General features: G+C 41.6%; 1 protein-coding gene and 3 long non-coding RNA genes across 4 annotated transcripts; 3 read left to right on the top strand and 1 right to left on the bottom strand.

The window, feature by feature from the left end:
• Nucleotides 1-20778: 20778 nt before the first annotated feature.
• LOC116405183 lies at nucleotides 20779-22068 on the top strand. Its single transcript, XR_004218322.1, has 3 exons — nucleotides 20779-21344; nucleotides 21437-21509; nucleotides 21692-22068. It is a non-coding gene; the product is annotated as an uncharacterized LOC116405183 (long non-coding RNA).
• An 8588-nt stretch (nucleotides 22069-30656) lies between these two features.
• On the top strand, nucleotides 30657-31368 carry LOC116405180. The gene is made up of 3 exons (XR_004218319.1): nucleotides 30657-30913; nucleotides 31006-31078; nucleotides 31262-31368. It is a non-coding gene; the product is annotated as an uncharacterized LOC116405180 (long non-coding RNA).
• Nucleotides 31369-54946: 23578 nt separating this feature from the next.
• LOC116405176 lies at nucleotides 54947-56133 on the top strand. Its single transcript, XR_004218313.1, has 4 exons — nucleotides 54947-55091; nucleotides 55584-55648; nucleotides 55741-55813; nucleotides 55995-56133. It is a non-coding gene; the product is annotated as an uncharacterized LOC116405176 (long non-coding RNA).
• A 10682-nt stretch (nucleotides 56134-66815) lies between these two features.
• Nucleotides 66816-69701, bottom strand: LOC116404055. The gene is made up of 2 exons (XM_031886240.1): nucleotides 68532-69701; nucleotides 66816-68447 (listed from the first exon to the last, which is right to left on the bottom strand). The coding sequence occupies exons 1-2, from the start codon at nucleotides 69699-69701 to the stop codon at nucleotides 66816-66818; spliced, it is 2802 nt and encodes a 933-aa protein (XP_031742100.1).
• Between the last annotated feature and the right edge of the window lie 1502 nt (nucleotides 69702-71203).

Below are 71203 nucleotides of genomic sequence, written 5' to 3' on the forward strand. Positions count from 1 at the left end.
TACAATTTCTTTTAGCGCTATGTAATGGTAGTCAGGTATAGTAGTCATGCCTTTTGCTTTAGCTTATATATTCATGTCTATGTTACTTTCACACTTCTATTTATTAATTTCATGAAGTCAGTGGGTTTGCAAAATGAAAGAATCGTCATCCTTTTTAAACCACTAGTCCTTAATGTTTCAAATGAATTTTCCAATTTCTTTTTGGGCTGATGTTTCCATAGCCCGTTTCTTAACAAATTGCATGCCCTCTTCCATTTTTAAGGGTGAGATACCTTTTTGTATCTTATGCCCCAAACAACATTTGTTTCTCATTCCACCCAAAATAATTGGTTATACTTGATTTGTCCAAGACGTTCGGCCTCAACATACAAAGTTGGATCCAAAGACCTTAAAATATATCTTTTTGGTTATTCTCGTGTTCTTTGAACATTCCTCCTTTTATTCCTCACCTTCTTTCTCTTCGAATATGAGTCGAGGGAGTATCAAGAGTCAAAGGATGATTTCTTTATCTACAATGTTATCTCTCCTTCTAATCCTCTTTGTGGTTCATCTTCACGTGTGTTTACTTCTATTTGTCAACCCATCACTGAAGTCTATGATCGACGACAACCTTCTTCAATTCCATGCCCTACCCCTAAGGCTTCTTCGTCATTGGATCCAGAAATGAGTGATGATGATTCCTATTGCTCTTCGTAAAGGTAAACTTAAGTGTGCTCATCTTATTTCCTCTTCTGTTTCATATAACCATTAGTTGTCTTCTGCATGTTCTTTCATTGCATCATTAGAGTTTGTATCATTAAGCCTATTCTCATCTTGGTTGGTGTGTTGCAATGGTGGAGGAGATGATTACTTTAGATGATAATTGTACTTGGGATTTAGTTTCTCTCCCTGCACGAAAAAAGTATATCAGTTGCAAATGGGTGGTTACAATTAAAGTTAATCCTGATGGTTTTGTCGCTCAATTAAAAGTACACCTTGTAGTGAAAGGCTACGCACAAACATGGCGTTAACTATGCTGATACTTTTTCTCGAGTAGTAAAAATGACATTTGTGAGGTTGTTTATTTCACTAACTTCAATCAGTCACTGGCCTTTACATCAGCTTGATATTTTTGAAAAGGAGGTGTAATTATGAGTCAATAAAAAGGACCTGATCATGTTGAGGAAGGAGACCCAACCTTGTCTGGTTTCTCATGAGTAGATGGATGAAGGATTGTATTCCAGAGAAGTTTCGAGCAACACACCTCAGAAACCAATCAGATGGGGTTCAGAATTTGGATAGCTTTGTTGTTTCGGTTTCATCACTCGCATATTTGTTGAAAAACTTCCAGTTTGGTTCTTTTACAAGAACATCTATTGAATCAATGAACCACTCTAATTGGATCTTGGATAAAGTGAGGATTTTTTTGGAAGTCTACATCTTCAATATTGAACCTCCCCTTTTCGAACTAGATACAGTAGAAAGTGTCTACCATTTTTCAACTTTTGACTTCCATTTCTGAAAAAGATGGAGTTGTAACTCCCCGGGTTTGGCGTTGCCGTCGACGTCACCGTGAGAAGGTGTGGCCGGAATGAAGAGAGAAGAGGGTGGGTGAGAGGAGAGGAGAGGTTCAATATTTGTTTCCAACTTTTTTACATCAGCTTGATATTAAAAGTGCATTTTGTTAGGATCCCACCTAATAAGGATTACCTCAAGAAGAAAAGATGAACTCAAGAATACTTAAAAAACATCCAAACATGAAATATATATTAGAAGATCTTAGTAACAAGTAACAAGTAACCCTAGCCTTTTGAGAGGGTTAGACTCTCCTAAGGTTCCCTTACAAGGAAAACTTTCTCAAAATTCTTCACACCTCTCCCCAACCCCTCTCCTACTATTTATAACAAAAAGACCTAACCAACTTACCATCTATTTATTAATATGACCTTACTAACAACCATTTTCATTTTCTCCTAATAATCCACTATTTTTCTATCTAGGGTCCTTACATTACTCCGCCCTTCGAAGACACCTTGTCCTCAAGGTGTGCTTACAAACTACAAACCTTGAACTCTCTACCATACCCCTGCCATCTCGGAAGAAATTTTATTCAGCTTTGCCTTGAAATTCTATTGGGTTGTAATAATTACACTTGCATGCATCCAACCCTTTAGACTCCAAGAACTTCCCCAATCTTCATTCTTCTCACACGGAAAGTGATCCCAATTAACCAACTGCCATTCCCTGAGCCTAATTCCATGCCACTTGCATTTTAATTTGAAGCTCTTCCTCTCTAATGGGCTAAGCCCACAATTAACTTTATGACCCCATCCCCAAATCAATTTCACGGCCCATACACCATCTTTCTTAGAATTACCAATGAGCTTCAGGCAATTCCTATCCATTTTCAAGTTACATTTCAGCCACACTAACAAATGGGTCTCAATGAATTTAGCAAATTCAAGCACATTAATTTCCTTTCTTTCTTTATGAAGGCTGTATTTCTTTGTTATCATCTCATGTTTGGCCCACCATCCATATTCCAATAGGATTTCCACTTCCTTAGATAAAGCCGTCAATTTATTTTTCTTTGAGGTATAATGGGCCTCATCCCTTACTTTTGCAATCAGCCCAAAAAGCAACATTTTGGCCCACTTTTGATTAAATTCTTTCCCTAATTTCCATCCCACGTGATATACTTTAACCATTGAGGTTTGCATGTGCCAATCCTTCTCCTAGCCTCCACTTTGTTTTCCTGGCCATTTATTAGGAATTTGATCCCCAATTTCTCCACCTAAGCCAAGCCCATTTGAGAAAATCTGGCCCTTTTCATTTAATTTCAGCCCATTAAACAAATCATAACTACTGCTATCTCTAATTTTTCGCCTACTAAACAAATCATAACTACTGCTGTCTCTAATTTTTCGCCTTAACGTCTGACGCTTCACGTGGGTTGAAGAATCGTTTTTCTTCAAGAAATCTTCCCCCTCCTTTCTGAATTTTTTTTGTCCGTAGCTCCTCACTCCCTCCGCAAATATCAAAGCATTCTTCCCGACAATTTCCGATCTCACTTGCAGCCTCGTTGCTATCCGCGTTTCGACAAACTCCCTTTGTGCCTTAGGTCGACTACCTCCAACGCACCCTGTCTCCATCTCCTCTTCCTGTAACTGGACTTTTCGACAATCCATCTTCTTCTTTTTTTGGCCACACGGTGACCGACTCAGAATCTTTCCTCCGCCGCGGTTTCTGTTCATCCCCGCCTCGATTTTCTGTCACAACCCAATATGTTTCCATTCGCCAGCCTCTCTATGATCCCTGTACTAATTCCATTGCCATTTTCTTCCTTGTCGTTACCCATTCTATCTTACTCCGATGACCTTCGAAATTCCTTTATTCATCTTCTTCATTGCCTAGCTTCCTCATCCCTTCCCTACTTTGATATAACTCGCATGCCACAAAAGAAAGGCAAGGAAAAGTAACGTACCTCAACAAAATCTTGGCCTATATATATGATCAGCCTCTCAATGTTGCCACTCCAATGAGCCGTTTCTTCTATTTTCACAGATCGTATCCAGGTCGACTTGTTCCACATAGGTACTGTTTGATTCTTCTTTTTGTTTTCTTCACTCACCACCAAGTATCAATGATCGCTTCCTCAATCGTTTCTTTGCCTTCCTTCTCATCCATAGTGTTTGCCTCCTTTCCCATGCTTCCGCCTTCTCTGTTCGGTGTTTCCATTTCCCACCAATGTGTTTGTCTCTGACCACCCCACCCTTAAGTCGTCGGCCATGGGAATACACAGTTAGATTTGGCTTCCTCTTCCCTTCATCTTTTTCATGGTCGTTCTTCGATTCCTTCATCTTCAAGTCATTGTTCCATTTTTGTTTTTCTTCAACTTTAATTTTTTCTAGTTTCTTCTCCGCTCTTTCTTTCTTTATCTCTTTGCAGCCCTTCAGAAAGCGTTTGATGTATTGTTTTAGCACTCCTCTCTATTCTTTTTGCCTTGCAATCCACAATCCATTTCTGCATATGCTCCCATGTCCATGGAGTTTCTCCCCTCTCATCCACCTCAAGTTTGCAATTAGCAGCCCATTTAAGTGCTTCTTCCCAAGTCCCTCTCTCAACTGTGGTCGAGTCTTCTTCCATCTTTCCTTTCATTTTCAACACCGATCCCTCAGACGTAGCAGATTCTTCCCGTCGGCAACTAACATTGTTTTCTCGTAATTCCTCTGGCCAGCCTTTCGATGCTTTTGGACAACTCCAAAGTTACATCTTTAAGTTCCCTAATGTCCTTCTCATTCTTCTCCAACCTCTCCTCCATTTGTTTTTACATCCAAGCCCGTGTCATCCCCAAGATGTTACGGCTCTGATACCAATTTGTTAGGATCCCACCTAACAAGGATTACCTCAAGGAGAAAAGATGAACTCAAGAATACTTAAAATACATCCAAACATGAAATATATATTAGAAGATCTTAATAACAAGTAACAAGTAACCCTAGCCTTTTGAGAGGGTTAGACTCTCCTAAGGTTCCCTTACAAGGAAAACTTTCTCAAACTTCTTCACACCTCTCTCCAACCCCTCTCCCACTATTTATAACAAAAAGAACTAACCAACTTACCATCTATTTACTATATGACCTTACTAACAACCATTTTTAATTTTCTCCTAATAATCCACTATTTTTCTATCTAGGGTCCTTACACATTTCTTGATGGTGATCCTCAAGAAGGGGTGTATATGGAGCAACCACTAGAGTTTGTTGCTCAGGGGAAGAATGGAAAGGCGTTTCGCCTTTGTAAATCTTTGGATGGACTAAAACATAGTCCACAGGCTTGGTTTGGAAAATTTATTAAGGTGATCGAAAGTTTTGGAATGCAAAAGAGCACGTTAGATCATTCAATCTTTTTTAAAAGATCGCGAGAGTGGGGTGATCCTAATCGTAGTATATGTTGATGCAATTGTGGTTGTTGGTGATGATGCTTTAGATGTCCAGTCCCTGAAGACTTTTCTCTATTGCCAATTCCAAATAAAAGATTTGAGCATGTTGAAATACCTCCTAGGAATTTGAGGTAAAAACAGGCAAGAAAGCAATACTATTATCACAGAGAAAATATGGACTTGTTGACTGAAACATGGAAGGTAGGTGCCAAGCGATGTAGTACCCCAACGATGCCTAACTTATAGCTCACAAAAGATGGAGAATTGTTGAAAGATCTTCAAAGATATAGGAGGTTAGAGGGAAAACTTAATTACCTTCCAGTGAATCGACTCGACATAGCCTATTTAGTGAGTATTATGAGCCAGTGTATGTTATGCCCTAAAGTTGATCATTCAGCTGCTTTGGAATGATTCAGTGTTATCTGAAGGCTGCTCTCGGGCATGATTTTATTATATAAGGATTATAGTCATACTAATATTGAATGTTTCTTAGATGTTAATTGGTAAAATCTAAAGAAGAAAAAAGATCAACTTCAGGATATTTTGTTTTTGTTGGTGGCAATTTGATGTCTTGGAAAAGTAAGAAACAAAATGTGGTGTCACATTCAAGTGCATAATAAAAAATATAGAGCAATTGCACAGTTTTTGTGTGAATTGGATATATCAAATTGATTTGGATATATCAACTTTTTTACTATTGTTGAGTTGGGATTTGAAATCACCATACCAACAAAATTGTGGTGTGATAATCAAGCAGCACTTGATATCGCATTTAATCCGGTGTTCTATGAAGTTAATGACAATTCTATCACTGGTTCTTTTTGTTCTATATCAAGTTCAATAGCTTTTACCTCAAGTTTCTCTATACGATCATCCTCTTCCACTACTTCCAATTCCTCCCCATTTGCTTGAACAACTAACACTCTAAGTTCCTTCTGATCCTTCACCTTACATCTATGGCCTGCACAAAATTTTTCCTCACAACAAAAGCAGAGCCCTTTCTCACGTCTGGCTTGAAACTCAGCATCACAAAAAGTCGTCTTGATGGTCCTTCCCATCGATTAATTTCTGCAGCCCCTCGAAGTGTGATAGCCCTTACTGGAACAGTACCTTCTGACTTATTGTCATTGGAAACTACATGAAATTGAGTATTTAAAGAAGTAGAAACCTGGGTTTTATCATCCCCTGCACATTTTAAAACAGATTCACCCTTATCACCTCTCGGTTCTCAATTTTCTAGGCCAATTTCATCATTTGAGCAAGCCCAACTGGTTCCCAACATTCCAATTCTGTCTTAATCCAAGGTTTCAAACCATTCATAAATGTCTCTTCTATAACTGTCTTATGCAGAAAAGGCAAAGGTGCCACCAATTTATCAAAAAAAAATTTGTATTCATCCACTGTAGTGTCTTGTTTTATCGTTAAAAATCTGCCCAATATTGATCCCTCACGGTCTGATCGAAATCGAATAATAAGTCTTCTCTTTAAATCTTCCCAATTAACAAACGGTTCACATCTATACCAATCCAAGGCTGCACCATCAAAACTATCTTCTCTAACTCATTAAGTTTGTGTATCTGAAAATAACGTTATGCTCTAAATAACCAAGAATCAGGGCAATACCCGCGAAAACTAGCATGTCAATTTTCTTGAATTTGCTTTGATCCCCTACAGATTCTTCTCCTTCCAACTTGGTGTATTTTTCTTCCGATTTTCCTCCCATCCCAAATGAATCACTGACATCAATCATGGCAGCCGGTAGAGAGGGCGAGAGAAAAAAAAAGAGGGAGCCAAGCCAGCCGCTTAGGTCAAGTAAAATGCACGCCGAGATCCCCCGGTTTCAGAATTTTCGTGGGGATCCTCTCCGCTTTTCTTGCCTAAGCAAAACCCGACCCCGCCTAGTAGGTTCTTAGAGTTCTTCACCCATCATGGCAGCCGGTAGAGAGGGTGAGAGAAAACAAAGAGGGAGCCAAGGCAGCCGCTTAGGTCAAGTAAAATGCGCGCCGAGATCCCCCGGTTTCAGAATTTTCGTGGGGATCCTCTCCGCTTTTCTTGCCTAAGCGAAACCCGAACCGCCTAGTAGGTCCTTAGAGTTTTTCACCCAGCATGGCAGCCGGTAGAGAGGGAGAGAGAAAAAAAAGAGGGAGCCAAGCCAGCCCCTTAGGTCAAGTAAAATGCGCTCCGAGATCCCCCGGTTTCAGAATTTTCGTGAGGATCCTCTCCGCTTTTCTTGCCTAAGAAAACCCCGTCCCCGCCTAGTAGGTTCTTAGAGTTCTTCACCCATCATGGCAGCCGGTAGAGAGGGTGAGAGAAAATAAAGAGGGAGCCAAGGCAGCCGCTTAGGTCAAGTAAAATGCGTGCCGAGATCCCTCGGTTTCAGAATTTTCGTGGGGATCCTCTCCGCTTTTCTTGCCTAAGCAAAACCCGACCCGCCTAGTAGGTCCTTAGAGTTCTTCACCCATCATGGCAGCCGGTAGAGAGGGAGAGAAAAAAAAAAGAGGGAGCCAAGCCAGCCGCTTAGGTGAAGTAAAATGCGCCCCGAGATCCCCCGGTTTCAGAATTTTCGTGGGGATCCTCTCCGCATTTCTTGCCTAAGCAATACCCGACCAGCCTAGTAGGTCCTTAGAGTTTTTCACCCAGCATGGCAGCCGGTAGAGAGGGAGAGAGAAAAAAAAGAGGGAACCAAGCCAGCCGCTTAGGTCAAGTAAAATGCGCGCCGAGATCCCCCGGTTTCAGAATTTTCGTGGGGATCCTCTCCGCTTTTCTTGCCTAAGCAAAACCCGACCCGCCTAGTAGGTCCTTAGAGTTTTTCACCCAGCATGGCAGCCGGTAGAGAGGGCGAGAGAAAAAAAAAGAGGGAGCCAAGCCAGCCGCTTAGGTCAAGTAAAATGCGCGCCGAGATCCCCCGGTTTCAGAATTTTCGTGGGGATCCTCTCCGCTTTTCTTGCCTAAGCAAAACCCGACCCGCCTAGTAGGTCCTTAGAGTTTTTCACCCATCATGGCAGCCGGTAGAGAGGTTGAGAAAAAAAAGAGGGAGCCAAGCCAGCCGCTTAGGTCAAGTAAAATGCGCGCCGAGATCCCCCGGTTTCAGAATTTTCGTGGGGATCCTCTCCGCTTTTCTTGCCTAAGCAAAACCCGACCCGCCTAGTAGGTCCTTAGAGTTTTTCACCCAGCATGGCAGCCGGTAGAGAGGGGAGAGAAAAAAAAAGAGGGAGCCAAGCCAGCCGCTTAGGTCAAGTAAAATGCGCGCCGAGATCCCCCGGTTTCAGAATTTTCGTGGGGATCCTCTCCGCTTTTCTTGCCTAAGCAAAACCCGACCCCGCCTAGTAGGTCTTAGAGTTCTTCACCCATCATGGCAGCCGGTAGAGAGGGAGAGAAAAAAAAAGAGGGAGCCAAGCCAGCCGCTTAGGTCAAGTAAAATGCGCGCCGAGATCCCCCGGTTTCAGAATTTTCGTGGGGATCCTCTCCGCTTTTCTTGCCTAAGCAAAACCCGACCCGCCTAGTAGGTCCTTAGAGTTTTTCACCCAGCATGGCAGCCGGTGAGAGGGAGAGAGAAAAAAAAGAGGGAACCAAGCCAGCCGCTTAGGTCAAGTAAAATGCGCGCCGAGATCCCCCGGTTTCAGAATTTTCGTGGGGATCCTCTCCGCTTTCTTGCCTAAGGCAAAACCCGACCCGCCTAGTAGGTCCTTAGAGTTTTTCACCCAGCATGGCAGCCGGTAGAGAGGGAGAGAGAAAAAAAAGAGGGAGCCAAGCCAGCCGCTTAGGTCAAGTAAAATGCGCGCCGAGATCCCCCGGTTTCAGAATTTTCGTGGGGATCCTCTCCGCTTTTCTTGCCTAAGCAAAACCCGACCCGCCTAGTAGGTCCTTAGAGTTTTTCACCCAGCATGGCAGCCGGTAGAGAGGGAGAGAGAAAAAAAAGAGGGAGCCAAGCCAGCCGCTTAGGTCAAGTAAAATGCGCGCCGAGATCCCCCGGTTTCAGAATTTTCGTGGGGATCCTCTCCGCTTTTCTTGCCTAAGCAAAACCGACCCGCCTAGTAGGTTCTTAGAGTTCTTCACCCATCATGGCAGCCGGTAGAGAGGGAGAGAGAAAAAAAAGAGGGAGCCAAGCCAGCCGCTTAGGTCAAGTAAAATGCGCGCCGAGATCCCCCGGTTTCAGAATTTTCGTGGGGATCCTCTCCGCTTTTCTTGCCGAAGCAAAACCCGACCCGCCTAGTAGGTCCTTAGAGTTTTTCACCCAGCATGGCAGCCGGTAGAGAGGGAGAGAGAAAAAAAAGAGGGAGCCAAGCCAGCCGCTTAGGTCAAGTAAAATGCGCGCCGAGATCCCCCGGTTTCAGTATTTTCGTGGGGATCCTCTCCGCTTTTCTTGCCTAAGCAAAACCTGACCCCGCCTAGTAGGTTCTTAGAGTTCTTCACCCATCATGGCAGCCGGTAGAGAGGGAGAGAGAAAAAAAAGAGGGAGCCAAGCCAGCCGCTTAGGTCAAGTAAAATGCGTGCCGAGATCCCCCGGTTTCAGAATTTTCGTGGGGATCCTCTCCGCTTTTCTTGCCTAAGCAAAACCCGACCCGCCTAGTAGGTTCTTAGAGTTCTTCACCCATCATGGCAGCCGGTAGAGAGGGAGAGAAAAAAAAAAGAGGGAGCCAAGCCAGCCGCTTAGGTCAAGTAAAATGCGCGCCGAGATCCCCGGTTTCAGAATTTTCGTGGGGATTCTCTCCGCTTTTCTTGCCTAAGCAAAACCCGACCCCGCCTAGTAGGTTCTTAGAGTTCTTCACTCAGCATGGCAGCCTGTAGAGAGGGAGAGAGAAAAAAAAAGAGGGAGCCAAGCCAGCCGCTTAGGTCAAGTAAAATGCGTGCCGAGATCCCCCGGTTTCAGAGTTTTCGTGGGGATCCTCTCCGCTTTTCTTGCCTAAGCAAAACCCGACCCCGCCTAGTAGGTCCTTTTAGTTCTTCACCTAGCACGGCAGCCGGTAGAGAGGGAGGGAGAAAAAAAAGAGGGAGTCAAGCCAGCTGCTTAGGTAAAGTAAAATGCGCGTCGAGATTGCCTGGTATCAGAGCTTGCATGGGCAACCTCTCCGCTTTTGATGGAATTTGATGAAATGCTTATGTCGAAAGTAGGTATTTCTCTACAGAGTCCTAATGGTCATAGAAATTTATTATGTTTTGTATTTATTTTACTTTGTTGTCAAGAATCAACTTCTTTTCTGATTTGTATGTTTATGTATATGTTGCATCTCTGTCTTGTTATCATGTTGTATTTCATTGTACTCAATAGTCTGATTTGCATTTTTTATTTGTGTTAATAAGTGTTCGTGTAATTGCAATTTTGTTCTTGAAGATATTTTGCTTGAATCAAGTTAGTTCTCTCTATAAGGATCATTTTCTTGTAAGGTTATAACTTCTTGTCCAATTTTTCCAACTCACATTTCAACTTGTAACAGGTGAATCTCTTCCAAATAAGAGCTTAAAAAGAAAAAACAATTGGAACCTTTAACCATAAAATCAAGGTACTGCATCTTATTTGCAATGAATTGCTATAATTTTGTAGAGACTCCACAAATAAAATACTAAATTACCCAAACAGTTGGCAAACAGAGACAACACTCTGTAGATCTTTATTTATATATAAATGCCAAAAGATACAGTAGAAGGAAATATAAAGAAAGCAATAAAGATGATAATATCATGTCAAACCTCCCCAGGAAAAGATAGTAGTCCTTCCTAGACCTAGCAGCCTCTACAGACCAAATGAAGACAAAAAGTTAACCTAGCCCCCAATCCCGATAAGGCCTTATTTATAGCTCTTTTCTCATTCTTCCCCGTGGGCCCCACTCTCATGTTCTTTTCCTAATATTCTCCCCTTTTCTGCTGCGTGAGCTTTTACGTTTTTACCCCTCCTTTTGTATGTATGGATAATAGGGGGCCTTACAATACCCCTCGGTTCCAGGTTCACCTTGTCCTCAAGGTGAAAGTCAGGGAATTGTTGGTTCATTTGGAAAACAGATTCCCAAGTTGTTTCACTGTCCGCAGCCCTTTCCACTTAAGTAACCATTCATTTCCTCCCAATTCCCGATTCCAACGGACTCCCAACACTGTTTCCGGCCATAATTGTAACTCAAACTCTTCCGTTAGCCTAGGTTGCTGGTGTTGAACAGCTTGTTGACTACCCAGTTTCAGTTTTAACTGAGAAATATGGAACACATTGTGGATACTGGCTTCCGGCGGTAACATCAATCTGTACGCAACTGCTCCTATTTCTTCAGTAATTTTGTAGGGTCCGTAATATTTAGGTGCTAACTTTTCACACTTCTTCCGAGCCAAGGAGCGTTGCCGGTAAGGTCTCAATTTCAAGTAGACTTCATCTCCTACCTTAAATTTTAACTCTCTTCTATTTCGATCAGCCATTTTCTTCATCCTGTTCTAGGCTACACACAGGTGTTCTTTTAAGGCATTGATGGCTAAGTCACGTTCCTTCAGCAGCGTGTCAACCTCATTATTAGGAGTTTTCTTGTAACCATAGGATAACAGGGGAGGAGGCGGTCTGCGGTATACCGTCTGGAAAGGGGTCATTTTGGTGGATGCATGGAAGGTGGTATTATACCACAATTCTGCCCATGGAATCAGTCTATCCCATTTTTTTGGTTGTTCATTACAGAAGCATCGCAGATAAGTTTCGAGACATCTATTTACCCTTTCTGTCTGCCCATCAGTTTGTGGGTGAAACACGGTACTCCTCTTTAGAATAGTTCCCATGGTTGCAAACAGTTCCTTCCAAAAATTACTAAGAAAGATTTTATCCCGATCTGTGATAATCGACTTAGGAATGCCGTGCTTGCTTACTATTCTGTCGATGAATATGGAAGCAACTTGCTTGGCTGAAAACGGATGTCTCAATGATATAAAGTAAGAATACTTACTCAGCCGATCAACTACCACCATGATCACATTAACCCCTCCAGCTAGTGGCAACCCCTCAATAAAGTCCATGGTCCAATCTTCTAAGATTCTGTCAGGAATTGGAATTGGTTGAAGTACCCCAGCTGGTTTGGTTGCTTCGTATTTGTTTCTCTGGCAGATCTAGCATTGTTCCACATATTTCTTTATTTCAGCCTTCATACCCCTCCAATATAGTTCTCCACTGATCCTCTTGTAAGTTCTTAAAAATCCAGAATGTCCCCCGAGGATAGAATCGTGGAAAGTATGTAGGATCTTGGGTATAAGTGTAGAAGTTTGAGATACTACCATTCTCCCCTTATAGAGCAATCTTCCTTTTTCCACTTGAAACTTGCTTCCTTCTTCTGCATTTTTCTTCAGATTTTCCATAATTTTCTTAAGTTCAGCATCATTCTCAACTTCCTGCTCGATTAGTTTCACATCAATGATTCCAGTAGTTGTCAAGCTGTGCAGCTCCACCGGTTGCTCCATTCTAGATAGGGCGTCCGCTGCCTTGTTCTGATGTCCGGGTTGATATAAAATCTCGAAATCATATCCAAGGAGCTTTGTCAACCATTTCTGGAATTGGGGCTGTACCTCTCTCTGTCCAAGCAAGAATTTAAGAGCCTTTTGATCTGAAAGTATGGTGAACTTCCTGCCCAGCAAATAATGCCTCCATTTTTGAACTGATAGAACTACAGCCATCAACTCTCTTTCATAGATGGATTTGTTTTGAGCCCTTGTGGATAACTTCTGACTGAAAAAGGCAATCGGGTGGCCATTTTGAGAGATCACCGCTCCTAACCCTACGCCAGATGCATCAGTTTCGATAATAAAGGGAATGTTCCAATCTGGTAATGCCAACACTGGTAGAGTAGTCATTGCTAGCTTCAAATTTTCGAAGGCAGTATTTGCTTCTTCATTCCACTTAAAAGCATTCTTCTGTAATAACTTGGTTAGCGGTGCAGCGATCTCTCCATAACCCTTGACAAACCTCCTATAATATCCTGTCAGTCCTAAGAAGCCCCGCAGACCAGATATATTCGTTGGTGGTGGCCAATTAATCATCTTCTTGATCTTATCCTCATCTGCCTCAACTCCTCTTTTGGATATCATATGTCCCAAGTACTGTATTTGAGAATGGGCTATAACGCATTTTTTTTTGTTAGCAAACAGCTGGTTATACTTCAAAACATTGAATACCATGCCCAAATGCTTTGCGTGTTCATCTATATCCGCACTATAAACCAGTATATCATCAAAGAACACCAAAACACAGCGCCGAAGGAAAGGTTTAAATACCTGGTTCATCAAAGATTGGAAGGTTGCCAGAGCATTCGTGAGACCAAACGGCATTACTAGAAACTCATAGTGCCCTTCATGTGTGCGGAACACAGTTTTCTCCACATCTTCCTCTTTCATTCTAATCTGGTGATAACCAGATTTCAGATCTAATTTCGAGAAAACCGTTGCCCTATTCAGCTCATCTAATAATTCCTCTATCACAGGAATTGGGAACTTATCCGATACTGTCGCCTGATTTAACTTGCGGTAATCGACACAAAATCTCCATCCACCATCTTTTTTCTTCACTAACAACACCGGGCTGGAGTAAGGGCTATGACTAGGGCGAATAACCCCTGCTTGAAGCATCTCGACCACCAGTTTTTCTATTTCTTCTTTCTGCACATGACCGTATTTGTAAGGTCTTACGTTGATAGGTTTATGGTCAGGTAGGGTTAATATTCGGTGATCATAGCTCTTTTTGGAGGTAATTTCTTCGGTGTCTCAAATATCTCCGCATAATACTTGAGCAGGGATCGGATCATAGATATTTCCTCCTCATCTCCTTTTAATCTTGTCCCCAGTTCATATTCATTCTCTACTTCCATCTCATAATTCTGGAATTCTAAGAGGAAGCCTTGATCTTCTATATGTAAGGATTCAACTTGCTTACTTCACTATTTCTCCCTTACAATGGCCAAAAGCAGAGGTAGCCCTCTGCTATCTTTATTTATATATAGCCAAAATGAGTACAGAAAAACATAAAGATTCAAGAAAAACAAGGAATAATAAAGACAAACCCAGCTTCCTCTAGGGAAAGACTGGATATTCATCTAGGCTAAGCAGCCGCCAACTTCAGGATAAAAATAAAACCTACCTCCCCTAGACCTAAAAAACCTATTTATATTCCTTCTCTCATCTTTCTCTTATTTCTGTGCCTGGGCCCCACCTGCAGGATCTCCTCCTCTTTTTCCTTCCTCATTATTAATTTGTCCAGTAACTTTTCTGCCCCTCCTTTGATATGTATGAATAATTGGAGGTCTTACAATACCCCGGGGCTCCAAGTTCACCTTGTCCTCAAGGTGAAACTGAGGGAACTGCTGATTCAATAGGTAAACTGATTCCCACGTTGCTTCACTGTCTGGTAAGTTCTTCCATTTGATCAGCCACTCATTGCCTCCTAGCTCCTTGTTCCACCTTATTCCCAGCACGTTTTCCGGCCACAATTGTAGTTCAAAATCCTCAGTTAGTATAGGCTGTTGTTGCTGGAATACATGTTGTTTTCCCAACTTCAGTTTCAGTTGAGACACGTGAAAGACATTGTGAATGGCGGCCTCGGGCGGTAGTTGCAATCGATAAGCGACCTCTCCTATCTCTTCAATAACCTCATACGGCCCATAAAATTTTGGGGATAGCTTTTCACATTTCTTCCGAGCTAGTGATCTTTGTCGATAGGGTCGTAGTTTCAAATACACTTCATCCCCAATTTTGAATTTGAGCTCCCTGCGGTTTCGGTCTGCCATTTTCTTCATTCTATTTTGAGCTATGCATAGGTTTTCCTCCAGTGCATTGAGTGCTAAATCTCTCTCCTTCAACATGACTTCTACGTCATTGTTAGGAGATTGCTTCCATCCATATGACAGCAGTGGCGGGGGAGTTCTTCCAAAAACAGATTGGTAAGGAGTAGTTTTGGTGGATGCGTGGAAGGTTGTGTTATACCATAATTCCGCCCAAGGGATCAGTTTATCCCATTTCTTCGGTTGTTCATTGCAAAAGCATCTCAAATAGGTCTCTAGGCATCTGTTTACCCTCTCGGTTTGTCCATCGGTTTGGGGATGGAATGCCGTGCTTCTCTTCAAAATGGTGCCCATGGTAGTGAACAACTCCTTCCAGAAATTGCTAAGGAAGATCTTATCACGGTCGGTAATAATGGACTTGGGTATTCCATGTTTGCTGACCACTTTTTCCAAAAAAATTGAAGCCACTTGCTTGGCTGTGTACGGGTGTTTCAGAGGCAAGAAGTAGGAGTACTTACTTAGGCGGTCGACGACTACCATAATCACGTTGTAACCTCCTGCTATTGGCAGCCCTTCAATAAAATCCATGGTCCAATCCTCCAATATCTTGTCGGGGATAGGAATGGGTTGCAGAACTCCCGCAGGCTTAGTAGCTTCGAACTTATTACGTTGACAAGTGTCACATTCTTCTACATATCTCTTGATATCAGCCTTCATTCCTTTCCAAAATAGTTCCCCACTCATTCTTTTATAGGTTCTCAAGAATCCCGAGTGCCCTCCTAATATGGAATCATGGAACGTGTGTAGAAGACTCGGAATGAGGGAGGAATTTCGCGGCAGCACCATCCTTCCTTTATATAGCAGCCTGCCATTGTTCCACTGGTATTTCCCACCTTGATCCACCTCTCCCTTAAGTTCGGCAATAATTTTCTGAAGTTCTTGATCCATTTCAACTTCCTTCTCTATTATCTCTATATCAACTATGCCTGTGGTTGTCATTGTATTTAACTCCACCGAATGGTCCTTCCTTGAGAGAGCATCCGCCACCTTATTCTGCAGACCCGGCTGGTATAAGATCTCAAAGTCATACCCCAAAAGTTTTGTGAGCCACTTTTGGAATTGAGGCTGAACTTCCCTCTGTTCTAACAGAAATTTCAGAGCCTTCTGATCTGAAACAATTGTGAACTTTCTGCCCAGGAGATAATGTCTCCATTTTTGCACCGAAAGGACAACCGCCATCAATTCCCTTTCATAGATCGACTTACCCTGGGCCCTTGGGGACAGTTTCTGGCTGAAGAATGCGATGGGATGACCATCTTGTGATAAAACTGCACCTAAACCTACTCCTGAAGCATCAGTTTCGATTGTGAAGGGCTGAGACCAATCCGGCAATGCTAATACCGGTAAGGTTGTCATTGCTAGCTTCAGCTGGTCAAACGCTATTGTAGCTTCCTCATTCCAATGGAATGCATTTTTCTGAAGTAATTTGGTTAAGGGTGCAGCTATTTCTCCATAGCTTTTCACAAATCTTCTATAATACCCAGTCAGTCCAAGGAATCCCCTCAGCCCAGTTATATCTTTCGGCCGTGGCCAATTTACCATACTGCGAATCTTGTCCTCATCAGCCTCCACTCCTCTGCTGGAAATCAGATGACCCAAATATTGAACTTGGGAATGAGCAATGACACATTTAGACCTATTTGCAAACAATTCATGGTCCCTCAAGATAGCAAAAACCATTCCTAAATGTTTCATGTGTTCATCTATGTCCACACTATAAACTAGAATGTCATAAAAAAAAACCAGGACACACCTTCGAAGGAATGGTTTGAACACCTCGTTCATGAGAGATTGGAAGGTGGCAGGAGCATTCGTAAGGCCGAAAGGCATCACCAAGAACTCATAATGTCCTTCATGCGTGTGGAAAGCTGTTTTCTCCACATCTTCCTCCCTCATCCTAATCTGGTGGTATCCAGATTTAAGGTCTAACTTTGAGAAAGCTGTCGCACCATGAAGTTCATCTAAGAGTTCTTCGATCACGGGAATTGGAAATTTATCAGCCACCGTTACTTGATTGAGTTTCCTGTAATCTACACAAAATCTCCACCCTCCATCTTTATTCTTCACTAAGAGGACCGGGCTCGAATATGGGCTGCGGCTTGGACGAATCACCCCAGCTTGTAACATTTCTAACACCAATTTTTCAATCTCTTCCTTTTGTACATGGCCATACTTATATGGTCTTACATTAATTGGTTTCTGATCGGCCACGGTCAGAATGCGATGGTCTATGGCTCTCCTTGGCGGTAAACCCGTGGGCAACCTAAAGACATCTGCATATTGCTCGAGCAATCGCTGAACCATGGGTAATCCTTCTTCCCTTCCCTTCAATTCAGCTTCTGTTTCCGATTCTCCTTCATAGTTTACTTCATAGTTTTGGAATTCCAAGAGGAATCCTTGGTCCCCGGATTGCCACGTTTTCTCTAAGGTTCTCAATGAACATTCTGACTTCGTTAGAGAAGGGTCACCTTTTAGGATTATTCTTCTACCCTTCATCCAAAACGTCATGGTTAGGGATGGCCAGTGAACCTTCATGGTTCCTGTCGAATCTAGCCATTGCATCCCAAGCACCAAGTCTACCGTTCCTAACTCTACCGCTAGGAAATCTGCTACGATTGTTAACTCTTTTAACTTCACCTTCACCCTCTTGCAAATCCCACTTCCTTCACATTGGTTGTCATTCCCAATGGTAACTCCAAAACGAGTTCCCGGATCGATGCTCAGCTGTAGTTCATCTACCAACACTTAGCTGATGAAGTTATTGGTCGCCCCGCTGTCAATCAGAATAACTACTTCCCTTCCGTTCACATGTCCTTTTAATTTCATCGTCCCCTTTGATGTAACTCCCGTGATCAACCTCAATTCAATAGGGTTATCCATATTCAATTCCAGATGATTCAGTTCTATTACTTCGCTTGCCTCATCCTCTGTATCCTCTTCCCTTTTGTGGTCTTCTTCCTCATTTAGTATAAGGAGCATCAACTCTCTTTTTTCTCTCCCTTTACATCGATGGCCTGGGGCGTACTTTTCATTACATCTGAAACAAAGCCCCTTATCCAGCCTTGCTCTAAATTCCGTATCCGACAGCCGTTTAATTGGGAGATCTTTTTTCTGGTAATCATTTTTCAATGGAATAGTTACCTGCTTCATCACAAACTCTGTCTTTTTACTTTCTGTCTTCTCATTTTTTCCTTGAAATTTGCTGCTGTTCTCATTCCTTTTGGGCTCAACTATATCCAACTCTTCCATCGCCAGTTTTAATGCTATATTCCTATCATTCGCCAGCTGAGCTTCCTTCATACATTCCTCTAAAGTTTGAGGGTGTCTGCTGATTACTTCCGCTTGCAGTGAGGGTTCCAGACCCGTTAAAAACGCATCCAGCAGAACACTTTCTGCCATGTCCGGGAGGGGGCTGAGTATGTAACAAACTTCTTAACGTACTCGCTGTATGAGACTTCTTGCTTAATACGGATTAATCTTGCCCCCAAGCTCTGCTGTCCTGTATCATTAAAGAAATCAAACATCCTTTCCTTCAAGTCCTCCCAAGATTCCACCCTCTTTCTACGATTACTCCATCTAAACCAGTCTACCTCTTCCTGTCCAAAACTCACGACTGCTACTTTGACCTTCTCAGCTTCCGGTAAGTCATTTATATCAAAAAAATGTTCTGCTCGGTACGCCCAGGATTCAGGGTTCACCCCTGTAAACAGTGGCATTTCTAATTTTTTGTACTTACTTCGGTCTGCGCTGCTTCCACCCGACTCGACTGTGGTTCCGGCCTCTTCCAGTTTTCCCTTCAGTTTCAACCTGATGTCGTCCGTAGTCCCTGCTTCTTCTTTTTTCTTAGCACCATGGTTTTCTCTTAGCTCGCCTGTCATTCGATCCATCGATTTCTTCATTTCCAGCATCATCTCCTTCAGACTCATAATTTCCTTTTCAGTACCTTCTACCCGATCTTCTATCTGTCTTTGAGCCATCAGACGCGTGATCACCCCAGTGTGGAGGCTCTGATACCAATATATAAGGATTCAACTTGCTTACTTCACTATTTCTCCCTTACAATGGCCAAAAACAAAGATAGCCCTCTGCTATCTTTATTTATATATAGCCAAAATGAGTACAGAAAAACATAAAGATTCAAGAAAAACAAGGAATAATGAAGACAAACCCAGCTTCCTCTAGGGAAAGACTGGATATTCCTCTAGGCTAAGCAGCCGCCAACTTCAGGATAAAAATAAAACCTACCTCCCCTAGACCTAAAAAACCTATTTATATTCCTTCTCTCATCTTTCTCTTATTTCTGTGCCTGGGCCCCACCTGCACGATCTCCTCCTCTTTTTCCTTCCTCATTATTAATTTGTCCAATTACTTTTCTGCCCCTCCTTTGATATGTATGAATAATTGGAGGTCTTACACTATATCCCACGTTTTTTCCAATGTCTTCAAAGAACATTCAGGTTTCACTAAGGATGGATCTCCTCTTAACACGATTTGCTTGTCTTTTGCCCAAAAGGTCATGGTTAATGATGGCCAATGTACCTTCATTGTGCCGGTGGTATCTAGCCATTGCATCCCTAAAATCACGTCAATATTTCCTAGTTCCACCACTAGAAAATCAGTTATAACTGTCATTTCTTTCAATCTCAGTTCCACCTTTCTGCAAATACCTTTCCCTTTACAGCGGGTCCCGTCTCCAATAGTCACTCCAAATTGTGTACCGGGTTCAATGTTCAACCCTCCTTCCATTGCCACTGCTTCATGGATGAAGTTGTTCGTAGCTCCACTGTCGACGAGAATCACCACCTCCCTTCCTTTTACATGCCCCTTCAGTTTCATTGTCCCTTTGGATGTTAACCCCGTGAGTGTCTTCAATTCAATTTCGGTGGTTTCAGCAACAACTAACTGGTTCAGCTCCATTACTTCTTCGGTCTCTTCCATTTTGACTTCCTCCCCGCCACTCTCTTCTTCGTTAAGTATAAATAACATTAATTCCTTTTCTCTCTCATCTTGCATCGGTGTCCCGGTGAGTACTTCTCACTGCATCTAAAACACAAACCCTTGTCCAATCTTGCTCTGAATTCCGTGTCCAAGAGTCTTTTAACTGGAGGTTCATTTTTCTGGTAGTTTCCTTTAATGGGAATAGTGACTTGCTTCATGGGGAACTCAGTCTTCTTTGGTGAACTTTTATCTTGACTGCTTTGTCCCTTGCTTGAGCCTCCTCCTTCCCTAGTCACACTGTTTACCCATTCTGCCTTGGCTAATTTCAAGGCTAGGTTTCTGCCACTTACCAGTTGTGCCTCCTTCATACATTCCTCTAAGGTTTGAGGATGTCTACTAATAACTTCTGCTTGAAGAGCCGGTTCTAGACCAGTCACGAATGCATCTAAGAGCACGCTTTCAGCCATGTGCAGTAGTGGTGCAGAATATTGTACGAATTTCTTGACATGATCATTATAGGATCCATCTTGTTCTATTCGAATCAGCCTTGCACCTAAGCTCTTCTGCCCAGAATCTCGAAAAAATTCAAACATCCTTACCTTCAAATCTTCCCATCCTTCCACCTTCTTTCTATGGTTACTCCAACGGTACCAATCGATTTCATCTTGTCCGAAACTAACCACTGCTACTTTAGTATGCCATCCAAATTAACTTTCTCCATGGATACTCTTCACCACTTTAGCCCAAAGGGAATTCTTTTCATTTATAAATCTCCATCCCCATTTAGCAAGAAGGTTGCATTTTTTTAACGTTGCACCATCGACGCCGATTCCACCATCCTCTTGCGAACAAGACACCACCTTCCAATTAATCACTTTATGAATCATCTTTTCTGGCATTAAGAATATAGACATATAGTGTGTAGGTATATGTGAAAAAACCGACTTACAAAGTGTGTCCCAACCTCCACTAAAGAGACAATATCTTTTCCACTTATCTAGTTTAACTTGGATTTTATCTATTTCTTGAAATTACATAAGGAGTAGAGAGAGGGCTCCAAGCCGAAGCAGTTATGGAAAACATCTCCAATTTACAGCAAGTTAAAGCAAACAAAAAAAAAAAAAACCGCAGTTCAAAAAAACTGGGCATCTTGCTTCCTTCTAATTGAAAGTTCTGCTGTTTCTGTCAAGTCAAATTGACCACAAAATGCTCAAATGAGATTCTTCAATAGGAATACATAAAAAAAAAAAATATGTAAAAGAATTTTCAATGTTTAATATAATATGTAAAATAATTTTCTTATATTGGAATTGGCAGATGGCTGAGGGCCTTCGTGAAACGTGGGAGAAGAAGCGATAACATTATCGTTCAAAAAATTCAGGAGTAAGTATTTATGTGAAAGGCCATATTCTTTGGCCATTTGACCTTATTTATGATTGAATTATTTGGATGGAAATGATAAACTACACATTATTGTCTGCTTGAGTTGTGATCTTGATTATGGGCTATTTGGTATTTTGCCTACAAACTGTATAGTTAATTATCTGTTAGCTTTTGTTTTCCTGTCACAGCTTTATGTTTCTGTGGCTAATTGTAGCCAAAAGTTTTATTTATCGATCTTATTTTTCACAGCATAAATGAAACCGCGTTTCAAGCATCAAATGCTGCTACATCATTCAAGGAAATTCGTCGTAGAGGTCCGTAAGTTTTTTCCTTTGGTGCTGTGATACTAACCTGTTTGAATAAAGGAATCTGACTTGGTCTTTTCCTCTTTAACATTATGGATTAGGTCTTTCTCTTTACCAAATTTCGTAGCTGAACTTTAAGAAGCAATCAAACCGGTGTTAACTTCTTATATAAAGGTTAGTGCTAACTGCTAAGCTTATTTCTAAGATGAAAGATGCTTTTATCCCCTCCCCAAAGAATATCATTACTATTTATGTTGTATATCTGCTAACTAATTCTTGCATAGCATCTGGTTTGATAAATAAAGTAAAGTTTCTGACATGGAGGTTTTCAAGTTGGAATATATATTTTGTTTTAGGTAGATTCCCAAACTTTGAAGAAACGCTGCAGTACTGAGGTAATTGAACGTTGTAAGGCAGAGCATTGGGCTTACCGGAGCCAAGGTATCTTCTTCGATAACAAGTAAGGATAGTCCTGATACTACCTTTCTTTTGTTATTGAAGTTTATTGTTCCTTCTCTCTTGTTTGGTGGTTGTGCACCTATATTGATTTGTACTTCTGTTAATTAATTATAGTCCTTCTCTCTTGTTTGAGTAATTATTGTCTACCATTTTGTTAGCAAAGGCTTCCCATGGAAATTTAGTTTGTTGTGCTGCATGTCCAAGATGATTTTCGTGATTTTAGTTTTAGATACATAAAAGGGATTTTGCATCACAACATGAATGACTATTTCTAAATATGAACCTACAATAACCCAAATGAATACCGGATTAAATTGGAAACAGGGCAGATAGAGAGTGAGATGGAGAGTGTTTGTGTGTGCTTTAGAGTAGTTTTAAGCACATTTTTTAGATTTGTTTAACACTAAGTTTGTTTCACTTGCACAATTGGTTGCCATTTTAGGTCTCAAAGTGCATTTTCACTCATTTTGAACTTTTTGTTAGTTTGTGAGTTACGAACTTACACTTAAGCACTGTTAGGTCGTTTCAAACACATTTTGTGTTTGTTTGGAACTAAGCTTGTTTAGACATTTGATTGACATGTTGGGTCTCCAAGTGCTTTTTTCCACACTTTTTGAAATTTTGGTAGGTTGTGAGTCACGAACTTACGCTTGAGTATTGTTTGGTCCGTTTGAAAGCTTAGACACATTTTGAACTCTTTTTAAGATAACTTGAAACTAAGTTCATTGCACTTACATACTTCGTTGCCGTTTTGGGTCTCGAAGTACCTTTTTCACACTTTTTGAAATTTTGGTAGGTTGTGAGTTACAAACTTACCCTTAAGCATTGTTTGGTTGTTTTGAAAATTCAAGTGATAGTTACACACGTTTTGAATACATTTTAGGTTAGATTGAGTTTGTTGCACTTGGTTGTCATTTTTGGTCTTGAAATGCTTTTTTCAAACTTTTTGGTAGATTATGAGTTACGAACTTACACTTAGGATTTGCTAAATCGTTTTGAAAACTCAAGTAATACATAGACACGTTTTGAGCACGTTTTAGGTTGGTTTGAACTAAGTTTGTTGCACTTACACACTTGGTTGCCATTTTGGGGATTGTAGTGCTTTTTTCACAATATTTGAACTTTTTTCGTAGGTTATGAGTTACGATCCTACACGTAAGCTGTTTTAGGACATTTTGAAAGTTCAAGTGATACTTAGACACGTTTTAAACTCGGTTTAGGTTAGTTCGAAACTAAGTTTGTTGACCTTATCCAATTGGTTGCCATTTTCGGTCTTGAAGTGCCCTTTTCACACTTTTTGAACTTTTTGGTAGGCTATGGGTTACCAACTTACACTTAAACTTTGTTAGGTTGTTTTGAAAGTCCAAGTGATACTTAGACACGCCTTGACCACTTTTTAGGTTGGTTTGGAACTAAGTTTGTTGCACTTGCGCACTTGGTTGCCATTTTGGGTCGTGTAGTGTTTCCTTTTTTTCCATACTTCTTGAACTTTTTGGTAGGTTATGAGTGATGAATTTACAAATAAACATTCTTAGGTCGTTCTGAAAGTTCAAGTGATACTTAAACACGGTTTGAAATTTTTTTAGATTTGTTTAAGACTAAGTTTGTTTCACTTGCATACTTGGTTGCCATTTTAGGTCTCAAAGTGCATTTTTCACGCATTTTGATTTTTTTGTTAGTTTGTGAGTTACGAACTTACACTTAACGATTGTTAGGTCGTTTTAAACACATTTTGCGTTGGTTTGAAACTAAGTTTGTTGCACTTACACATTGGATTGAAATGTTGGGTCTTGAAGTACTTTTTTTCACACTTTTTGAAATTTTTTTAGGTTGTGAGTTACGAACTTACGCTTGAGTATTGTTTGGTCGGTTTGAAATCTTAGACACGTTTTGCACTCTTTTTAGGATGGCTTGAAACTAAGTCCGTTGCACTTACATACTTCGTTGCCATTTTGGGTCTTGAAGTGCTTTTCTTACACTTTTTGAAATTTTGGTAGGTTGTGAGTTACAAACTTACACTTAAGCATTGTTTGGTGGTTTTGAAAGTTTAAGTGATACGTACACATGTTTTGAATACATTTTAGGTTAGATTGATTTTGTTGCACTTGGTTGTCATTTTTGGTCTTGAAATGCTTTTTTCAACCTTTTTGGTAGATCATTACGAACCTACATTTAGGATTTGCTAGGTCGTTTTGAAAACTCAAGTAATACCTAGACACGTTTTGAGCACGTTCTAGGTTGGTTTGAACTAAGTTTGTTACAATTACACACTTGGTAGCCATTTTGGGTCTTGTAGTGCTTTTTTCACACTATTTGAACTTTTTTCGTAGGTTATGAGTTACGAATCTCAACGTAAGCTGTTTTAGGTCGTTTTGAAAGTTCAAGTGATACTTAGACACATTTTGTTCAAGTGATACTGTTTTAGGTCGTTTTGAAGTGAACTTTTTTCTTCTTGTATTGACTGTTTTACTATTTCTTCATGGTTTGTATTCATGGTATTTAGTTTCGTACTGAATCTTTCATGTTCTGGTAAACATTGCAGAAACACATAATTTCATCAATCTGTCAAAGAGTTGAAGGAGAAGACAGAAGAACTTAAAGGTCACATGAAGACCTAAAAGTTAGGTAATTTTTTGAAAACTTTTTTCTTTGTCTTGCTTAGTTTTAGTGGTATTTGTTAACAGGCTGAGACATACTCTTGTATGCCAAGGCTGGGTGGCCAATTCAATGGATGGCCTGAGACGGTGAAATGACGAGTGTAGACAATCGAGCAGATTTACAAGTAGGAGGATGGTGTTTGGTCTTACTCAAAAGCTACTGCTAGAAAGGTGATTCTCCCTTTATTTACACATGTTATCTATATTTAATTACTGTTTTTATGTGATGGTGAATAAATATTTAAGTTGTTTCAAGTTTGTACATCATGCTTGAGTTAATACATTTCTCAACTCGCACTAATTTTAAAGTTGAGACTAAGTTTGTTGCACTTACACACTTGGTTGCCATTTTGGATTTTGGAGTGCTTTTTCTACATTTTTTGAACATTTTGGTAGGTTATGATTTATGAAGTAAGACTAAAGCATTATTAGGTCGTTTTTAAAGTTCGAGTGATACTTAAACATTTTTTGAACACCTTTTAGGTTGTTACAAACTAAGTTAGTTTTACATACAGCCATGGTTGCCATTTTGAGTCTTGAAAGATTTTTTTTCACACTTTTTGAAATTTTTGGTAAGTTATGAGTTATAAACTTACACTTAAGCGTTGTTAGGTTGTTTGAAAACTTATACGTGTTTTGAATACTTGTTAGGTTTGTATAGAACTAAGTTCGTTGCACTTACACACTTGACATTTTGGGTTTTGGAGTGTCTTTTAAAAAATTTTGAACTTTTTGCTAGTTTATGACTTATGAACTTGTATTGAATATTTGTTAGGTCGTTTTGATAATTCAAGTGATACTTAGAAAATGCAACCGAGCTTAAACAATTCCGCTCATTTTTCTAAAATTTTTAGTTTAACCTATTGAATAAAATTCGATGGAAATTCTTGTTTTCTTTTTGTAGGAATAAAAGGAAATGAAATATAACCAAACTTGGGATCTTTGCAAACAATCTTCCATGAAGAAACTAGGCTACAAGTGGTTTGGGGTTTGGGTTTTTAGGGCTTAGGGCTTTTAGGGCTTTTTGGGCTTATGGCTTAGGGCTTTTAGCGCTTTTAGGGCTTTTAGGGCGCTTAGGGCTTTTAGGTTTTAGGGCTTAGGGCTTTTAGGGCTTATGGCTTTAGGGTTTAGGGTTTAGGGGTTTAGGGTTTAGGGCGCTTAGGGCTTTTAGGGATTTTAGGGCGCTTAGGGATTTTAGGTTTTAGGGCTTAGGGCTTTTAGGGATTATGGCTTAGGGCTTAGCGCTTTTAGGGCTTAGGGCTTAGGGCTTAGGGCTTTAAGGGCTTTAAGGTATTTAGGGATAAGGGATTTTAGGGCTTTTAGGGCATTTAGGGCTTTTGGGGCTTTTAGGGCTTTTAGGGCTTAGGGCGTTTGGCTTAGGGCTTTTAGGGCTTAGGGATTAGGGCTTGGGCTTTTAGGGCTCGGGCTTTGGGCTCTTTGGGCTTTTAGGACTTTTAGTGCTCTTAGGGCTTTTTGAGCGCTTAGGGCTTATGACTTTTAAGGCTTAGGGCTTTGGGCTTTTAGGGCTTTTAGGGCTTTTAGGGCTTTTAGGGCTTTTAGGCTTTAGCTTTTAGGCTTTTAGGCGCTTTTGGCTTTTAGGGCTTAGGGCTTAGGCTTTTAGGGCTTGGGCTTTGGCGTTTAGGGCTTTTAGGGCTTTTAGGACGCTTAGGGCTTTTAGGTTGTAGGGCTTAGGGCTTATGGCTTTTAGGGCTTAGCGCTTATGGCTAGGGCTTTTACGGCTTTTACGACTTTTAGGGCTTTTACGGCTGAGGCCTTAGGGCTTAGGCCTTAGGGCTGAGGCTCAGGGCTTAGGGCTTAGGGTTTAGGGTTTAGGGTTTAGGCTTAGTTCTTGTGCTTTTATTGCTTAGGGCTTAGGGCTTGTAGGGCTTAGGCTTATGGCTTAAGGCTTGGGTTTTTAGGGCTTGTGCTTTGGGCTTTTAGGGCGCTTAAGTCGTTTATGGCTTTTAAGACGTTTAGGGCTTAGGGCTTTTAGGGCTTAGGGGTTTTGGCTTACGACTTAGGGCTTGGGATTTTAGGGCTTAGGGCTTGGGCTTTGGCCTTTTAGGGCTTTTAGGACTTTTAGGGCTTTTACGGCGCTTAGGGCTTTTAGGTTTTAGGGCTTAGGGCTTTAGGGCTTACCGCTTAGGGCTTTAGGGCTTTAGGCTTTTAGGGCGCTTGAGGGTTTTAGGGCGCTTAGGGCTTTTAGGGCTTATAGCTTTTAGGGTTTAGGGTTTTTAGGGCTTTTAGGGCGCTTAGGGCTTAGGGCTTGGGCTTTTAGGGCGCTTAGGGCTTAGGGCTTGGCTTTTATGGCTTGGGCTTTTAGGGCTTGGGCTTAGGGTTTTAGGGCTTGGGGATTTTAGGGCTTATGGCTTTTAGTGTTTAGGGTTTAGGGTTTAGGGTTTAGGGTTTAGGGCGCTTAGGACTTTTGAGGGATTTTAGGGCTCTTAGGGCTTTTAGGTTTTAAGGCTTAGGGCTTTTAGGGATTATGGCTTAGTGCTTTTAGGGCTTAGGGCTTTTAGGGCTTTTAGGGCTTAGGGATTTTAGGGCTTTTTGGGCTTATGGCTTAGGGCTTTTAGCGCTTTTAGGGCTTTTAGGGCTCTTAGGGCTTTTAGGTTTTAGGGCTTAAGGCTTTTAGGGCTTATGGCTTTAGGGTTTTAGGGTTTTAGGGCGCTTAGGGCTTTTAGGGATTTTAGGTTTTAGGGCTTAGGGCTTTTAGGAATTATGGCTTAGGGCTTAGCGCTTTTAGGGCTTAGGGCTTAGGGCTTAGGGCTTTAAGGGCTTTAAGGGATTTAGGGATAAGGGATTTTAGGGCTTTTAGGGCTTTTAGGGCATTTAGGGCTTTTGGGGCTTTTGGGGCTTTTAGGGCTTAGGGCGTTTGGCTTAGGGCTTAGGGATTAGGGCTTGGGCTTTTAGGGCTCGGGCATTGGGCTTTTAGGACTTTTAGTGCTCTTAGGGCTTTTTTGGGCGCTTAGGGCTTATGACTTTTAAGGCTTAGGGCTTTGGGCTTTTAGGGCTTTTAGGACTTTTAGGGCTTTTAGGGCGCTTATGGCTTTTAGCTTTTAGGGCTTTAGGGCTTTTGGGCTTTTGGGCTTTTAGGGCTAGGGCTTAGGCCTTAGGCTTTAGGGCTTTTAGGGCTTGGGCTTTGGGCTTTAGGGCTTTTAGGGCTTTTAGGACGCTTAGGCTTTTAGGTTGTAGGGCTTAGGGCTTTTAGGGCTTATGGCTTTTAGGGCTTAGCGCTTTAGGGCTTAGGGCTTTACGACTTTACGGCTTTTACGACTTTACGGCTTTTAGGGCTTAGGCCTTAGGGCTTAGGGATTAGGGTTTAGGGTTTAGGGTTTAGGGCTGAGTTCTTGTGCTTTTATTGCTTAGGGCTTAGGGCTTGTAGGGCTTAGGGCTATTTAGGGCTTGGCTTTTAGGGCTTGGGTTTTTAGGGCTTGGGCTTTTAGGACTTTTAGGGCTTTTACGGCGCTTAGGGCTTTTAGGTTTTAGGGCTTAGGGCTTAGGGCTTTTAAGGCTTATAGCTTTTAGGGTTTAGGGTTTTTAGGGTTTTTAGGGCTTTTAGGGCGCTTAGGGCTTGGGCTTTTATGGCTTGGGCTTTTATGGCTTGGGCTTTGGGTTTTAGGCTTAGGGATTTTAGGGCTTATGGTTTTTAGGGCTTAGGGCTTAGGGCTTTTAGGGCTTAGGGGTTTTGGCTTACGGCTTAGGGCTTGGGATTTTAGGGCTTAGGGCTTGGGCTTTGGCCTTTTAGGGCTTTTAGGACTTTTAGGGCTTTTACGGCGCTTAGGGCTTTCAGGTTTTAGGGCTTAGGGCTTTTAGGGCTTAGGGCTTTAGGCTTTTAGGGCGCTTGAGGGTTTTAAGGCGCTTAGGGCTTTTAGGGCTTATAGCTTTTAGGGTTTAGGGTTTTTAGGGCTTTTAGGGCGCTTAGGACTTTTAGGGATTTTAGGGCTCTTAGGGCTTTTAGGTTTTAAGGCTTATGGCTTTTAGGGATTATGGCTAAGTGCTTTTAGGGCTTAATGCTTTTAGGAGGACTTAGGGCTTTTAGGGCTTTTAGGGCTTAGGGCTTTTGGTGCTTTTGGGGCTTTTAGGGCTTAGGGCCTTTGGCTTAGTGCTTAGGGATTATGGCTTGGGCTTTTAGGGCTCGGGCTTTGGGCTCTTAGGGCTTTTAGGGCGCTTAGGGCTTTTAGGTCTTTTAGGGATTAGGGTTTGGGCTTTTAGGGCTTGTGCTTTGGGCTTTTGGGATTTTAGGGTTTAGGGCTTGTGCTTTTAGGGCTTGGGCTTTGGGCTTTTAGGGCTTGGGCTTTGGGCTTTTAGGGCTTTTACAGCGTTTAGGGCGCTTAGGACTTAGGGCTTAGGGCTTTTAGGGCTGAGGGCTTAAGGCTTAGGGCTTTTAGGGCTTAGGGCTCATTGAGGAACTAGATTTATCTAATGAGTATAGGTAAAATGGTTTTTTATATTGGATTTGATCAATGCAATGAATTGTTTCATCATAAGACCGATCCCTAATTAAATTGATGATCCCCATCCTAACGAAATGAATTTGATTCATACATGTACACACACGAACTGAACATAGATACATTCACCGAATCGTTGATAAAGCAATTCTACTTGGCGAGGAAAAAATTTTCAATAACTTGTTGATCCCTATCCCCAAATTTTAAAATTTATCGTTCTTGAATTTCTTGGCTTAGTGTGAAATCGAAATATACCTAACCTAATCTTAACAATGAGTTAATCAATGAGTGAAAGTATGAGAAATGGAGTTTAATCCCGTTTATAGCATATGACAGACCAATCACTTCCCGAAGGGTACTAGCCTTCGTATTATTTAAATAAAAAAAGAATATTTTTTTTGAATATTTATTATTTTTGTTTATTTTAGACGTTTCTTCTAATCACTACTAATCACTATTTTCATTTTATATTCTATAATAAGTAATATAACTATATATTCCAATTTGCAAATTTATGTATATTATTTAAATTAAATAAATAAATAAAAAGAAATTAAATAAATAAATAAATAATGCAATTGAATTTTAAATAAAAGAATTTCTTCCCCTACTTCTTCTCTAACGGCTCTCTCTCTACTTTCTCGTCCTCTCCCCTTCTCTTATCTTCTTCGTCTTCCTCAAAATCGCGATTCACGGCCATCTTCTTCTCCCGGTCCTAACAGCGCTGGATTTCTCAACTGTCGATCGAGTGACAATCATGCCTGCCTGCTTGACAAAGCCTTTTCGGTCTACCAATAAAGGAAAAACGATTGCTGGTGACACGAAGGCTGTGCTCGACGCTCTTTTTCCTATTCCACTGCGCGTCGTGGTCTTTCCCTTGCTGGTTGGATGACTACTATGGACGAAGAGCACAATTACTTCCAGTCTCTGGTCGATAAGTACCCAAGGAAGGTAAATTCCAGCTAAGAAAGTCGAGAGCTCCTTAGTTGATCACAAATCCTTCCAAATTCTTTGTTCGTAGACTAATTTGAAATCCTTCCAATATGGATCCATGCTGTCTTTTATATCCATAAGATACCAATTAGATTGTGTTAATTATTGTTTATAAGAAAATAAGTTCAATAGAAAAAAATATATATAGCAGAAGAAGCGCATGAATAAGAAAGAAACAATAAGGAACAATAATTACTTCCTCCAGCCCTTCGCCAGCATATGGTTGAGGGAACAGCATCACCAAACTTATCCTCAAAAATCAGTTTTCCAGACTTGATATTCCATAGACGAAATTTGCAGTCTTCTCCACCTAAAACCAGAATATATTTGGTGCAAGCTCATGTTACCAGGAACTCCGAGATTTCTGAATATAAAGAAATTGAGCATGCACTGAAATGAACTACCAGATGTGACAAACGTCTCGGTGGGATCAACTCCAAGCTGTACACGAGGTATGGAAAACATCTCCAATTTACAGCAAGTTAAAGAAAAAAAAAGAAGAGAAAAACAGCAGTTAAAAAAAACTGGGCATCTTGCTTCTTTCTTATTGAAAGTTTGGCCGTTTCTTTCAAGTCAAATTGACCACAAAATGCTCAAATGAGATTCTTCAATAGGAATATGTAAAAAAAATATAATATGTAAAAGAATTTTTGTGAAACGTGGGAGAGAAGCGGTAACATTATCCTTCAAAAAATTCAGGAGTAAATATTTATGTGAAAGGACATATTATTTGGCCATTTGACCTTATTTGTTATTGAATTATTTGGTTGGAAATGATAAACTACACATTATTGTTTGCTTCAGTTGTGATCTTGATTATGGGCTATTTGGTATTTTGCTTACAAACTGTATAGTTAATTATCTGTTAGCTTTTGTTTTCCTGTCACAGCTTTATGTTTATGTGGCTCATTGTAGCCGAAAGTTTTATTTATCAATCTTATTTTTCACAGCATAAATGAAACTGTGTTTGAAGAATCAGGTGCTGCTACATCATTCAAGGAAATTCGTCGTAGAGGTCCGTAAGTTTTTTCCTTTGGAGCTGTGATACTAACCTGTTTGAATAAAGGAATCTGACTTGGTCTTTTCCTCTTTAACATTATGGATTAGGTCTTTCTCTTTACCAGATTTCGTAGCTGAACTTTAAGAAGCAATCAAACCGGTGTTAACTTCTTATATAAAGGTTAGTGCTAACTGCTAAGCTTATTTCTAAGATGAAAGATGCTTTTATCCCCTCCCCAAAGAATATCATTATTATTTATGTTGTATTTCTGCTAACTAATTCTTGCATAGCATCTGGTTTGATAAATAAAGTAAAGTTTCTGACATCGAGGTTTTCAAGTTGGAATATATATTTATGTTTTAGGTAGATTCCCAAACTTTGAAGAAACGCTGCAGTACTGAGGTAATTGAACGTTGTAAGGCAGAGCATTGGGCTTACCGGAGCCAAGGTATCTTCTTCGATAACAAGAAGGATAGTCCTGATACTACCTTTCTTTTGTTATTGAAATTTATTGTTCCTTTTGTTGGGGGCTTGGTGGTTGTGCACCTATATTGATTTGTACTTCTGTTAATTAATTATAGTCATTCTCTCTTGTCTGAGTAATTATTGTCAACCATTTTGTTAACAAAGGCTTCCCATGGAAATTCAGTTTGTTGTGCTGCATGTCCACGATGATTTTCGTGATTTTAGTTTTAGATGCATAAAAGGGCCTTTGCATCACGACATGAATGGCTACTTTTTAATATGAACGTACAATACCCCAAATGAATGCTGAAGTAAGTTTATTGATGTATGTAATTTACAACAATCTTTTTGAACTTTTTGGTAGGTTATGAATTACGAACTTGTATTGAATATTTGTTAGGTCGTTTTAATAATTCAAGTGATGCTTAGAAAATGCAACCGAGCTTAAACAATTCTGCACATTTTTCTAAAATTTTTAGTTTAACCTCTTTAATAAAATTCGAAGGAAATTCTTGTTTTCTTTTTGTAGGAATAAAGGAAAATGAAATATAACCAAACTTGGGATCTTTGCAAGCAAGCTTCCATGAAGAAACTAGGTTACAAGGGGAGGTCTTCTGTTCTCCTTTTTTTTTCTTTCCATCCGTAGAATCTTGCTTAAAATGCTTTGAGGACAATGCAAATTTTTAAGTGGGGGGTGGGGTTGTAGCCTTGCACATTCCATGTCCTTTGGGAAATTTTCATTTTGCAAATTTTGCTAAAAATGTCAAAATTTAGAAACTTTTGCAATGCTCTATGCTTAGAATAAGTACCATGTCTACTTCGCTTTTTAGCATAAAAAAGCATATATGCCTAACCCATGAGAACAGAGCTCGGATTTGTGATTGTATTTGTTATTTGAATATGTTACATATGTTGAAAATGCATATATTGATAGCTTAGAAATGAGTAGAACACTTGGTTCATTTTCTGAATATTGTGAATTATGTACATAATAATATGTGCGGTTGCCTTTTTTATCTCAATTTTAATCCCCTTTTTTGCCATCCTCTACTGCCTTTTTTATATTAATTTTAAATCCCTCTTTTGGCCATACACATTTGTATAAGATTGTTTGAAAGCAAAATATGATTGTTAGGTCAAGTAGAAAGCAAAGTCGGCAAGTTCTTAGAGTTCTTCACCCAACATAACAGCCGATAAAAACAAAACAATACGACCAAGCTGCTTAGAGTTGCAAAGGACCCCCGCTAGTGGGTCACTAGAGTTCTTCACCCAGCATGGCAGCCGGTAGAGAGGGAGAGAGAAAAAAAAGAGGGAGCCAAGCCAGCCGCTTAGGTCAAGTAAAATGCGCGCCGAGATCCCCCGGTTTCAGAATTTTCGTGGGGATCCTCTCCGCTTTTCTTGCCTAAGCAAAACCCGACCCGCCTAGTAGGTTCTTAGAGTTCTTCACCCATCATGGCAGCCGGTAGAGAGGGAGAGAAAAAAAAGAGGGAGCCAAGCCAGCCGCTTAGGTCAAGTAAAATGCGCGCCGAGATCCCCCGGTTTCAGAATTTTCGTGGGGATCCTCTCCGCTTTTCTTGCCTAAGCAAAACCCGACCCGCCTAGTAGGTCCTTAGAGTTTTTCACCCAGCATGGCAGCCGGTAGAGAGGGCGAGAGAAAAAAAAGAGGGAGCCAAGCAGCCGCTTAGGTCAAGTAAAATGCCGCCGAGATCCCCCGGTTTCAGAATTTTCGTGGGGATCCTCTCCGCTTTTCTTGCCTAAGCAAAACCCGACCCGCCTAGTAGGTTTAGAGTTTTTCACCCAGCATGGCAGCCGGTAGAGAGGGAGAGAAAAAAGAGGGAGCCAAGCAGCCGCTTAGGTCAAGTAAAATGCGCGCCGAGATCCCCGGTTTCAGAATTTTCGTGGGGATCCTCTCCGCTTTTCTTGCCTAAGCAAACCCGACCCGCCTAGTAGGTCCTTAGAGTTTTTCACCCAGCATGGCAGCCGGTAGAGAGGGAGAGAGAAAAAAAAGAGGGAGCCAAGCCAGCCGCTTAGGTCAAGTAAAATGCGCTCCGAGATCCCCGGTTTCAGAATTTTCGTGGGATCCTCTCCGCTTTTCTTGCCTAAGCAAAACCCGACCCCGCCTAGTAGGTCTTAGAGTTCTTCACCCATCATGGCAGCCGGTAGAGAGGGTGAGAGAAAAAAAGAGGGAGCCAAGCAGCCGCTTAGGTCAAGTAAAATGCGCGCCGAGATCCCCGGTTTCAGAATTTTCGTGGGGATCCTCTCCGCTTTTCTTGCCTAAGCAAAACCCGACCCGCCTAGTAGGTCCTTAGAGTTTTTCACCCAGCATGGCAGCCGGTAGAGAGGGAGAGAGAAAAAAAGAGGGACCAAGCCAGCCGCTTAGGTCAAGTAAAATGCGCGCCGAGATCCCCCGGTTTCAGAATTTTCGTGGGGATCCTCTCCGCTTTTCTTGCCTAAGCAAACCCGACCCGCCTAGTAGGTCCTTAGAGTTTTTCACCCAGCATGGCAGCCGGTAGAGAGGGAGAGAGAAAAAAAAGAGGGAGCCAAGCCAGCCGCTTAGGTCAAGTAAAATGCGCGCCGAGATCCCCCGGTTTCAGAATTTTCGTGGGATCCTCTCCGCTTTTCTTGCCTAAGCAAAACCCGACCCGCCTAGTAGGTCCTTAGAGTTTTTCACCCAGCATGGCAGCCGGTAGAGAGGGAGAGAAAAAAAAAGAGGGAGCCAAGCCAGCCGCTTAGGTCAAGTAAAATGCGCGCCGAGATCCCCGGTTTCAGAATTTTCGTGGGGATCCTCTCCGCTTTTCTTGCCTAAGCAAAACCCGACCCGCCTAGTAGGTCCTTAGAGTTTTCACTCATGGCAGCCGGTAGAGAGGGAGAGAGAAAAAAAGAGGGAGCCAAGCCAGCCGCTTAGGTCAAGTAAAATGCGCGCCGAGATCCCCGGTTTCAGAATTTTCGTGGGGATCCTCTCCGCTTTTCTTGCCTAAGCAAAACCCGACCCGCCTAGTAGGTCCTTAGAGTTTTTCACCCAGCATGGCAGCCGGTAGAGAGGGAGAGAGAAAAAAAAGAGGGAGCCAAGCCAGCCGCTTAGGTCAAGTAAAATGCGCGCCGAGATCCCCCGGTTTCAGAATTTTCGTGGGGATCCTCTCCGCTTTTCTTGCCTAAGCAAAACCCGACCCGCCTAGTAGGTCCTTAGAGTTTTTCACCCAGCATGGCAGCCGGTAGAGAGGGAGAGAGAAAAAAAAGAGGGAGCCAAGCCAGCCGCTTAGGTCAAGTAAAATGCGCGCCGAGATCCCCCGGTTTCAGAATTTTCGTGGGGATCCTCTCCGCTTTTCTTGCCTAAGCAAAACCCGACCCGCCTAGTAGGTTCTTAGAGTTTTCACCCATCATGGCAGCCGGTAGAGAGGGGAGAGAAAAAAAAAGAGGGAGCCAAGCCAGCCGCTTAGGTCAAGTAAAATGCGCGCGAGATCCCCCGGTTTCAGAATTTTCGTGGGGATCCTCTCCGCTTTTCTTGCCTAAGCAAAACCCGACCCGCCTAGTAGGTCTTAGAGTTCTTCACTCAGCATGGCAGCCTGTAGAGAGGGAGAGAGAAAAAAAAGAGGGAGCCAAGCCAGCCGCTTAGGTCAAGTAAAATGCGTGCCGAGATCCCGGTTTCAGAGTTTTCGTGGGGATCCTCTCCGCTTTTCTTGCCTAAGCAAAACCCGACCCCGCCTAGTAGGTCCTTATAGTTCTTCACCTAGCACGGCAGCGGTAGAGAGGGAGGGAGAAAAAAAAGAGGGAGTCAAGCCAGCTGCTTAGGTCAAGTAAAATGCGGTCGAGATTGCCTGGTATCAGAGCTTGCATGGGCAACCTCTCCGCTTTAGATGGAATTTGATGAAATGCTTATGTCGAAAGTAGGCATTTCTCTACAGAGTCCTAATGGTCATAGAAATTTATTATGTTTTGTATTTATTTTACTTTGTTGTCAAGAATCAACTTCTTTTCTGATTTGTATGTTTATGTATATGTTGCATCTCTGTCTTGTTATCATGTTGTATTTCATTGTACTCAATAGTCTGATTTGCATTTTTTATTTGTGTTAATAAGTGTTCGTGTAATTGCAATTTTGTTCTTGAAGATATTTTGCTTGAATCAAGTTAGTTCTTTCTATAAGGATCATTTTCTTGTAAGGTTATAACTTCTTGTCCAATTTTTCCAACTCACATTTCAACTTGTAACAGGTGAATCCCTTCCAAATAAGAGCTTAAAAAGAAAAAACAATTGGAACCTTTAACCATAAAATCAAGGTACTGCATCTTATTTGCAATGAATTGCTATAATTTTGTAGAGACTCCACAAATAAAATACTAAATTACCCAAACAGTTGGCAAACAGAGACAGCACTCTGTAGATCTTTATTTATATATAAATGCCAAAAGATACAGTAGAAGGAAATATAAAAGAAAGCAATAAAGATGATAATATCATGTCAAACCTCCCCAGGAAAAGATAGTAGTCCTTCCTAGACCTAGCAGCCTCTACAGACCAAATGAAGACAAAAAGTTAACCTAGCCCCCAATCCCGATAAGGCCTTATTTATAGCTCTTTTCTCATTCTTCCCTGTGGGCCCCACTCTCATGTTCTTTTCCTAATATTCTCCCCTTTTCTGCTGCGTGAGCTTTTACGTTTTTACCCCTCCTTTTGTATGTATGGATAATAGGGGGCCTTACAATACCCCTCGGTTCCAGGTTCACCTTGTCCTCAAGGTGAAAGTCAGGGAATTGTTGGTTCATTTGGAAAACAGATTCCCAAGTTGTTTCACTGTCCGGCAGCCCTTTCCACTTAATTAACCATTCATTTCCTCCCAATTCCCGATTCCAACGGACTCCCAACACTGTTTCCGGCCATAATTGTAACTCAAACTCTTCCGTTAGCCTAGGTTGCTGGTGTTGAACAGCTTGTTGACTACCCAGTTTCAGTTTTAACTGAGAAATATGGAACACATTGTGGATACTGGCTTCCGGCGGTAACATCAATCTGTACGCAACTGCTCCTATTTCTTCAGTAATTTTGTAGGGTCCGTAATATTTAGGTGCTAACTTTTCACACTTCTTCCGAGCCAAGGAGCGTTGCCGGTAAGGTCTCAATTTCAAGTAGACTTCATCTCCTACCTTAAATTTTAACTCTCTTCTATTTCGATCAGCCATTTTCTTCATCCTGTTCTAGGCTACACACAGGTGTTCTTTTAAGGCATTGATGGCTAAGTCACGTTCCTTCAGCAGCGTGTCAACCTCATTATTAGGAGTTTTCTTGTAACCATAGGATAACAGGGGAGGAGGCGGTCTGCGGTATACCGTCTGAAAGGGGTCATTTTGGTGGATGCATGGAAGGTGGTATTATACCACAATTCTGCCCATGGAATCAGTCTATCCCATTTTTTTGGTTGTTCATTACAGAAGCATCGCAGATAAGTTTCGAGACATCTATTTACCCTTTCTGTCTGCCCATCAGTTTGTGGGTGAAACGCGGTACCTCTTTATAGTAGTTCCCATGGTTGCAAACAGTTCCTTCCAAAAATTACTAAGAAAGATTTTATCCCGATCTGTGATAATCGACTTAGGAATGCCGTGCTTGCTTACTATTCTGTCGATGAATATGGAAGCAACTTGCTTGGCTGAAAACGGATGTCTCAATGATATAAAGTAAGAATACTTACTCAGCCGATCAACTACCACCATGATCACATTAACCCTCCAGCTAGTGGCAACCCCTCAATAAAGTCCATGGTCCAATCTTCTAAGATTCTGTCAGGAATTGGAATTGGTTGAAGTACCCCAGCTGGTTTGGTTGCTTCGTATTTGTTTCTCTGGCAGATCTCGCATTGTTCCACATATTTCTTTATTTCAGCCTTCATACCCCTCCAATATAGTTCTCCACTGATCCTCTTGTAAGTTCTTAAAAATCCAGAATGTCCCCCGAGGATAGAATCGTGGAAAGTATGTAGGATCTTGGGTATAAGTGTAGAAGTTTGAGATACTACCATTCTCCCCTTATAGAGCAATCTTCCTTTTTCCACTTGAAACTTGCTTCCTTCTTCTGCATTTTTCTTCAGATTTTCCATAATTTTCTTAAGTTCAGCATCATTCTCAACTTCCTGCTCGATTAGTTTCACATCAATGATTCCAGTAGTTGTCAAGCTGTGCAGCTCCACCGTTGCTCCATTCTAGATAGGGCGTCCGCTGCCTTGTTCTGATGTCCGGGTTGATATAAAATCTCGAAATCATATCCAAGGAGCTTTGTCAACCATTTCTGGAATTGGGGCTGTACCTCTCTCTGTCCAAGCAAGAATTTAAGAGCCTTTTGATCTGAAAGTATGGTGAACTTCCTGCCCAGCAAATAATGCCTCCATTTTTGAACTGATAGAACTACAGCCATCAACTCTCTTTCATAGATGGATTTGTTTTGAGCCCTTGTGGATAACTTCTGACTGAAAAAGGCAATCGGGTGGCCATTTTGAGAGATCACCGCTCCTAACCCTACGCCAGATGCATCAGTTTCGATAATAAAGGGAATGTTCCAATCTGGTAATGCCAACACTGGTAGAGTAGTCATTGCTAGCTTCAAATTTTCGAAGGCAGTATTTGCTTCTTCATTCCACTTAAAAGCATTCTTCTGTAATAACTTGGTTAGCGGTGCAGCGATCTCTCCATAACCCTTGACAAACCTCCTATAATATCCTGTCAGTCCTAAGAAGCCCCGCAGACCAGATATATTCGTTGGTGGTGGCCAATTAATCATCTTCTTGATCTTATCCTCATCTGCCTCAACTCCTCTTTTGGATATCATATGTCCCAAGTACTGTATTTGAGAATGGGCTATAACGCATTTTTTTTTGTTAGCAAACAGCTGGTTATACTTCAAAACATTGAATACCATGCCCAAATGCTTTGCGTGTTCATCTATATCCGCACTATAAACCAGTATATCATCAAAGAACACCAAAACACAGCGCCGAAGGAAAGGTTTAAATACCTGGTTCATCAAAGATTGGAAGGTTGCCAGAGCATTCGTGAGACCAAACGGCATTACTAGAAACTCATAGTGCCCTTCATGTGTGCGGAACACAGTTTTCTCCACATCTTCCTCTTTCATTCTAATCTGGTGATAACCAGATTTCAGATCTAATTTCGAGAAAACCGTTGCCCTATTCAGCTCATCTAATAATTCCTCTATCACAGGAATTGGGAACTTATCCGATACTGTCGCCTGATTTAACTTGCGGTAATCGACACAAAATCTCCATCCACCATCTTTTTTCTTCACTAACAACACCGGGCTGGAGTAAGGGCTATGACTAGGGCGAATAACCCCTGCTTGAAGCATCTCGACCACCAGTTTTTCTATTTCTTCTTTCTGCACATGACCGTATTTGTAAGGTCTTACGTTGATAGGTTTATGGTCAGGTAGGGTTAATATTCGGTGATCATAGCTCTTTTTGGAGGTAATTTCTTCGGTGTCTCAAATATCTCCGCATAATACTTGAGCAGGGATCGGATCATAGATATTTCCTCCTCATCTCCTTTTAATCTTGTCCCCAGTTCATATTCATTCTCTACTTCCATCTCATAATTCTGGAATTCTAAGAGGAAGCCTTGATCTTCTATATGTAAGGATTCAACTTGCTTACTTCACTATTTCTCCCTTACAATGGCCAAAAGCAGAGGTAGCCCTCTGCTATCTTTATTTATATATAGCCAAAATGAGTACAGAAAAACATAAAGATTCAAGAAAAACAAGGAATAATAAAGACAAACCCAGCTTCCTCTAGGGAAAGACTGGATATTCATCTAGGCTAAGCAGCCGCCAACTTCAGGATAAAAATAAAACCTACCTCCCCTAGACCTAAAAAACCTATTTATATTCCTTCTCTCATCTTTCTCTTATTTCTGTGCCTGGGCCCCACCTGCAGGATCTCCTCCTCTTTTTCCTTCCTCATTATTAATTTGTCCAGTAACTTTTCTGCCCCTCCTTTGATATGTATGAATAATTGGAGGTCTTACAATACCCCCCAAGTTCACCTTGTCCTCAAGGTGAAACTGAGGGAACTGCTGATTCAATAGGTAAACTGATTCCCACGTTGCTTCACTGTCTGGTAAGTTCTTCCATTTGATCAGCCACTCATTGCCTCCTAGCTCCTTGTTCCACCTTATTCCCAGCACGTTTTCCGGCCACAATTGTAGTTCAAAATCCTCAGTTAGTATAGGCTGTTGTTGCTGGAATACATGTTGTTTTCCCAACTTCAGTTTCAGTTGAGACACGTGAAAGACATTGTGAATGGCGGCCTCGGGCGGTAGTTGCAATCGATAAGCGACCTCTCCTATCTCTTCAATAACCTCATACGGCCCATAAAATTTTGGGGATAGCTTTTCACATTTCTTCCGAGCTAGTGATCTTTGTCGATAGGGTCGTAGTTTCAAATACACTTCATCCCCAATTTTGAATTTGAGCTCCCTGCGGTTTCGGTCTGCCATTTTCTTCATTCTATTTTGAGCTATGCATAGGTTTTCCTCCAGTGCATTGAGTGCTAAATCTCTCTCCTTCAACATGACTTCTACGTCATTGTTAGGAGATTGCTTCCATCCATATGACAGCAGTGGCGGGGGAGTTCTTCCAAAAACAGATTGGTAAGGAGTAGTTTTGGTGGATGCGTGGAAGGTTGTGTTATACCATAATTCCGCCCAAGGGATCAGTTTATCCCATTTCTTCGGTTGTTCATTGCAAAAGCATCTCAAATAGGTCTCTAGGCATCTGTTTACCCTCTCGGTTTGTCCATCGGTTTGGGGATGGAATGCCGTGCTTCTCTTCAAAATGGTGCCCATGGTAGTGAACAACTCCTTCCAGAAATTGCTAAGGAAGATCTTATCACGGTCGGTAATAATGGACTTGGGTATTCCATGTTTGCTGACCACTTTTTCCAAAAAAATTGAAGCCACTTGCTTGGCTGTGTACGGGTGTTTCAGAGGCAAGAAGTAGGAGTACTTACTTAGGCGGTCGACGACTACCATAATCACGTTGTAACCTCCTGCTATTGGCAGCCCTTCAATAAAATCCATGGTCCAATCCTCCAATATCTTGTCGGGGATAGGAATGGGTTGCAGAACTCCCGCAGGCTTAGTAGCTTCGAACTTATTACGTTGACAAGTGTCACATTCTTCTACATATCTCTTGATATCAGCCTTCATTCCTTTCCAAAATAGTTCCCCACTCATTCTTTTATAGGTTCTCAAGAATCCCGAGTGCCCTCCTAATATGGAATCATGGAACGTGTGTAGAAGACTCGGAATGAGGGAGGAATTTCGCGGCAGCACCATCCTTCCTTTATATAGCAGCCTGCCATTGTTCCACTGGTATTTCCCACCTTGATCCACCTCTCCCTTAAGTTCGGCAATAATTTTCTGAAGTTCTTGATCCATTTCAACTTCCTTCTCTATTATCTCTATATCAACTATGCCTGTGGTTGTCATTGTATTTAACTCCACCGAATGGTCCTTCCTTGAGAGAGCATCCGCCACCTTATTCTGCAGACCCGGCTGGTATAAGATCTCAAAGTCATACCCCAAAAGTTTTGTGAGCCACTTTTGGAATTGAGGCTGAACTTCCCTCTGTTCTAACAGAAATTTCAGAGCCTTCTGATCTGAAACAATTGTGAACTTTCTGCCCAGGAGATAATGTCTCCATTTTTGCACCGAAAGGACAACCGCCATCAATTCCCTTTCATAGATCGACTTACCCTGGGCCCTTGGGGACAGTTTCTGGCTGAAGAATGCGATGGGATGACCATCTTGTGATAAAACTGCACCTAAACCTACTCCTGAAGCATCAGTTTCGATTGTGAAGGGCTGAGACCAATCCGGCAATGCTAATACCGGTAAGGTTGTCATTGCTAGCTTCAGCTGGTCAAACGCTATTGTAGCTTCCTCATTCCAATGGAATGCATTTTTCTGAAGTAATTTGGTTAAGGGTGCAGCTATTTCTCCATAGCTTTTCACAAATCTTCTATAATACCCAGTCAGTCCAAGGAATCCCCTCAGCCCAGTTATATCTTTCGGCCGTGGCCAATTTACCATACTGCGAATCTTGTCCTCATCAGCCTCCACTCCTCTGCTGGAAATCAGATGACCCAAATATTGAACTTGGGAATGAGCAATGACACATTTAGACCTATTTGCAAACAATTCATGGTCCCTCAAGATAGCAAAAACCATTCCTAAATGTTTCATGTGTTCATCTATGTCCACACTACAAACTAGAATGTCATAAAAAAAAACCAGGACACACCTTCGAAGGAATGGTTTGAACACCTCGTTCATGAGAGATTGGAAGGTGGCAGGAGCATTCGTAAGGCCGAAAGGCATCACCAAGAACTCATAATGTCCTTCATGCGTGTGGAAAGCTGTTTTCTCCACATCTTCCTCCCTCATCCTAATCTGGTGGTATCCAGATTTAAGGTCTAACTTTGAGAAAGCTGTCGCACCATGAAGTTCATCTAAGAGTTCTTCGATCACGGGAATTGGAAATTTATCAGCCACCGTTACTTGATTGAGTTTCCTGTAATCTACACAAAATCTCCACCCTCCATCTTTATTCTTCACTAAGAGGACCGGGCTCGAATATGGGCTGCGGCTTGGACGAATCACCCCAGCTTGTAACATTTCTAACACCAATTTTTCAATCTCTTCCTTTTGTACATGGCCATACTTATATGGTCTTACATTAATTGGTTTCTGATCGGCCACGGTCAGAATGCGATGGTCTATGGCTCTCCTTGGCGGTAAACCCGTGGGCAACCTAAAGACATCTGCATATTGCTCGAGCAATCGCTGAACCATGGGTAATCCTTCTTCCTTCCCTTCAATTCAGCTTCTGTTTCCGATTCTCCTTCATAGTTTACTTCATAGTTTTGGAATTCCAAGAGGAATCCTTGGTCCCCGGATTGCCACGTTTTCTCTAAGGTTCTCAATGAACATTCTGACTTCGTTAGAGAAGGGTCACCTTTTAGGATTATTCTTCTACCCTTCATCCAAAACGTCATGGTTAGGGATGGCCAGTGAACCTTCATGGTTCCTGTCGAATCTAGCCATTGCATCCCAAGCACCAAGTCTACCGTTCCTAACTCTACCGCTAGGAAATCTGCTACGATTGTTAACTCTTTTAACTTCACCTTCACCCTCTTGCAAATCCCACTTCCTTCACATTGGTTGTCATTCCCAATGGTAACTCCAAAACGAGTTCCCGGATCGATGCTCAGCTGTAGTTCATCTACCAACACTTAGCTGATGAAGTTATTGGTCGCCCCGCTGTCAATCAGAATAACTACTTCCCTTCCGTTCACATGTCCTTTTAATTTCATCGTCCCCTTTGATGTAACTCCCGTGATCAACCTCAATTCAATAGGGTTATCCATATTCAATTCCAGATGATTCAGTTCTATTACTTCGCTTGCCTCATCCTCTGTATCCTCTTCCCTTTTGTGGTCTTCTTCCTCATTTAGTATAAGGAGCATCAACTCTCTTTTTTCTCTCCCTTTACATCGATGGCCTGGGGCGTACTTTTCATTACATCTGAAACAAAGCCCCTTATCCAGCCTTGCTCTAAATTCCGTATCCGACAGCCGTTTAATTGGGAGATCTTTTTTCTGGTAATCATTTTTCAATGGAATAGTTACCTGCTTCATCACAAACTCTGTCTTTTTACTTTCTGTCTTCTCATTTTTTCCTTGAAATTTGCTGCTGTTCTCATTCCTTTTGGGCTCAACTATATCCAACTCTTCCATCGCCAGTTTTAATGCTATATTCCTATCATTCGCCAGCTGAGCTTCCTTCATACATTCCTCTAAAGTTTGAGGGTGTCTGCTGATTACTTCCGCTTGCAGTGAGGGTTCCAGACCCGTTAAAAACGCATCCAGCAGAACACTTTCTGCCATGTCCGGGAGGGGGCTGAGTATGTAACAAACTTCTTAACGTACTCGCTGTATGAGACTTCTTGCTTAATACGGATTAATCTTGCCCCCAAGCTCTGCTGTCCTGTATCATTAAAGAAATCAAACATCCTTTCCTTCAAGTCCTCCCAAGATTCCACCCTCTTTCTACGATTACTCCATCTAAACCAGTCTACCTCTTCCTGTCCAAAACTCACGACTGCTACTTTGACCTTCTCAGCTTCCGGTAAGTCATTTATATCAAAAAAATGTTCTGCTCGGTACGCCCAGGATTCAGGGTTCACCCCTGTAAACAGTGGCATTTCTAATTTTTTGTACTTACTTCGGTCTGCGCTGCTTCCACCCGACTCGACTGTGGTTCCGGCCTCTTCCAGTTTTCCCTTCAGTTTCAACCTGATGTCGTCCGTAGTCCCTGCTTCTTCTTTTTTCTTAGCACCATGGTTTTCTCTTAGCTCGCCTGTCATTCGATCCATCGATTTCTTCATTTCCAGCATCATCTCCTTCAGACTCATAATTTCCTTTTCAGTACCTTCTACCCGATCTTCTATCTGTCTTTGAGCCATCAGACGCGTGATCACCCCCAGTGTGGAGGCTCTGATACCAATATATAAGGATTCAACTTGCTTACTTCACTATTTCTCCCTTACAATGGCCAAAAACAAAGATAGCCCTCTGCTATCTTTATTTATATATAGCCAAAATGAGTACAGAAAAACATAAAGATTCAAGAAAAACAAGGAATAATGAAGACAAACCCAGCTTCCTCTAGGGAAAGACTGGATATTCCTCTAGGCTAAGCAGCCGCCAACTTCAGGATAAAAATAAAACCTACCTCCCTAGACCTAAAAAACCTATTTATATTCCTTCTCTCATCTTTCTCTTATTTCTGTGCCTGGGCCCCACCTGCACGATCTCCTCCTCTTTTTCCTTCCTCATTATTAATTTGTCCAATTACTTTTCTGCCCCTCCTTTGATATGTATGAATAATTGGAGGTCTTACACTATATCCCACGTTTTTTCCAATGTCTTCAAAGAACATTCAGGTTTCACTAAGGATGGATCTCCTCTTAACACGATTTGCTTGTCTTTTGCCCAAAAGGTCATGGTTAATGATGGCCAATGTACCTTCATTGTGCCGGTGGTATCTAGCCATTGCATCCCTAAAATCACGTCAATATTTCCTAGTTCCACCACTAGAAAATCAGTTATAACTGTCATTTCTTTCAATCTCAGTTCCACCTTTCTGCAAATACCTTTCCCTTTACAGCGGGTCCCGTCTCCAATAGTCACTCCAAATTGTGTACCGGTTCAATGTTCAACCCTCCTTCCATTGCCACTGCTTCATGGATGAAGTTGTTCGTAGCTCCACTGTCGACGAGAATCACCACCTCCCTTCCTTTTACATGCCCCTTCAGTTTCATTGTCCCTTTGGATGTTAACCCCGTGAGTGTCTTCAATTCAATTTCGGTGGTTTCAGCAACAACTAACTGGTTCAGCTCCATTACTTCTTCGGTCTCTTCCATTTTGACTTCCTCCCCGCCACTCTCTTCTTCGTTAAGTATAAATAACATTAATTCCCTTTTCTCTCTCATCTTGCATCGGTGTCCCGGTGAGTACTTCTCATGCATCTAAAACACAAACCCTTGTCCAATCTTGCTCTGAATTCCGTGTCCAAGAGTCTTTTAACTGGAGGTTCATTTTTCTGGTAGTTTCCTTTAATGGGAATAGTGACTTGCTTCATGGGGAACTCAGTCTTCTTTGGTGAACTTTTATCTTGACTGCTTTGTCCCTTGCTTGAGCCTCCTCCTTCCCTAGTCACACTGTTTACCCATTCTGCCTTGGCTAATTTCAAGGCTAGGTTTCTGCCACTTACCAGTTGTGCCTCCTTCATACATTCCTCTAAGGTTTGAGGATGTCTACTAATAACTTCTGCTTGAAGAGCCGGTTCTAGACCAGTCACGAATGCATCTAAGAGCACGCTTTCAGCCATGTGCAGTAGTGGTGCAGAATATTGTACGAATTTCTTGACATGATCATTATAGGATCCATCTTGTTCTATTCGAATCAGCCTTGCACCTAAGCTCTTCTGCCCAGAATCTCGAAAAAATTCAAACATCCTTACCTTCAAATCTTCCCATCCTTCCACCTTCTTTCTATGGTTACTCCAACGGTACCAATCGATTTCATCTTGTCCGAAACTAACCACTGCTACTTTAGTATGCCATCCAAATTAACTTTCTCCATGGATACTCCTCACCACATTATTGTCTGCTTGAGTTGTGATCTTGATTATGGGCTATTTGGTATTTTGCCTACAAACTGTATAGTTAATTATCTGTTAGCTTTTGTTTTCCTGTCACAGCTTTATGTTTCTGTGGCTAATTGTAGCCAAAAGTTTTATTTATCGATCTTATTTTTCACAGCATAAATGAAACCGCGTTTCAAGCATCAAATGCTGCTACATCATTCAAGGAAATTCGTCGTAGAGGTCCGTAAGTTTTTTCCTTTGGTGCTGTGATACTAACCTGTTTGAATAAAGGAATTTGACTTGGTCTTTTCCTCTTTAACATTATGGATTAGGTCTTTCTCTTTACCAAATTTCGTAGCTGAACTTTAAGAAGCAATCAAACGGTGTTAACTTCTTATATAAAGGTTAGTGCTAACTGCTAAGCTTATTTCTAAGATGAAAGATGCTTTTATCCCCTCCCCAAAGAATATCATTACTATTTATGTTGTATATCTGCTAACTAATTCTTGCATAGCATCTGGTTTGATAAATAAAGTAAAGTTTCTGACATGGAGGTTTCAAGTTGGAATATATATTTATGTTTTAGGTAGATTCCCAAACTTTGAAGAAACGCTGCAGTACTGAGGTAATTGAACGTTGTAAGGCAGAGCATTGGGCTTACCGGAGCCAAGGTATCTTCTTCGATAACAAGTAAGGATCCTGATACTACCTTTCTTTTGTTATTGAAGTTTATTGTTCCTTCTCTCTTGTTTGGTGGTTGTGCACCTATATTGATTTTACTTCTGTTAATTAATTATAGTCCTTCTCTCTTGTTTGAGTAATTATTGTCTACCATTTTGTTAGCAAAGGCTTCCCATGGAAATTTAGTTTGTTGTGCTGCATGTCAAGATGATTTTCGTGATTTTAGTTTTAGATACATAAAAGGGATTTTGCATCACAACATGAATGACTATTTCTAAATATGAACCTACAATAACCCCAAATGAATACCGATTAAATTGGAAACAGGGCAGATAGAGAGTGAGATGAGAGTGTTTGTGTGTGCTTTAGAGTAGTTTTAAGCACATTTTTAGATTTGTTTAACACTAAGTTTGTTTCACTTGCACAATTGGTTGCCATTTTAGGTCTCAAATGCATTTTCACTCATTTTGAACTTTTTGTTAGTTTGTGAGTTACGAACTTACACTTAAGGCACTGTTAGGTCGTTTCAAACACATTTTGTTTTGTTGGAACTAAGCTTGTTTAGACATTTGATTGACATGTTGGGTCTCCAAGTTTTTTTCCACACTTTTGAAATTTTGGTAGGTTGTGAGTCACGAACTTACGCTTGAGTATTGTTTGGTCCGTTTGAAAGCTTAGACACATTTGAACTCTTTTTAAGATAACTTGAAACTAAGTTCATTGCACTTACATACTTCGTTGCCGTTTTGGGTCTCGAAGTACCTTTTTCACACTTTTTGAAATTTTGGTAGGTTGTGAGTTACAAACTTACCCTTAAGCATTGTTTGGTGTTTTGAAATTCAAGTGATAGTTACACACGTTTGAATACATTTTAAGGTTAGATTGAGTTTGTTGCACTTGGTTGTCATTTTTGGTCTTGAAATGCTTTTTTCAAACTTTTTGGTAGATTATGAGTTACGAACTTACACATAGGATTTGCTAAATCGTTTTGAAAACTCAAGTAATACATAGACACGTTTTGAGCACGTTTTAGGTTGGTTTTGAACTAAGTTTGTTGCACTTACACACTTGGTTGCCATTTTGGGGATTGTAGTGCTTTTTCACAATATTTGAACTTTTTTCGTAGGTTATGAGTTCGATCCTACACGTAAGCTGTTTTAGGACATTTTTGAAAGTTCAAGTGATACTTAGACACGTTTTAAACTCGGTTTAGGTTAGTTCGAAACTAAGTTTGTTGACCTTATCCAATTGGTTGCCATTTTCGGTCTTGAAGTGCCCTTTTCACACTTTTTTGAACTTTTTGGAGGCTATGGGTTACCAACTTACACTTAAACTTTGTTAGGGTTGTTTTGAAAGTCCAAGTGATACTTAGACACGCCTTGACCACTTTTTAGGTTGGTTTGGAACTAAGTTTGTTGCACTTGCGCACTTGGTTGCCATTTTGGGTCGTGTAGTGTTTCCTTTTTTTCCATACTTCTTGAACTTTTTGGTAGTTATGAGTGATGAATTTACAAATAAACATTCTTAGGTCGTTCTGAAAGTTCAAGTGATACTTAAACACGGTTTGAAATTTTTTAGATTTGTTTAAGACTAAGTTTGTTTCACTTGCATACTTGGTTGCCATTTTAGGTCTCAAAGTGCATTTTTCACGCATTTTGATTTTTTTGTTAGTTTGTGAGTTACGAACTTACAACTTAACGATTGTTAGGTCGTTTTAAACACATTTTGCGTTGGTTTGAAACTAAGTTTGTTGCACTTACACATTGGATTGAAATGTTGGGTCTTGAAGTACTTTTTTTCACACTTTTTGAAATTTTTTAGGTTGTGAGTTACGAACTATACGCTTGAGTATTGTTTGGTCGGTTTGAATCTTAGACACGTTTGCACTCTTTTTAGGATGGCTTGAAACTAAGTCCGTTGCACTTACATACTTCGTTGCCATTTTGGGTCTTGAAGTGCTTTTCTTACACTTTTTGAAATTTTGGTAGGTTGTGAGTTACAAACTTACACTTAAGCATTTGTTTGGTGGTTTTGAAAGTTTAAGTGATACGTACACATGTTTTGAATACATTTTAGGTTAGATTGATTTTGTTGCACTTGGTTGTCATTTTTGGTCTTGAAATGCTTTTTTCAACCTTTTTGGTAGATCATTACGAACCTACATTTAGGATTTGCTAGGTCGTTTTGAAAACTCAAGTAATACCTAGACACGTTTTGAGCACGTTCTAGTTGGTTTGAACTAAGTTTGTTACAATTACACACTTGGTAGCCATTTTGGGTCTTGTAGTGCTTTTTTCACACTATTTGAACTTTTTTCGTAGGTTATGAGTTACGAATCTCAACGTAAGCTGTTTTAGGTCGTTTTGAAAGTTCAAGTGATACTTAGACACATTTTGTTCAAGTGATACTGTTTTAGGTCGTTTTGAAGTGAACTTTTTTCTTCTTGTATTGACTGTTTTACTATTTCTTCATGGTTTGTATTCATGGTATTTAGTTTCGTATGAATCTTTCATGTTCTGGTAAACATTGCAGAAACACATAATTTCATCAATCTGTCAAAGAGTTGAAGGAGAAGACAGAAGAACTTAAAGGTCACATGAAGACCTAAAAGTTAGGTAATTTTTTGAAAACTTTTTTCTTTGTCTTGCTTAGTTTTAGTGGTATTTGTTAACAGGCTGAGACATACTCTTGTATGCCAAGGCTGGGTGGCCAATTCAATGGATGGCCTGAGACGGTGAAATGACGAGTGTAGACAATCGAGCAGATTTACAAGTAGGAGGATGGTGTTTGGTCTTACTCAAAAGCTACTGCTAGAAAGGTGATTCTCCCTTTATTTACACATGTTATCTATATTTAATTACTGTTTTTATGTGATGGTGAATAAATATTTAAGTTGTTTCAAGTTTGTACATCATGCTTGAGTTAATACATTTCTCAACTCGCACTAATTTTAAAGTTGAGACTAAGTTTGTTGCACTTACACACTTGGTTGCCATTTTGGATTTTGGAGTGCTTTTTCTACATTTTTTGAACATTTTGGTAGGTTATGATTTATGAAGTAAGACTAAAGCATTATTAGGTCGTTTTTAAAGTTCGAGTGATACTTAAACATTTTTTGAACACCTTTTAGGTTGTTACAAACTAAGTTAGTTTTACATACAGCCATGGTTGCCATTTTGAGTCTTGAAAGATTTTTTTTCACACTTTTTGAAATTTTTGGTAAGTTATGAGTTATAAACTTACACTTAAGCGTTGTTAGGTTGTTTGAAAACTTATACGTGTTTTGAATACTTGTTAGGTTTGTATAGAACTAAGTTCGTTGCACTTACACACTTGACATTTTGGGTTTTGGAGTGTCTTTTTAAAAATTTTGAACTTTTTGCTAGTTTATGACTTATGAACTTGTATTGAATATTTGTTAGGTCGTTTTGATAATTCAAGTGATACTTAGAAAATGCAACCGAGCTTAAACAATTCCGCTCATTTTTCTAAAATTTTTAGTTTAACCTATTGAATAAAATTCGATGGAAATTCTTGTTTTCTTTTTGTAGGAATAAAAGGAAATGAAATATAACCAAACTTGGGATCTTTGCAAACAATCTTCCATGAAGAAACTAGGCTACAAGTGGTTTGGGGTTTGGGTTTTTTAGGGCTTAGGGCTTTTAGGGCTTTTTTATGCGCTTTTAGGGCTTTTAGGGCGCTTAGGGCTTTTAGGTTTTAGGGCTTAGGGCTTTTAGGGCTTATGGCTTTAGGGTTTAGGGTTTAGGGGTTTAGGGTTTAGGGCGCTTAGGGCTTTTAGGGATTTTAGGGCGCTTGGGATTTTAGGTTTTAGGGCTTAGGGCTTTTAGGGATTATGGCTTAGGGCTTAGCGCTTTTAGGGCTTAGGGCTTAGGGCTTAGGGCTTTAAGGGCTTTAAGCGTATTTAGGGATAAGGGATTTTAGGGCTTTTAGGGCATTTAGGGCTTTTGGGGCTTTTAGGGCTTTTAGGGCTTAGGGCGTTTGGCTTAGGGCTTTTAGGGCTTAGGGATTAGGGCTTGGGCTTTTAGGGCTCGGGCTTTGGGCTCTTTGGGCTTTTAGGACTTTTAGTGCTCTTAGGGCTTTTTGAGCGCTTAGGGCTTATGACTTTTAAGGCTTAGGGCTTTGGGCTTTTAGGGCTTTTAGGGCTTTTAGGGCTTTTAGGGCTTTTAGGGCTTTTACGACTTTTAGGGCTTTTAGGGCGCTTATGGCTTTTAGCTTTTAGGGCTTAGGGCTTAGGCTTTTAGGGCTTTTAGGGCTTGGGCTTTGGGCGTTTAGGGCTTTTAGGGCTTTTAGGACGCTTAGGGCTTTTAGGTTGTAGGGCTTAGGGCTTATGGCTTTTAGGGCTTAGCGCTTATGGCTTAGGGCTTTTACGGCTTTTACGACTTTTAGGGCTTTTACGGCTGAGGCCTTAGGGCTTAGGCCTTAGGGCTGAGGGCTCAGGGCTTAGGGCTTAGGGTTTAGGGTTTAGGGTTTAGGGCTTAGTTCTTGTGCTTTTATTGCTTAGGGCTTAGGGCTTGTAGGGCTTAGGGCTTATGGCTTAAGGCTTGGGTTTTTAGGGCTTGTGCTTTGGGCTTTTAGGGCGCTTAAGTCGTTTATGGCTTTTAAGACGTTTAGGGCTTAGGGCTTTTAGGGCTTAGGGGTTTTGGCTTACGACTTAGGGCTTGGGATTTTAGGGCTTAGGGCTTGGGCTTTGGCCTTTTAGGGCTTTTAGGACTTTTAGGGCTTTTACGGCGCTTAGGGCTTTTAGGTTTTAGGGCTTAGGGCTTTTAGGGCTTATAGCTTTTAGGGTTTAGGGTTTTTAGAGTTTTTAGGGCTTTTAGGGCGCTTAGGGCTTGGGTTTTATGGCTTGGGCTTTGGGTTTTAGGGCTTAGGGATTTTAGGGCTTATGGTTTTTAGGGCTTAGGGCTTAGGGCTTTTAGGGCTTAGGGGTTTTGGCTTACGGCTTAGGGCTTGGGATTTTAGGGCTTAGGGCTTGGGCTTTGGCCTTTTAGGGCTTTTAGGACTTTTAGGGCTTTTACGGCGCTTAGGGCTTTTAGGTTTTAGGGCTTAGGGCTTTTAGGGCTTACCGCTTAGGGCTTAGGGCTTTAGGCTTTTAAGGCGCTTGAGGGTTTTAGGCGCTTAGGGCTTTTAGGGCTTATAGCTTTTAGGGTTTAGGGTTTTTAGGGCTTTTAGGGCGCTTAGGGCTTAGGGCTTGGGCTTTTAGGGCGCTTAGGGCTTAGGGCTTGGGCTTTTATGGCTTGGGCTTTTAGGGCTTGGGCTTAGGGTTTTAGGGCTTGGGGATTTTAGGGCTTATGGCTTTAGTGTTTAGGGTTTAGGGTTTAGGGTTTAGGGTTTAGGGCGCTTAGGACTTTTAGGGATTTTAGGGCTCTTAGGGCTTTTAGGTTTTAAGGCTTAGGGCTTTTAGGGATTATGGCTTAGTGCTTTTAGGGCTTAGGGCTTTTAGGGCTTTTAGGGCTTAGGGATTTTAGGGCTTTTTGGGCTTATGGCTTAGGGCTTTTACGCTTTTAGGGCTTTTAGGGCTCTTAGGGCTTTTAGGTTTTAGGGCTTAAGGCTTTTAGGGCTTATGGCTTTAGGGTTTAGGGTTTAGGGCGCTTAGGGCTTTTAGGGATTTTAGGTTTTAGGGCTTAGGGCTTTTAGGAATTATGGCTTAGGGCTTAGCGCTTTTAGGGCTTAGGGCTTAGGGCTTAGGGCTTTAAGGGCTTTAAGGGTATTTAGGGATAAGGGATTTTAGGGCTTTTAGGGCTTTTAGGGCATTTAGGGCTTTTGGGGCTTTTGGGGCTTTTAGGGGTTAGGGCGTTTGGCTTAGGGCTTAGGGATTAGGGCTTGGGCTTTTAGGGCTCGCGCATTGGGCTTTTAGGACTTTTAGTGCTCTTAGGGCTTTTTGTGCGCTTAGGGCTTATGACTTTTAAGGCTTAGGGCTTTGGGCTTTTAGGGCTTTTAGGACTTTTAGGGCTTTTAGGGCGCTTATGGCTTTTAGCTTTTAGGGCTTAGGGCTTTTTGGGCTTTTTGGGCTTTTAGGGCTTAGGGCTTAGGCCTTAGGCTTTTAGGGCTTTTAGGGCTTGGGCTTTGGGCGTTTAGGGCTTTTAGGGCTTTTAGGACGCTTAGGGCTTTTAGGTTGTAGGGCTTAGGGCTTTTAGGGCTTATGGCTTTTAGGGCTTAGCGCTTAGGGCTTAGGGCTTTTACGACTTTTACGGCTTTTACGACTTTTACGGCTTTTAGGGCTTAGGCCTTAGGGCTTAGGGCTTAGGGCTTAGGGTTTAGGGTTTAGGGTTTAGGGCTGAGTTCTTGTGCTTTTATTGCTTAGGGCTTAGGGCTTGTAGGGCTTAGGGCTTATGGCTTAGGGCTTGGGCTTTTAGGGCTTGGGTTTTTAGGGCTTGGGCTTTTAGGACTTTTAGGGCTTTTACGGCGCTTAGGGCTTTTAGGTTTTAGGGCTTAGGGCTTAGGGCTTTTAAGGCTTATAGCTTTTAGGGTTTAGGGTTTTTAGGGTTTTTAGGGCTTTTAGGGCGCTTAGGGCTTGGGCTTTTATGGCTTGGGCTTTTATGGCTTGGGCTTTGGGTTTTAGGCCTTAGGGATTTTAGGGCTTATGGTTTTTAGGGCTTAGGGCTTAGGGCTTTTAGGGCTTAGGGGTTTTGGCTTACGGCTTAGGGCTTGGGATTTTAGGGCTTAGGGCTTGGGCTTTGGCCTTTTAGGGCTTTTAGGACTTTTAGGGCTTTTACGGCGCTTAGGGCTTTCAGGTTTTAGGGCTTAGGGCTTTAGGCTTTTAGGGCGCTTGAGGGTTTTAAGGCGCTTAGGGCTTTTAGGGCTTATAGCTTTTAGGGTTTAGGGTTTTAGGGCTTTTAGGGCGCTTAGGACTTTTAGGGATTTTAGGGCTCTTAGGGCTTTTAGGTTTTAAGGCTTATGGCTTTTAGGGATTATGGCTAAGTGCTTTTAGGGCTTAATGCTTTTAGGAGGACTTAGGGCTTTTAGGGCTTTTAGGGCTTAGGGCTTTTGGTGCTTTTGGGGCTTTTAGGGCTTAGGGCCTTTGGCTTAGTGCTTAGGGATTATGGCTTGGGCTTTTAGGGCTCGGGCTTTGGGCTCTTAGGGCTTTTAGGGCGCTTAGGGCTTTTAGGTCTTTTAGGGATTAGGGTTTGGGCTTTTAGGGCTTGTGCTTTGGGCTTTTGGGATTTTAAGGTTTAGGGCTTGTGCTTTTAGGGCTTGGCTTTGGGCTTTTAGGGCTTGGGCTTTGGGCTTTTAGGGCTTTTACAGCGTTTAGGGCGCTTAGGACTTAGGGCTTAGAGCTTTTAGGGTTGAGGGCTTAAGGCTTAGGGCTTTTAGGGCTTAGGGCTCATTGAGGAACTAGATTTATCTAATGAGTATAGGTAAAATGGTTTTTTATATTGGATTTGATCAATGCAATGAATTGTTTCATCATAAGACCGATCCCTAATTAAATTGATGATCCCCATCCTAACGAAATGAATTTGATTCATACATGTACACACACGAACTGAACATAGATACATTCACCGAATCGTTGATAAAGCAATTCTACTTGGCGAGGAAAAAATTTTCAATAACTTGTTGATCCCTATCCCCAAATTTTAAAATTTATCGTTCTTGAATTTCTTGGCTTAGTGTGAAATCGAAATATACCTAACCTAATCTTAACAATGAGTTAATCAATGAGTGAAAGTATGAGAAATGGAGTTTAATCCCGTTTATAGCATATGACAGACCAATCACTTCCCGAAGGGTACTAGCCTTCGTATTATTTAAATAAAAAAAGAATATTTTTTTTGAATATTTATTATTTTTGTTTATTTTAGACGTTTCTTCTAATCACTACTAATCAATTTTCATTTTATATTCTATAATAAGTAATATAACTATATATTCCAATTTGCAAATTTATGTATATTATTTAAATTAAATAAATAAATAAAAAGAAATTAAATAAATAAATAAATAATGCAATTGAATTTTAAATAAAAGAATTTCTTCCCCTACTTCTTCTCTAACGGTCTCTCTCTACTTTCTCGTCCTCTCCCTTCTCTTATCTTCTTCGTCTTCCTCAAAATCGCGATTCACGGCCATCTTCTTCTCCCGGTCCTAACAGCGCTGGATTTCTCAACTGTCGATCGGGTGACAATCATGCCTGCCTGCTTGACAAAGCCTTTTCGGTCTACCAATAAAGGAAAAACGATTGCTGGTGACACGATGTGCTCGACGCTCTTTTTCCTATTCCCTGCGCGTCGTGGTCTTTCCCTTGCTGGTTGGATGACTACTATGGACGAAGCGCACAATTACTTCCAGTCTCTGGTCGATAAGTACCCAAGGAAGGTAAATTCCAGCTAAGAAAGTCGAGAGCTCCTTAGTTGATCACAAATCCTTCCAAATTCTTTGTTCGTAGACTAATTTGAAATCCTTCCAATATGGATCCATGCTGTCTTTTATATCCATAAGATACCAATTAGATTGTGTTAATTATTGTTTATAAGAAAATAAGTTCAATAGAAAAAAATATATATAGCAGAAGAAGCGCATGAATAAGAAAGAAACAATAAGGAACAATAATTACTTCCTCCAGCCCTTCGCCAGCATATGGTTGAGGGAACAGCATCACCAAACTTATCCTCAAAAATCAGTTTTCCAGACTTGATATTCCATAGACGAAATTTGCAGTCTTCTCCACCTAAAACCAGAATATATTTGGTGCAAGCTCATGTTACCAGGAACTCCGAGATTTCTGAATATAAAGAAATTGAGCATGCACTGAAATGAACTACCAGATGTGACAAACGTCTCGGTGGGATCAACTCCAAGCTGTACACGAGGTATGAAAACATCTCCAATTTACAGCAAGTTAAAGAAAAAAAAAGAAGAGAAAAAAGCAGTTAAAAAAAACTGGGCATCTTGCTTCTTTCTTATTGAAAGTTTGGCCGTTTCTTTCAAGTCAAATTGACCACAAAATGCTCAAATGAGATTCTTCAATAGGAATATGTAAAAAAAATATATAATAAGAATTTTTGTGAAACGTGGGAGAGAAGCGGTAACATTATCCTTCAAAAAATTCAGGAGTAAATATTTATGTGAAAGGACATATTATTTGGCCATTTGACCTTATTTGTTATTGAATTATTTGGTTGGAAATGATAAACTACACATTATTGTTTGCTTCAGTTGTGATCTTGATTATGGGCTATTTGGTATTTTGCTTACAAACTGTATAGTTAATTATCTGTTAGCTTTTGTTTTCCTGTCACAGCTTTATGTTTATGTGGCTCATTGTAGCCGAAAGTTTTATTTATCAATCTTATTTTTCACAGCATAAATGAAACTGTGTTTGAAGAATCAGGTGCTGCTACATCATTCAAGGAAATTCGTCGTAGAGGTCCGTAAGTTTTTTCCTTTGGAGCTGTGATACTAACCTGTTTGAATAAAGGAATCTGACTTGGTCTTTTCCTCTTTAACATTATGGATTAGGTCTTTCTCTTTACCAGATTTCGTAGCTGAACTTTAAGAAGCAATCAAACCGGTGTTAACTTCTTATATAAAGGTTAGTGCTAACTGCTAAGCTTATTTCTAAGATGAAAGATGCTTTTATCCCTCCCCAAAGAATATCATTATTATTTATGTTGTATTTCTGCTAACTAATTCTTGCATAGCATCTGGTTTGATAAATAAAGTAAAGTTTCTGACATGAGGTTTTCAAGTTGGAATATATATTTATGTTTTAGGTAGATTCCCAAACTTTGAAGAAACGCTGCAGTACTGAGGTAATTGAACGTTGTAAGGCAGAGCATTGGGCTTACCGGAGCCAAGGTATCTTCTTCGATAACAAGTAAGGATAGTCCTGATACTACCTTTCTTTTGTTATTGAAATTTATTGTTCCTTTTGTTGGTGGTGTGCACCTATATTGATTTGTACTTCTGTTAATTAATTATAGTCATTCTCTCTTGTCTGAGTAATTATTGTCAACCATTTTGTTAACAAAGGCTTCCCATGGAAATTCAGTTTGTTGTGCTGCATGTCCACGATGATTTTCGTGATTTTAGTTTTAGATGCATAAAAAGGGCCTTTGCATCACGACATGAATGACTACTTTTTAATATGAACGTACAATACCCCAAATGAATGCTGAAGTAAGTTTATTGATGTATGTAATTTACAACAATCTTTTTGAACTTTTTGGTAGGTTATGAATTACGAACTTGTATTGAATATTTGTTAGGTCGTTTTAATAATTCAAGTGATGCTTAGAAAATGCAACCGAGCTTAAACAATTCTGCACATTTTTCTAAAATTTTTAGTTTAACCTCTTTAATAAAATTCGAAGGAAATTCTTGTTTTCTTTTTGTAGGAATAAAGGAAAATGAAATATAACCAAACTTGGGATCTTTGCAAGCAAGCTTCCATGAAGAAACTAGGTTACAAGGGGAGGTCTTCTGTTCTCCTTTTTTTTTCTTTCCATCCGTAGAATCTTGCTTAAAATGCTTTGAGGACAATGCAAATTTTTAAGTGGGGGGGGGTTGTAGCCTTGCACATTCCATGTCCTTTGGGAAATTTTCATTTTGCAAATTTTGCTAAAAATGTCAAAATTTAGAAACTTTTGCAATGCTCTATGCTTAGAATAAGTACCATGTCTACTTCGCTTTTTAGCATAAAAAAGCATATATGCCTAACCCATGAGAACAGAGCTCGGATTTGTGATTGTATTTGTTATTTGAATATGTTACATATGTTGAAAATGCATATATTGATAGCTTAGAAATGAGTAGAACACTTGGTTCATTTTCTGAATATTGTGAATTATGTACATAATAATATGTGCGGTTGCCTTTTTTATCTCAATTTTAATCCCCTTTTTTGCCATCTCTACTGCCTTTTTTATATTAATTTTAAATCCCTCTTTTGGCCATACACATTTGTATAAGATTGTTTGAAAGCAAAATATGATTGTTAGGTCAAGTAGAAAGCAAAGTCGGCAAGTTCTTAGAGTTCTTCACCCAACATAACAGCCGATAAAAACAAAACAATACGACCAAGCTGCTTAGAGTTGCAAAACCGACCCCCGCCTAGTGGGTCACTAGAGTTCTTCACCCAGCATGGCAGCCGGTAGAGAGGGAGAGAGAAAAAAAAGAGGGAGCCAAGCCAGCCGCTTAGGTCAAGTAAAATGCGCGCCGAGATCCCCCGGTTTCAGAATTTTCGTGGGGATCCTCTCCGCTTTTCTTGCCTAAGCAAAACCCCCCCGCCTAGTAGGTTCTTAGAGTTCTTCACCCATCATGGCAGCCGGTAGAGAGGGAGAGAAAAAAAAGAGGGAGCCAAGCCAGCCGCTTAGGTCAAGTAAAATGCGCGCCGAGATCCCCCGGTTTCAGAATTTTCGTGGGGATCCTCTCCGCTTTTCTTGCCTAAGCAAAACCCGACCCGCCTAGTAGGTCTTAGAGTTCTTCACCCAGCATGGCAGCCGGTAGAGAGGGTGAGAGAAAAAAAGAGGGAGCCAAGCAGCCGCTTAGGTCAAGTAAAATGCGCGCCGAGATCCCCCGGTTTCAGAATTTTCGTGGGGATCCTCTCCGCTTTTCTTGCCTAAGCAAAACCCGACCGCCTAGTAGGTCCTTAGAGTTTTTCACCCAGCATGGCAGCCGGTAGAGAGGGAGAGAGAAAAAAAAGAGGGAGCCAAGCCAGCCGCTTAGGTCAAGTAAAATGCGCGCCGAGATCCCCCGGTTTCAGAATTTTCGTGGGATCCTCTCCGCTTTTCTTGCCTAAGAAAACCCGACCGCCTAGTAGGTTCTTAGAGTTTTCACCCATCATGGCAGCCGGTAGAGAGGGAGAGAAAAAAAGAGGGAGCCAAGCCAGCCGCTTAGGTCAAGTAAAATGCGCCGAGATCCCCGGTTTCAGAATTTTCGTGGGGATCCTCTCCGCTTTTCTTGCCTAAGCAAAACCCCCCCGCCTAGTAGGTCCTTAGAGTTTTTCACCCAACATGGCAGCCGGTAGAGAGGGAGAGAGAAAAAAAAGAGGGAGCCAAGCCAGCCGCTTAGGTCAAGTAAAATGCGCGCCGAGATCCCCGGTTTCAGAATTTTCGTGGGGATCCTCTCCGCTTTTCTTGCCTAAGCAAAACCCGACCCGCCTAGTAGGTCCTTAGAGTTTTCACCCATCATGGCAGCCGGTAGAGAGGGAGAGAAAAAAAAGAGGGAGCCAAGCCAGCCGCTTAGGTGAAGTAAAATGCGCCCGAGATCCCCCGGTTTCAGAATTTTCGTGGGGATCCTCTCCGCTTTTCTTGCCTAAGCAAACCCGACCGCCTAGTAGGTCCTTAGAGTTTTTCACCCAGCATGGCAGCCGGTAGAGAGGAGAGAGAAAAAAAAGAGGGAACCAAGCCAGCCGCTTAGGTCAAGTAAAATGCGCGCCGAGATCCCCCGGTTTCAGAATTTTCGTGGGGATCCTCTCCGCTTTTCTTGCCTAAGCAAAACCCGACCCGCCTAGTAGGTCCTTAGAGTTTTTCACCCAGCATGGCAGCCGGTAGAGAGGGGAGAGAAAAAAAAGAGGGAGCCAAGCCAGCCGCTTAGGTCAAGTAAAATGCGCGCCGAGATCCCCGGTTTCAGAATTTTCGTGGGGATCCTCTCCGCTTTTCTTGCCTAAGCAAAACCCGACCCGCCTAGTAGGTCCTTAGAGTTTTCACCCATCATGGCAGCCGGTAGAGAGGGAGAGAAAAAAAAGAGGGAGCCAAGCCAGCCGCTTAGGTCAAGTAAAATGCGCGCCGAGATCCCCCGGTTTCAGAATTTTCGTGGGGATCCTCTCCGCTTTTCTTGCCTAAGCAAAACCCGACCCGCCTAGTAGGTCCTTAGAGTTTTTCACCCAGCATGGCAGCCGGTAGAGAGGGAGAGAGAAAAAAAAGAGGGAGCCAAGCCAGCCGCTTAGGTCAAGTAAAATGCGCGCCGAGATCCCCCGGTTTCAGAATTTTCGTGGGGATCCTCTCCGCTTTTCTTGCCTAAGCAAAACCCGACCCGCCTAGTAGGTCTTAGAGTTTTCACCCATCATGGCAGCCGGTAGAGAGGGAGAGAAAAAAAAAGAGGGAGCAAGCCAGCCGCTTAGGTCAAGTAAAATGCGCGCCGAGATCCCCGGTTTCAGAATTTTCGTGGGGATCCTCTCCGCTTTTCTTGCCTAAGCAAAACCCGACCCGCCTAGTAGGTCCTTAGAGTTTTTCACCCAGCATGGCAGCCGGTAGAGAGGGAGAGAGAAAAAAAAGAGGGAACCAAGCCAGCCGCTTAGGTCAAGTAAAATGCGCGCCGAGATCCCCGGTTTCAGAATTTTCGTGGGGATCTCTCCGCTTTTCTTGCCTAAGCAAAACCCGACCCGCCTAGTAGGTCCTTAGAGTTTTCACCCAGCATGGCAGCCGGTAGAGAGGGAGAGAGAAAAAAAAGAGGGAACCAAGCCAGCCGCTTAGGTCAAGTAAAATGCGCGCCGAGATCCCCGGTTTCAGAATTTTCGTGGGGATCCTCTCCGCTTTTCTTGCCTAAGCAAAACCCGACCCGCCTAGTAGGTCCTTAGAGTTTTTCACCCAGCATGGCAGCCGGTAGAGAGGGAGAGAGAAAAAAAAGAGGGAGCCAAGCCAGCCGCTTAGGTCAAGTAAAATGCGCGCCGAGATCCCCTCGGTTTCAGATTTTCGTGGGGATCCTCTCCGCTTTTCTTGCCTAAGCAAAACCCGACCCGCCTAGTAGGTCTTAGAGTTTTCACCCATCATGGCAGCCGGTAGAGAGGGAGAGAGAAAAAAAAGAGGGAGCCAAGCCAGCCGCTTAGGTCAAGTAAAATGCGCGCCGAGATCCCCCGGTTTCAGAATTTTCGTGGGGATCCTCTCCGCTTTTCTTGCCTAAGCAAAACCCGACCCGCCTAGTAGGTCCTTAGAGTTTTTCACCCAGCATGGCAGCCGGTAGAGAGGGAGAGAGAAAAAAAGAGGGAGCCAAGCCAGCCGCTTAGGTCAAGTAAAATGCGCGCCGAGATCCCCCGGTTTCAGAATTTTCGTGGGGATCCTCTCCGCTTTTCTTGCCTAAGCAAAACCCGACCCCGCCTAGTAGGTTCTTAGAGTTCTTCACCCATCATGGCAGCCGGTAGAGAGGGAGAGAGAAAAAAAAGAGGGAGCCAAGCCAGCCGCTTAGGTCAAGTAAAATGCGTGCCGAGATCCCCCGGTTTCAGAATTTTCGTGGGGATCCTCTCCGCTTTTCTTGCCTAAGCAAAACCCGACCCCGCCTAGTAGGTTCTTAGAGTTCTTCACCCATCATGGCAGCCGGTAGAGAGGGAGAGAAAAAAAAAAGAGGGAGCCAAGCCAGCCGCTTAGGTCAAGTAAAATGCGCGCCGAGATCCCCGGTTTCAGAATTTTCGTGGGGATCTCTCCGCTTTTCTTGCCTAAGCAAAACCCGACCCGCCTAGTAGGTTCTTAGAGTTCTTCACTCAGCATGGCAGCCTGTAGAGAGGGAGAGAGAAAAAAAAGAGGGAGCCAAGCCAGCCGCTTAGGTCAAGTAAAATGCGTGCCGAGATCCCCCGGTTTCAGAGTTTTCGTGGGGATCCTCTCCGCTTTTCTTGCCTAAGCAAAACCCGACCCGCCTAGTAGGTCCTTTTAGTTCTTCACCTAGCACGGCAGCCGGTAGAGAGGGAGGGAGAAAAAAAAGAGGGAGTCAAGCCAGCTGCTTAGGTAAAGTAAAATGCGCGTTGAGATTGCCTGGTATCAGAGCTTGCATGGGCAACCTCTCCGCTTTTGATGGAATTTGATGAAATGCTTATGTCGAAAGTAGGTATTTCTCTACAGAGTCCTAATGGTCATAGAAATTTATTATGTTTTGTATTTATTTTACTTTGTTGTCAAGAATCAACTTCTTTTCTGATTTGTATGTTTATGTATATGTTGCATCTCTGTCTTGTTATCATGTTGTATTTCATTGTACTCAATAGTCTGATTTGCATTTTTTATTTGTGTTAATAAGTGTTCGTGTAATTGCAATTTTGTTCTTGAAGATATTTTGCTTGAATCAAGTTAGTTCTCTCTATAAGGATCATTTTCTTGTAAGGTTATAACTTCTTGTCCAATTTTTCCAACTCACATTTCAACTTGTAACAGGTGAATCTCTTCCAAATAAGAGCTTAAAAAGAAAAAACAATTGGAACCTTTAACCATAAAATCAAGGTACTGCATCTTATTTGCAATGAATTGCTATAATTTTGTAGAGACTCCACAAATAAAATACTAAATTACCCAAACAGTTGGCAAACAGAGACAACACTCTGTAGATCTTTATTTATATATAAATGCCAAAGATACAGTAGAAGGAAATATAGAAGAAAGCAATAAAGATGATAATATCATGTCAAACCTCCCCAGGAAAAGATAGTAGTCCTTCCTAGACCTAGCAGCCTCTACAGACCAAATGAAGACAAAAAGTTAACCTAGCCCCCAATCCCGATAAGGCCTTATTTATAGCTCTTTTCTCATTCTTCCCCGTGGGCCCCACTCTCATGTTCTTTTCCTAATATTCTCCCCTTTTCTGCTGCGTGAGCTTTTACGTTTTTACCCCTCCTTTTGTATGTATGGATAATAGGGGGCCTTACAATACCCCTCGGTTCCAGGTTCACCTTGTCCTCAAGGTGAAAGTCAGGGAATTGTTGGTTCATTTGGAAAACAGATTCCCAAGTTGTTTCACTGTCCGACAGCCCTTTCCACTTAAGTAACCATTCATTTCCTCCCAATTCCCGATTCCAACGGACTCCCAACACTGTTTCCGGCCATAATTGTAACTCAAACTCTTCCGTTAGCCTAGGTTGCTGGTGTTGAACAGCTTGTTGACTACCCAGTTTCAGTTTTAACTGAGAAATATGGAACACATTGTGGATACTGGCTTCCGGCGGTAACATCAATCTGTACGCAACTGCTCCTATTTCTTCAGTAATTTTGTAGGGTCCGTAATATTTAGGTGCTAACTTTTCACACTTCTTCCGAGCCAAGGAGCGTTGCCGGTAAGGTCTCAATTTCAAGTAGACTTCATCTCCTACCTTAAATTTTAACTCTCTTCTATTTCGATCAGCCATTTTCTTCATCCTGTTCTAGGCTACACACAGGTGTTCTTTTAAGGCATTGATGGCTAAGTCACGTTCCTTCAGCAGCGTGTCAACCTCATTATTAGGAGTTTTCTTGTAACCATAGGATAACAGGGGAGGAGGCGGTCTGCGGTATACCGTCTGGAAAGGGGTCATTTTGGTGGATGCATGGAAGGTGGTATTATACCACAATTCTGCCCATGGAATCAGTCTATCCCATTTTTTTGGTTGTTCATTACAGAAGCATCGCAGATAAGTTTCGAGACATCTATTTACCCTTTCTGTCTGCCCATCAATTTGTGGGTGAAACACGGTACTCCTCTTTAGAATAGTTCCCATGGTTGCAAACAGTTCCTTCCAAAAATTACTAAGAAAGATTTTATCCCGATCTGTGATAATCGACTTAGGAATGCCGTGCTTGCTTACTATTCTGTCGATGAATATGGAAGCAACTTGCTTGGCTGAAAACGGATGTCTCAATGATATAAAGTAAGAATACTTACTCAGCCGATCAACTACCACCATGATCACATTAACCCTCCAGCTAGTGGCAACCCTCAATAAAGTCCATGGTCCAATCTTCTAAGATTCTGTCAGGAATTGGAATTGGTTGAAGTACCCCAGCTGGTTTGGTTGCTTCGTATTTGTTTCTCTGGCAGATCTAGCATTGTTCCACATATTTCTTTATTTCAGCCTTCATACCCCTCCAATATAGTTCTCCACTGATCCTCTTGTAAGTTCTTAAAAATCCAGAATGTCCCCGAGGATAGAATCGTGGAAAGTATGTAGGATCTTGGGTATAAGTGTAGAAGTTTGAGATACTACCATTCTCCCCTTATAGAGCAATCTTCCTTTTTCCACTTGAAACTTGCTTCCTTCTTCTGCATTTTTCTTCAGATTTTCCATAATTTTCTTAAGTTCAGCATCATTCTCAACTTCCTGCTCGATTAGTTTCACATCAATGATTCCAGTAGTTGTCAAGCTGTGCAGCTCCACCAGTTGCTCCATTCTAGATAGGGCGTCCGCTGCCTTGTTCTGATGTCCGGGTTGATATAAAATCTCGAAATCATATCCAAGGAGCTTTGTCAACCATTTCTGGAATTGGGGCTGTACCTCTCTCTGTCCAAGCAAGAATTTAAGAGCCTTTTGATCTGAAAGTATGGTGAACTTCCTGCCCAGCAATAATGCCTCCATTTTTTAACTGATAGAACTACAGCCATCAACTCTCTTTCATAGATGGATTTGTTTTGAGCCCTTGTGGATAACTTCTGACTGAAAAAGGCAATCGGGTGGCCATTTTGAGAGATCACCGCTCCTAACCCTACGCCAGATGCATCAGTTTCGATAATAAAGGGAATGTTCCAATCTGGTAATGCCAACACTGGTAGAGTAGTCATTGCTAGCTTCAAATTTTCGAAGGCAGTATTTGCTTCTTCATTCCACTTAAAAGCATTCTTCTGTAATAACTTGGTTAGCGGTGCAGCGATCTCTCCATAACCCTTGACAAACCTCCTATAATATCCTGTCAGTCCTAAGAAGCCCCGCAGACCAGATATATTCGTTGGTGGTGGCCAATTAATCATCTTCTTGATCTTATCCTCATCTGCCTCAACTCCTCTTTTGGATATCATATGTCCCAAGTACTGTATTTGAGAATGGGCTATAACGCATTTTTTTTTGTTAGCAAACAGCTGGTTATACTTCAAAACATTGAATACCATGCCCAAATGCTTTGCGTGTTCATCTATATCCGCACTATAAACCAGTATATCATCAAAGAACACCAAAACACAGCGCCGAAGGAAAGGTTTAAATACCTGGTTCATCAAAGATTGGAAGGTTGCCAGAGCATTCGTGAGACCAAACGGCATTACTAGAAACTCATAGTGCCCTTCATGTGTGCGGAACACAGTTTTCTCCACATCTTCCTCTTTCATTCTAATCTGGTGATAACCAGATTTCAGATCTAATTTCGAGAAAACCGTTGCCCTATTCAGCTCATCTAATAATTCCTCTATCACAGGAATTGGGAACTTATCCGATACTGTCGCCTGATTTAACTTGCGGTAATCGACACAAAATCTCCATCCACCATCTTTTTTTCATTCAACTAACAACACCGGGCTGGAGTAAGGGCTATGACTAGGGCGAATATAACCCCTGCTTGAAGCATCTGAACTCGACCACCAGTTTTTCTATTTCTTCTTTCTGCACATGACCGTATTTGTAAGGTCTTACGTTGATAGGTTTATGGTCAGGTAGGGTTAATATTCGGTGATCAATAGCTCTTTTTGGAGGTAATTTCTTCGGTGTCTCAAATATCTCCGCATAATACTTGAGCAGGGATCGGATCATAGATATTTCCTCCTCATCTCCTTTTAATCTTGTCCCCAGTTCATATTCATTCTCTACTTCCATCTCATAATTCTGGAATTCTAAGAGGAAGCCTTGATCTTCTATATGTAAGGATTCAACTTGCTTACTTCACTATTTCTCCCTTACAATGGCCAAAAGCAGAGGTAGCCCTCTGCTATCTTTATTTATATATAGCCAAAATGAGTACAGAAAAACATAAAGATTCAAGAAAAACAAGGAATAATAAAGACAAACCCAGCTTCCTCTAGGGAAAGACTGGATATTCTCTAGGCTAAGCAGCCGCCAACTTCAGGATAAAAATAAAACCTACCTCCCCTAGACCTAAAAAACCTATTTATATTCCTTCTCTCATCTTTCTCTTATTTCTGTGCCTGGGCCCCACCTGCAGGATCTCCTCCTCTTTTTCCTTCCTCATTATTAATTTGTCCAGTAACTTTTCTGCCCCTCCTTTGATATGTATGAATAATTGGAGGTCTTACAATACCCCGGGGCTCCAAGTTCACCTTGTCCTCAAGGTGAAACTGAGGGAACTGCTGATTCAATAGGTAAACTGATTCCCACGTTGCTTCACTGTCTGGTAAGTTCTTCCATTTGATCAGCCACTCATTGCCTCCTAGCTCCTTGTTCCACCTTATTCCCAGCACGTTTTCCGGCCACAATTGTAGTTCAAAATCCTCAGTTAGTATAGGCTGTTGTTGCTGGAATACATGTTGTTTTCCCAACTTCAGTTTCAGTTGAGACACGTGAAAGACATTGTGAATGGCGGCCTCGGGCGGTAGTTGCAATCGATAAGCGACCTCTCCTATCTCTTCAATAACCTCATACGGCCCATAAAATTTTGGGGATAGCTTTTCACATTTCTTCCGAGCTAGTGATCTTTGTCGATAGGGTCGTAGTTTCAAATACACTTCATCCCCAATTTTGAATTTGAGCTCCCTGCGGTTTCGGTCTGCCATTTTCTTCATTCTATTTTGAGCTATGCATAGGTTTTCCTCCAGTGCATTGAGTGCTAAATCTCTCTCCTTCAACATGACTTCTACGTCATTGTTAGGAGATTGCTTCCATCCATATGACAGCAGTGGCGGGGGAGTTCTTCCAAAAACAGATTGGTAAGGAGTAGTTTTGGTGGATGCGTGGAAGGTTGTGTTATACCATAATTCCGCCCAAGGGATCAGTTTATCCCATTTCTTCGGTTGTTCATTGCAAAAGCATCTCAAATAGGTCTCTAGGCATCTGTTTACCCTCTCGGTTTGTCCATCGGTTTGGGGATGGAATGCCGTGCTTCTCTTCAAAATGGTGCCCATGGTAGTGAACAACTCCTTCCAGAAATTGCTAAGGAAGATCTTATCACGGTCGGTAATAATGGACTTGGGTATTCCATGTTTGCTGACCACTTTTTCCAAAAAAATTGAAGCCACTTGCTTGGCTGTGTACGGGTGTTTCAGAGGCAAGAAGTAGGAGTACTTACTTAGGCGGTCGACGACTACCATAATCACGTTGTAACCTCCTGCTATTGGCAGCCCTTCAATAAAATCCATGGTCCAATCCTCCAATATCTTGTCGGGGATAGGAATGGGTTGCAGAACTCCCGCAGGCTTAGTAGCTTCGAACTTATTACGTTGACAAGTGTCACATTCTTCTACATATCTCTTGATATCAGCCTTCATTCCTTTCCAAAATAGTTCCCCACTCATTCTTTTATAGGTTCTCAAGAATCCCGAGTGCCCTCCTAATATGGAATCATGGAACGTGTGTAGAAGACTCGGAATGAGGGAGGAATTTCGTGGCAGCACCATCCTTCCTTTATATAGCAGCCTGCCATTGTTCCACTGGTATTTCCCACCTTGATCCACCTCTCCCTTAAGTTCGGCAATAATTTTCTGAAGTTCTTGATCCATTTCAACTTCCTTCTCTATTATCTCTATATCAACTATGCCTGTGGTTGTCATTGTATTTAACTCCACCGAATGGTCCTTCCTTGAGAGAGCATCCGCCACCTTATTCTGCAGACCCGGCTGGTATAAGATCTCAAAGTCATACCCCAAAAGTTTTGTGAGCCACTTTTGGAATTGAGGCTGAACTTCCCTCTGTTCTAACAGAAATTTCAGAGCCTTCTGATCTGAAACAATTGTGAACTTTCTGCCCAGGAGATAATGTCTCCATTTTTGCACCGAAAGGACAACCCCGCCATCAATTCCCTTTCATAGATCGACTTACCCTGGGCCCTTGGGGACAGTTTCTGGCTGAAGAATGCGATGGGATGACCATCTTGTGATAAAACTGCACCTAAACCTACTCCTGAAGCATCAGTTTCGATTGTGAAGGGCTGAGACCAATCCGGCAATGCTAATACCGGTAAGGTTGTCATTGCTAGCTTCAGCTGGTCAAACGCTATTGTAGCTTCCTCATTCCAATGGAATGCATTTTTCTGAAGTAATTTGGTTAAGGGTGCAGCTATTTCTCCATAGCTTTTCACAAATCTTCTATAATACCCAGTCAGTCCAAGGAATCCCCTCAGCCCAGTTATATCTTTCGGCCGTGGCCAATTTACCATACTGCGAATCTTGTCCTCATCAGCCTCCACTCCTCTGCTGGAAATCAGATGACCCAAATATTGAACTTGGGAATGAGCAATGACACATTTAGACCTATTTGCAAACAATTCATGGTCCCTCAAGATAGCAAAAACCATTCCTAAATGTTTCATGTGTTCATCTATGTCCACACTATAAACTAGAATGTCATAAAAAAAAACCAGGACACACCTTCGAAGGAATGGTTTGAACACCTCGTTCATGAGAGATTGGAAGGTGGCAGGAGCATTCGTAAGGCCGAAAGGCATCACCAAGAACTCATAATGTCCTTCATGCGTGTGGAAAGCTGTTTTCTCCACATCTTCCTCCCTCATCCTAATCTGGTGGTATCCAGATTTAAGGTCTAACTTTGAGAAAGCTGTCGCACCATGAAGTTCATCTAAGAGTTCTTCGATCACGGGAATTGGAAATTTATCAGCCACCGTTACTTGATTGAGTTTCCTGTAATCTACACAAAATCTCCACCCTCCATCTTTATTCTTCACTAAGAGGACCGGGCTCGAATATGGGCTGCGGCTTGGACGAATCACCCCAGCTTGTAACATTTCTAACACCAATTTTTCAATCTCTTCCTTTTGTACATGGCCATACTTATATGGTCTTACATTAATTGGTTTCTGATCGGCCACGGTCAGAATGCGATGGTCTATGGCTCTCCTTGGCGGTAAACCCGTGGGCAACCTAAAGACATCTGCATATTGCTCGAGCAATCGCTGAACCATGGGTAATCCTTCTTCCCTTCCCTTCAATTCAGCTTCTGTTTCCGATTCTCCTTCATAGTTTACTTCATAGTTTTGGAATTCCAAGAGGAATCCTTGGTCCCCGGATTGCCACGTTTTCTCTAAGGTTCTCAATGAACATTCTGACTTCGTTAGAGAAGGGTCACCTTTTAGGATTATTCTTCTACCCTTCATCCAAAACGTCATGGTTAGGGATGGCCAGTGAACCTTCATGGTTCCTGTCGAATCTAGCCATTGCATCCCAAGCACCAAGTCTACCGTTCCTAACTCTACCGCTAGGAAATCTGCTACGATTGTTAACTCTTTTAACTTCACCTTCACCCTCTTGCAAATCCCACTTCCTTCACATTGGTTGTCATTCCCAATGGTAACTCCAAAACGAGTTCCCGGATCGATGCTCAGCTGTAGTTCATCTACCAACACTTAGCTGATGAAGTTATTGGTCGCCCCGCTGTCAATCAGAATAACTACTTCCCTTCCGTTCACATGTCCTTTTAATTTCATCGTCCCCTTTGATGTAACTCCCGTGATCAACCTCAATTCAATAGGGTTATCCATATTCAATTCCAGATGATTCAGTTCTATTACTTCGCTTGCCTCATCCTCTGTATCCTCTTCCCTTTTGTGGTCTTCTTCCTCATTTAGTATAAGGAGCATCAACTCTCTTTTTTCTCTCCCTTTACATCGATGGCCTGGGGCGTACTTTTCATTACATCTGAAACAAAGCCCCTTATCCAGCCTTGCTCTAAATTCCGTATCCGACAGCCGTTTAATTGGGAGATCTTTTTTCTGGTAATCATTTTTCAATGGAATAGTTACCTGCTTCATCACAAACTCTGTCTTTTTACTTTCTGTCTTCTCATTTTTTCCTTGAAATTTGCTGCTGTTCTCATTCCTTTTGGGCTCAACTATATCCAACTCTTCCATCGCCAGTTTTAATGCTATATTCCTATCATTCGCCAGCTGAGCTTCCTTCATACATTCCTCTAAAGTTTGAGGGTGTCTGCTGATTACTTCCGCTTGCAGTGAGGGTTCCAGACCCGTTAAAAACGCATCCAGCAGAACACTTTCTGCCATGTCCGGGAGGGGGGCTGAGTATGTAACAAACTTCTTAACGTACTCGCTGTATGAGACTTCTTGCTTAATACGGATTAATCTTGCCCCCAAGCTCTGCTGTCCTGTATCATTAAAGAAATCAAACATCCTTTCCTTCAAGTCCTCCCAAGATTCCACCCTCTTTCTACGATTACTCCATCTAAACCAGTCTACCTCTTCCTGTCCAAAACTCACGACTGCTACTTTGACCTTCTCAGCTTCCGGTAAGTCATTTATATCAAAAAAATGTTCTGCTCGGTACGCCCAGGATTCAGGGTTCACCCCTGTAAACAGTGGCATTTCTAATTTTTTGTACTTACTTCGGTCTGCGCTGCTTCCACCCGACTCGACTGTGGTTCCGGCCTCTTCCAGTTTTCCCTTCAGTTTCAACCTGATGTCGTCCGTAGTCCCTGCTTCTTCTTTTTTCTTAGCACCATGGTTTTCTCTTAGCTCGCCTGTCATTCGATCCATCGATTTCTTCATTTCCAGCATCATCTCCTTCAGACTCATAATTTCCTTTTCAGTACCTTCTACCCGATCTTCTATCTGTCTTTGAGCCATCAGACGCGTGATCACCCCCAGTGTGGAGGCTCTGATACCAATATATAAGGATTCAACTTGCTTACTTCACTATTTCTCCCTTACAATGGCCAAAAACAAAGATAGCCCTCTGCTATCTTTATTTATATATAGCCAAAATGAGTACAGAAAAACATAAAGATTCAAGAAAAACAAGGAATAATGAAGACAAACCCAGCTTCCTCTAGGGAAAGACTGGATATTCCTCTAGGCTAAGCAGCCGCCAACTTCAGGATAAAAATAAAACCTACCTCCCCTAGACCTAAAAAACCTATTTATATTCCTTCTCTCATCTTTCTCTTATTTCTGTGCCTGGGCCCCACCTGCACGATCTCCTCCTCTTTTTCCTTCCTCATTATTAATTTGTCCAATTACTTTTCTGCCCCTCCTTTGATATGTATGAATAATTGGAGGTCTTACACTATATCCCACGTTTTTTCCAATGTCTTCAAAGAACATTCAGGTTTCACTAAGGATGGATCTCCTCTTAACACGATTTGCTTGTCTTTTGCCCAAAAGGTCATGGTTAATGATGGCCAATGTACCTTCATTGTGCCGGTGGTATCTAGCCATTGCATCCCTAAAATCACGTCAATATTTCCTAGTTCCACCACTAGAAAATCAGTTATAACTGTCATTTCTTTCAATCTCAGTTCCACCTTTCTGCAAATACCTTTCCCTTTACAGCGGGTCCCGTCTCCAATAGTCACTCCAAATTGTGTACCGGGTTCAATGTTCAACCCTCCTTCCATTGCCACTGCTTCATGGATGAAGTTGTTCGTAGCTCCACTGTCGACGAGAATCACCACCTCCCTTCCTTTTACATGCCCCTTCAGTTTCATTGTCCCTTTGGATGTTAACCCCGTGAGTGTCTTCAATTCAATTTCGGTGGTTTCAGCAACAACTAACTGGTTCAGCTCCATTACTTCTTCGGTCTCTTCCATTTTGACTTCCTCCCCGCCACTCTCTTCTTCGTTAAGTATAAATAACATTAATTCCCTTTTCTCTCTCATCTTGCATCGGTGTCCCGGTGAGTACTTCTCACTGCATCTAAAACACAAACCCTTGTCCAATCTTGCTCTGAATTCCGTGTCCAAGAGTCTTTTAACTGGAGGTTCATTTTTCTGGTAGTTTCCTTTAATGGGAATAGTGACTTGCTTCATGGGGAACTCAGTCTTCTTTGGTGAACTTTTATCTTGACTGCTTTGTCCCTTGCTTGAGCCTCCTCCTTCCCTAGTCACACTGTTTACCCATTCTGCCTTGGCTAATTTCAAGGCTAGGTTTCTGCCACTTACCAGTTGTGCCTCCTTCATACATTCCTCTAAGGTTTGAGGATGTCTACTAATAACTTCTGCTTGAAGAGCCGGTTCTAGACCAGTCACGAATGCATCTAAGAGCACGCTTTCAGCCATGTGCAGTAGTGGTGCAGAATATTGTACGAATTTCTTGACATGATCATTATAGGATCCATCTTGTTCTATTCG

Source organism: Cucumis sativus, chromosome 1, assembly GCF_000004075.3.
Source record: "Cucumis sativus cultivar 9930 chromosome 1, Cucumber_9930_V3, whole genome shotgun sequence".
Taxonomy (NCBI): domain Eukaryota; kingdom Viridiplantae; phylum Streptophyta; class Magnoliopsida; order Cucurbitales; family Cucurbitaceae; genus Cucumis; species Cucumis sativus.

Bases quoted from the DNA above. Each gene is read 5' to 3' on its own strand.
- LOC116404055 (XM_031886240.1), bottom strand. From the start codon at position 69,701: ATGGCTCAAAGACAGATAGAAGATCGGGTAGAAGGTACTGAAAAGGAA. The intron at 68,448-68,531 runs GTGAACGGAAGG...GATGAACTACAG, and splicing joins CGATGAAATTAAAAGGACAT to CTGAGCATCGATCCGGGAAC.